Raw genomic sequence first — 59,306 nt, 5'->3', positions numbered from 1 at the left:
GATATGGCCTGCAGACAGGATAGAGTTGACTATGGACGCAATTGGTTTGGCAATGGCTGGGGCACCAAGTCGTAGGAACCTAGATTGTAGTAAGTCGGGTCCACATTGGCTGCTTAGTTTTAGTTTGAGGAGCGCTTGTGTAATCTCCTCTTCAGATACTGGGCTAAATTGAAAATTGTGGGCAGTGTTGGGAGGGGGTGGGACTATAGGGGTACTCCCAGGATGAGATTCAAGTTTGGGGTTTGTGCTGCGTTTCGCTAATAAGTTAGTGGCACACCCCACAAAGTAATCATTGAATGCATTTGCAATGTCAGTGGGGTTTGTCAGAGTAATATCCCCCTTAGTGATATTACTTGGTTGTTGATGGTTAGGAGGCTGGAATATATTGTTGATAACCTTCCAGAAATTAGCTGGGTTTGATGTATTCTGGAGGAGATTGTCAGAGTAATATTGTGCTTTTGCATGCCTTGTTTGCCTTGTGCACATGTTCTGCATGCATCTGTAGTGATTGAGATCCTTGGTAGTGCCAGTTACTTTGTAGCTTTTCCACAAGGCATCCCTGAACTGGTAGAGTGCTATAAGGTCAGGTGTAACCCATGGAAGGTGGGCCCCCCGTACCCTTATTTTGCGTAGTGGAGCATGGGTATCGCAGAGTTTTAAGAACTCGGATTGGAAATAGTCGAGCGCAGAGTCAGGGTCGGGGATTAAATCGATTCTGTGCCATGGGCAGTTGGTAAGGTCATCCAGAAACTGTTGTGGGTTAAAGTTTTTAAATGTTCTAGTGAGGAGAACTTTGGGGCTTGAATGGGGCGGTTTAATTTTCCTTACACAGTACACTATTGCATGGTCACTGAAAATGTCAGGAAGGATGCCAGAGGATTGGATTCTGCTGGGGTTTGAGGAGAGAATCCAGTCTAGCAAGGAATGGTTATGCGACTTCAGGTTTATTCGTGTCGGTTGGGAAATGAGTTGCGATAGGTTAAGTGACTTGAGTTGTATCTGGATTTTGTGGTTTTTAGGGTCAAGCCAATTGAAGTTGAAATCCCCAAGAACTAGCAGCTCACTCTTCTCATTCAGAGAGGAAATGGAGGCAAGAAATTGGGTGATATCAGTCAAGGATTGTAGAGGGGCTTTAGGGGGGCGGTAGATGCCAGCAAGCAAGATGGGCTTAGAAAAGGGGAGGCAGATTTTGCCAACTAGAGTTTCAAAAGAGGGTGGACTTGGTGGGCAATGTAGCAGTGTAAATTGTAAGGTGTCTGCAATATAAAATAACACCCCTCCTCCTCTCTTTGACCTATCTCTCCTAAAAATGGAGTATCCCTGAATGGCGATATTTGCATCAGGGGTTTTAGAGGATAGCCATGTTTCTGTAAGAACGATGGCTTTGTGTTTATGCATAAGGCACCATGCCCTTAGTTCGTCTAGTTTGGGCAGCAGGCTCCGGATGTTTATATGGGCGACAGATAGCCCTTTTTGGAATTTAAAGGTGTAATTCTCAGGGGCATGGGGCAGAGCTGAAATGGGAGGACCTGGGTTAGTTTCAACATCACCTGCTAGAGAGAGTAATAGTATGAGTAGAAATTTGGGTAGTTGTTTACAAGTTGTAAATTTGTGGTGTTTTCCATTAGAGTGAGCAGTGGTTGGTGTGCTGGTTTTTAGAGTTCTCCACCAACATTCCATAGATAATGAAAGGCTTTTGAGTAGTCCAGGGTGTATGGTGATGTTGGGTGCGGGCCAGGATGGAGGAGTTTGTAGTGGATAGAGGGAGTAACATCTCCATGAGGCCAGGAGAAAGAAAAAAGTTAGAAGACATAGCAGGTTCATGATGCCAGAGGTAGGCAGTGTTGCATGGAGCTGTTATGAGCAGAGTGAGTGTGTGCAGACTAAACAGCAGGGGTGAACCTGTACCTTGTCATGTGTTTTGCTGCATTGCAATGCTAGGGTCAAGTCAGGGTTTCAGTGTTTTGTGCAGTCAGTTTTGGGAGAGGCTGCAGTGAAAGAAGTTGTAAAGGGGTGGGGGGTTAAACTATGCAGGCTAACAAGCATGGGATCATAGTGTGATCTGAATAGCTTACCATTTGTTGTCTTGAGTTAAAGAGTTTGCAGAAAAAAGCAGTCCCCAGTCACCTCTAGTCAAACTGTAGTCTAACTGTATCACTTAAAAACCTCACTTTACATGCCTCACTGCCTAATGCAGTTCCTGCCCAATGCAGCTGAGCTGTTAGTATTATACACAAAAAAGGTCACATGACCCTCCCCCTCCCCAATCAGTCACCTTGTTCCATTTGGTCAATTAACAGCACAGAGTTAAGAGGAAAAAAAAAAAAAAATACTTTTTACATTCAAACATACTAACTTATATATCAATTCAACAAGGCCAGATTCAGTCTTATACAGAGAGTTTCAACATCAGGAACATACCTGTGAAGAGAATGCAATTAGATCCATGTCATATCAGCTGAGGTTATTGGTTATTGGTCTTGCATGTTATATTGGTCTTGCAAAGTTAATGTTGACCTTGTTTAGGGTATTGAGTGCCGCTATAAAGGAATTCTTTCTCCCTCAACTTTTGTTTTTTTTGTTCATTCAAATATAGTTCCCTACTGGCACCACCCCATGGCTTCTAAATTGATCACTTAGTCCCATGCCCTTACTGTAGAGCATAATTTTTCAACACTTTGCGGGTTTTTCTTTGTTGATTACTTTTACTTACTAACTATACAGTTGTTGCTGCCATCTTAAATGTCTTGGTCTTGTATCCTGACATGAAATCATCTGGAACATTTCAAATTTAGACCCACGGAAGTTCTGAGCAATACATTCCCCTTTTATTACACAGCAAGGAGACACGGGAGATACTGCGACAGGTGCTGCCAGTTACTTCTTGGTATTTAAATCCCGGTGGCATGTGAGTTCGGAAGCAGCCAAGATGGATGACGTGGCTTCCTGTTGGCTCGCGTAACGTGGAAGATTGTAGACTAATTTGTCTTTCCTTGGATAAGAATATCGGCAGCACCTTCCCCGTTTAGCTATCTCTGGAATCACGTGGTGCCCAGAGCTTTAAATAAACGCAGAGACCCCCTGCTTCCCACACAGATACTTGTAGGGCTTTAAAAAAAAAAAACAAAGTGCCAGCAACTTGGTAGTGTGAAGGCGCTATTGAGGATTTTTGGCCCAAAGCTGACCAAATGGCCACTTGGACAATATGGAATAGATGCCTTTAATTTGTCTGTTGAAGGAAAATGGCCTCCTTTCTCCCTCTGTCAATCTGTTCTCACTTTCCTTTGCCACAATGCCAGTGTCCTCGTCCTTCCTACTGCAATGGTGCAGAGGAGCAGCACGAAGATTGAGTGCAGAAAAAAAATCAGACCTTTCCTACCGTGAGTAAAGGAAGTGCCCACCGCAGCTAGTAATGGGAACTGAGATGGCCCATGGCAAGAGGGAGGAAATCCAAGCTAACCATCCTTGGAGTAGCCCGTCTTAAAAGCAGCTGCTTGTACCTGTATTTTGGCCAAAGATAGTCACTGGTTCCGATAAAGAGATGGTATGATGAATATTTCTGATTTCAAACTCTTAATGATTAATAATTCAGTTTTAAATAAGAAAATTGGTAGAAAAAGCATGTCCCCTATATTTCAGGCAGTAGCCAGACCCCTGCCCTAATTATTTAATTATCGCTATTATGGAGTGTTTTGTTAATCGCCAAGAAAAAAAAACCCATCGTTCCTCCACAAGTCTGTGCACATACGGTGTTCAGAAAAAACAGGATCCCTTTTATTTTTAGTCATTTATTTTTATTTTTTGTAACTTACATTTTTATTTTCAGAAAGCAATGATACAATATGATATCCGTACAATACACAACATTTACCGACAACCATTGCATTGTATCCAAAGCACATTCTGTACAAAACGCTCTACTAATGAGCTAACATAAACCAACTTGAGAGAGTGGGGGAGGGATGGGGGGGTGGGAGAGGAGGGATGGGGGTGGGAGGGGAGGGATGGGGGTGGGGGGAGGGATGGGGGGGGAGGGAATACCAGAACCTCTGCCTCAGGATCACCTCAAAGTTATATTTGAGATGCCTAAACTTAATGGATGCTGCTCTAAGCCTTCCCAGATCTCACCTGTTTCTGACCTGGTATGTGTAGAATGGAGAACCCGAGTAATAGAACTTTTAGTGGCCCTCTGACCGCCTCTCTCCTACCGTCACCAAGTGAGAACGCACCTAAGACTATAATTGCATTATTGTGGCCAAACTCACCCCATGTATGTCTGATAGGGCTAGCCACGGCTGCCACATCTTTTGGAATTTAGTGCCTGTGTCATTTACCAGGTTAGTGGGCATCTCCATCTGACAAAACACATTTTGTTCCTAATTTTTGCAATTACTGGAGAGTCTTTTTGTTTCCACAATGCTGCGATCTCACACTTCCTTGCTGTTGCTATATGCAAAATAAGTTTATTTTCTTCTCTGGATAGCTGCTGTGCTGGCCTATTCAGTAGCAACAGGCATGGATCAAATGGTATCTCGAGGTCTAAAATCCTCTAGCCAAATATGAATTTCCTTCCAGAGGGGCTGAATCCGAGGGCAAGACCACAGCATGTGCAACAAGTCTGCTTGCTATCCGCATTGTTTGGGACAGAATGGGGAGTACCCTTCGAAGAATTTGGATAATTTTAGCGGGGTGAGGTCACACCTCATCATTACTTTATATGCGTTCTCCTTCAGGGACGTGCAGATTGAGCTTTTTGCCGTGGTAAAAAATATCTCCTCCCAGTCTGCTACTTCTAGTGTTTCCCCTAGATCTTCCTCCCGTTGAGCCGTGTAATGAGGAGGCCGAGAGTGCTCTCGTCCAGAACAGACTATCTCTTTATACATTTGAGAAGTAAGTCCCCTGGTGTCTGTTTCCAGTAAACAGAGTTGCTCGAAATGTGTCAGTGGGGAGAATGGTGCTGCTTTTGTATAAAATGCTCTCATTTGGAGGTACCTAAAGAATTCAGATTGGGGCATTTATTTTTCTGCCTTGATTTGATCAAACAATTTAATGTTTTTCCGTGCCTCCAAATCATTAAACCTAACAATTCCTTGATGTTTCCAGATTGCAAAATCTCTATTGTTCAGTCCTGGAGCAAAGTTCACATGATCCAATAATGGGGTCATCAGTGTACTCCTAGCGGTTAGCCCACAACTGAATTTAGTTGCTTCCCACACCTCCAATGAGTTGGACATTGAAGATAGTGGCTCTTTGAAGGATTTAAGTATAGATTTTTGGGTCCAGATTAAATTGTATAATTCGACTGTAAAACACACCTCTCTCTCCAATTCCACCCACCGCTTCCGGCTGGGATCCGTGTGCCACTGAGATAACTGACTTAATTGAGTCGCTTTATAATAGGACAACAAGCAAGGTACCGCTCAGCCCCCTGCCGATGTTGGTCTAATTAATATCTTCCGTTTGACTCTTGACTTTTTGAAATTCCAAATAAATTTGGTGATTAAGGACTGAAGACCGAGAATATCTTTTTGACTAATCGGTATCAGCAGGGTCTGAAACAGCATACGAGGGAGAAGATTAATTCTGATACAATGTATTTTGCCTATCCAGGAGATGTTATATGCGGACCAAGATCTTAAGTCTTCTTTCAGAGTCCTGATTAGTTTGGGGTAATTTGCCTTATACAATGACTTGTTGTCACTGGTGAGATTCACTCCCAAATATTTTATGGAGTGAGGTTGCCACTTGAAATTAAACTGAATGTCTAGTAGCTTCTCCTGTTCCTTTGGGAGACTAATGTTTAGTGCCTCTGATTTATTATTATTTATCTTAAAGCCTGAAATTTTATTAAAGGAACCTAGGAGTTGGGAAAGGAGGTAAGTGGCCTCGACACGGTCAAGAAGATATCATCTGCATAGAGAGCTACTTTTATGAATTTGTGGTTTTGTTTGTAGTCCCATAATGTCTGGGTTTCTACGTATGTGGGTGGCCAGAGGTTCCATACACATGGCAAAAAGCAGTGGAGACAGGGGGCAACCCTTCCTGGTACCACTCCTAATCCTAAATGGATTCGAAGGGAATCCCTGATGTGTTACCCTGGCCACTGGATTGGTGTACAATGTGGTGATGGCATACAAGGCCCTGCCCCTGAACTCAAAAGCGCCCAGAGTGGCATTCAGATATTGCCAATCAATTCTATCAAACACTTTTTCCGCGTCCAGACTCAGGGTCATGATTGGGATCTTTTTCGTATGTGCCAATTCGATCAAATCAACTATACGCCTGGTATCATCTGCCGCCTGTCTTCCTGGGATAAAGCCCACCTGATCCGGATGAACCAACTTGGGCAGTATCCGGCTCACTCTATTAGCCAACATTTTTGAGTAAATCTTGATATCCAAATTTATCAGAGAGATAGACCGTTAGTCGGATCCTTCCCTTGCTTGTGGATCAGGGAAATTGAAGCCTGAAGCATATGTTCAGAGAACGAGGCCCCGTCCAAAATTGCATTGTACATCTTAAGTAAATGGGGGGGCCAGCCTATCTACAATTTTTTTTATAGTAGAGATTTGAGAAGCCATCAGGGGCCTTGAAAGGCTTGAGCTGCTTGATGGCTTGTGTGAGCTCTTCTTTCGTGAAATCTTTGGCCAGTGATTTCTCCTCCCCCGCACCCAACTGTGGCAACCCGGCCTCAGCCAGGAAAACCTCCAGGGCCCTCTCAGTATAAGCATTATGTATCACCTACTCACCATCATAAAGTCCCTCCTAATAGCTTTTAAACTCATCCACTATATTGTTTTCGGATTGGAGGACAGTCCTCACGATTTACGGCTAATAGATTGTATATTAAAGTTTGACTTTCTGTTCCTGAGTTTAGCTGCTAGTAAAGTGTCTGGTTTGTTTGCTTTTTCATCAAATTTCCTCTTTGACCAACTGATTGCATTTTCCGCCTGGGTGGTTAGGAGAAAATTTAACTCAAATTTTTGTATCCTTTAGTTTTTTTTAAGCGTTTCTACTTCATTATGTCTCTTGTGTTCCCCTGACAGAGTTGCTAATTTTGAGTAGTTTTTTGGGTTTCTCCCTGCCGCAATATTAATAAGAGAACCTCTGGGAGTAGCTTTATGTGCTTCCCATAGTGTTATATGGCAGTTCACGCTTCCCACATTTGTTTTGAACAAACCTTTGATCTCCTTGGCTATGCTTTGCAGACCGCAGGTATTTTTAGGAGGCATTCATTCAGCTTTCGATTTGTTCTAGGCCTGTGTAGGCGGAGATCCGCGCACTTCAGCTCAATTTGTGCGTGGTCAGACCATGAAATGTCATGAATCTGGGTCGCAATGACTGATGGGACCATTCTGTTTGATACAAAAAAATTATCTATTCTGCTGTAGTTCGAATGTGGGTTAGAAAAGGTGTACCCCTTTTCTTTTGGATGTAACTCTCTCCAAATGTCTCTTTAAGCCCCTTAATAAGTCCCCTTGTTTCCACTCTCCTCCTATGGGACGAATGAGAGGACCTGTCCATGTCTGGGTCTAGTACCAGATTAAAATCTCCTGCTAGTATGGTATGCCCTTTTCTGACTACTGAGTATGTCAAAGAAAGAAGTGAAAAACAATGGATCAGACTCACAGGGGGCATACACCGTTGTAATTGCAATATGATAGGGGTACCCCGCTGCAGCTTAGTAATAAGTATGAAATGTTAGACTGGGAAAGGTGCTGTGGGTGATTGGAACATATGAATAAAGCAGAGAGCAAGAAACCCAATTATGCACTCAGTTCCCTATTCTGAAAGAAGAAATTAAAAATAAATCTTTAATGATCATCAATATTAAAATAATGGGGTTAACATCACAGACAATGGACACACACATGAATCCTATGTCGAGTGCATAAGCCACTCTGGATTAGAATAAAACGAAACAATTGAGTGGTGTTAGATCAATGTTTCAAAGAGATCTGATATGCAGTTTACCCTTACAAAATGGTGTCTCTCAAACAGTTGGGGTGTGGATAATAGGATGGTGATGCGTAGAGAAGCCTGGTGTGGAGGTAAATTGACCACAGTGACTGTGTCACAAGGGGCTACTGATGTAGAGGTGCCCCCAAACAGTTATAGGAAATTCCCATATATAGGCACCGAGCATTAACAATCCCAAAATGATGCCTATGATTGACACTAGAGGGTGTGAGTGTACAGAGACTCTAAGTCTGTAGTGTAGCTTCTGATATATACCAGGAGTCCCAGAGTACAGATGAAGACTGCACGGCAATAAATCAACTAGTGAAGTGATGACGCACCAGTACCAGAACTGCGGTGTGGCAGATGTGCATACCTCTGCCCATATTCAAAATTGGCTCAACCGCTAGGTACTGTGCAAACACTGTTGATACAGAGAAGAGGTGACCCTGGGAACCCCCCTGTAGATGTTACACACCTCAAAGGTAATTAGGGTACATGCAAAATGCTCCCAACAGCAATGCACCGGGGTGGCAATGTGTATGCCTATGTCCATATTAGTGAATGGACTCAACCGTGCATTGCAGTGGGACAGACTATCGCAATGCAAAACTAAAACTATTCCACAGCTACTGTTGGTAAAGAGAGTACACACCATAAATCCTGCTCAGATAAATCTTAGACAGACCATGTGACTGCGTAATGCTAAAGACCCCAACAGTAGGATAAATGAATAACCAGATACTTGTAGGGGGGACCCCTAAACATAAACATGATAGAAGACAGGTACTGGGTTGCAGTCCCAGATGGTAAACTCACTAATAAGTGACGCTGTTGTTAACAATAACACCAGAAGATTGAGCATAATAACACCCTATAAACGTACCAATTGTCTAAATAAAGTCCTGAACAGGAAAACATGTAGCAAGCGATTGACTCACTCCGAGTGCTGCACAGTCCATGCGATCCAAAGGTGAGGGGTCCCCAGGTGTGCTTCCGTCCAAGGGGTAGGCTAGTAGAGGAGAAAAACTGGAAGAGCACTACTGTAGGTATCAAAAAAGTAGAAAGGAGGGTGCGTATCCCATAAAAGGATTATTTATTGGTCATGGAAAAACAGGGCAATGGAGAGCCCTACCAACGTTTCACGCTTCACAGAGCGCTTTCTCAAGGTATTGCACCCTCCTTTCTACTTTTTTGATACTGGTGAAGTTACCAGCATCCCAGGACCTCATGTTTCCTGAGATACTGGTGAAGTTACCAGCATTACTAGTTTTTAAAGGGGATTTAACTGACTGTTCCAATAGGAAGCTGCACCCGAGGTTGCGGCTTCCTATTAGCCAGAGATTTGGCAGCCATTTTGTTTGCCTGGAGGGAGATTTAGACGTTGGTAGGGCTCTCCATTGCCCTGTTTTTCCATGACCAATAATCTTTTTATGGGATACGCACCCTCCTTTCTACTTTTTTGATACCTACAGTAGTGCTCTTCCAGTTTTTCTCCTTCTCTATCAGATAAATATTATGCAGCGGCGAGGATTTAAATTGAGACCGTTTGGTGTCAAGATTTTTAACTTATAAATCCAAAAGGTCTCCCTTTTACTCAATTCTCTGCCTCCTGCCCTCCAATGCTGCATAACCTGCTCTATTGCTGTTATTTTTAGTCCTTTCTGATCTCCCTGATGAACAGTTGAAAAGTGGTTAGACACGCTGCGAGTCGCGATTTTTCTTTTGATGTTACTCAAATGTTCTATAATCCTTGTTCAAAAAGGCCTTATTGTCTTTCCCACATATTGTTTGCCGCAGGGGCATTCAAGTAAATACAGCACCTGATCTGACCTGCAGGTGATATGGCTATCTATGGTGTATAGGTCTCCCGTCACGTTTGATTTAAATGTAAATTTGGTCTTCTGACCTAAATTGACAGGCTCTGCAGGTAATGCATCCACAGAAACCTTTATTCTGTGACAGCCACCCTGTATTGGCTTTTTTTGTCCTCAACGCACTTGGGGCCAATTTATCCTTTAAGTTCCTGGCCTTTTTAAAGATAATATTTGGCCTGTCTGGGAGGCTGGCTCTTAGAATGGGATCATTTTTCAGGATATCCCAGTGCCTGTTAATGATGTTTCTTATCTTTGGTGCTTCTTATATTTTTATAAATGTTAAATTCTTACTAATTTGATCTGTGCAATGGTTCCTCTCTTTCTTCTGTATTGAGATACCAACAACTCGACCCCCATACTTGAGAACAGATTGTCTAAGCTTTGGTTATGCTCATATAACCTGTCACACTGTGAGTAGGCAACACATAGGAGCCAAGATATTCCTATAAAACTCACAAACTTGATTACATCTACACTGTATTTCTGGTTCTATTTTTGGTTGAATCTCTCCTACGCCCCCCCTGGATTTGGAAGAATACTTGCATCACTTTGGGACCATCGAAGACAGTCCCTAGCAGAGGGTTAGGGCAGAGGGTTAGGGCAGGGAGTTACAACCTCACATTTTATTTTTATCACAGTTCATGCTCACTTATAGCACTTTGTATTTTGTCACTTGAATCACTACACCTATCACATTGATTGTATGATGGAGCGCCTAAATTCTTTTCACCTTATTGTTTGCATTAAAATAAAATAGAAAAAAGGATAAAAGGATATGTGAAAAACCAAGCCTGTTGGATGATCAGGAACTGGCATCAATGGATGATGATGTGCTTAAAAAAAGAAAGGCACAAAACATAGCATAATACTGTATGGTGAGGACTAACAACATATAACGAACTACATATAATTGACAATCAGCTGAGAGATAAATAAAATAGCTTCATTATCTTAGTGGCAAGCCGCTAAGGCAATGAAGACGCTAAACCGGAGTACCTGGTTTATTGGGGGTAGAGGGGGGTGGGTCAAGGGGTCGTTGCTCCAGGGTGGGTGGTTGTTCAACTGTACAACCCCCCCCCCTGCACAAATCTCACACACACCCTCTTCCAGCACGGACGTTAACATCCCAGCACCCCTCTCCACTTCCACATGAAGCCGGTGTGATTACAGTGCATCTCTCCCTCACCCCAGTGCTGTTACCTGCCATGAATCCCGCCTCCTCCAGAGGGCTTCCTCCGTCCGCCTCGCACATGGTGCACACTGAGGCTGAGGGGGGAGCAGCAGGGCCAGGCACACACCCGGACAAGTGCAGCACTTCCTCCAGCCACAGCACAGGGACCACACAGCTCTGCTGCTGCTTCTTCCCAGCACCCCAGACTCATGGCTGGCCCTTTTCCTGTTACTCGGGTCATCACATCCCAGGTGGCGGTGGCGCTTGGGTCCAAGGAGGAGACGACAAGCAGCACGTGCCATTCAGAAGGACTAACTGTCTGGCAGCCCAAACATGACCGGCACAGTCACTCACAGACACACATCCACGAGCTCCAGGGGTTGCCCTGGGGGGTTGGTTAGGCCTCTCGGTGCGTAATGGGAAGGGTTAAATCCTTCATTATCATAGCGGTTACTACCGCTAAGGTGATGAAGGTGTTAACCCCTCCCGCAACCTTCCCGGTAGGCCTAACCACCCACGAGCAACTACCCCCTACTCCCACGCCCTCTACCCCCATAAACCAGGTACTTGAGTTCAACCCCGTCATTGCCTTAGCGGCTAGCCGCTAAGATAATGAACCTGCTTTTATTTTAATAACACAGTATTGAAGCAGGGGGTCTCCGGAGCTGAATGGCATTAATTTCCCTCTGCTTCATGAGTTACAGGCCCTGGTATGGGGTGCCGGTTTCTCCCTGCATTGTTTAAATCTCCCGCGTCACGTGACCGGGACATTTAAACTTTGCGGAGAAGTCCGCCACTTCGTCTCCATTTTACCATTCTCGCAACTTTATACTCAAAATAAGTGAACTTTCAATTCCACTCTGCGCCTTATTTAGGATCATAGACATATTGATGAATCACTACAGTACTTATTATTTCGCTATTAATGCACCCTACATTTTTTTTCGCCAATATCTCCACTTTATGGAAATGTGATGAATCCGGACCATTTTGTCTGAAAGATCTGTGAATATGTAAATATAAATTGTATAAAAGCCGATTACAATCAATGTATGGCATAACAGTGACACAGATAGTAAATGTAAGATATATGTTTGCAGAATGGATGCACATTGTAATACAGCAGAACAATACAACAAGTAAGGTAAAATAGATATAAACCCAAAAATGTGAACTGGTGGTGACACGTATTTAAAGATTGAAACTACAAGAATATCAAGCAAGAAACAGAATACGGTGGATATAGCCGTTAACCATATCTACAGTATAGAGCATCAGGAGGAAGACATATTTCTGTCTCCCCAAAAAATAGATGTAGAGCCAGTTTCATTTAAACAATAGTACTATTGCCTAAATGTACATTTAGCCCATGGAGTATTAGAGAATGATATATATACAAATTCCTTGGTCACACCATGTTGGTGCTCCCTCTTCCCCTCCATGTTGGTGCTCCCATTCCCTGGATCGTTCTCTTTGACACGCCGCCTCAAAGGCCCGCGGCAGTGCAGTAGTTACAGGGCCGGGACGTCACACGGGACAGTTGTTGCCGGGGCAACCGGCCTCGGGGCATCACTTCCGCTTCCCAGCCGTCACGTGAGCGCGAGCTGTCAGTTTCCTGGGTACGGCGAGCGCACGGGGTCAGAAAGACGGACCGAGAAGAGGACAGGTGGTGAGTGTGAGAGGTCTGAGGGGTATAAATACCTACTAACTATATACATCCCCCCGCATTATTACGTGTTTATATACCACACGTACTGTGTATACATGCACCTACTAACTATAAATATATACATTCATATATACTCACCCCTACTGTGTGTGTGTATATATATATAGATATAGATATATATATATATATACATACATACACACACACATACATATATACATAGCAATATACCACCAGGATTGTGTACATACACACCTCCTACTAAATATATATATATATATACACACACAACACACGACTCCTAGCAACTATAATTTTACACCCACCCCTAGTGTAAACACACACACACACACACACTATGAGTGTGTGTAAAATTATAGCTGCTAGGAGGCGTGTGTGTATATATATATATATATATATATATATATATATATATATATATATATATATATATAATCTCTCTGTTCTACATTCTTCCTTTTTTTTCTTTCCAATCCCTGTCTAAGTCATAGAAACCTTTGTATACCAGTATTGCTGACCTGAGGAAGAGAGGAAAACTCTCTAAAGCTTCTCCTATGACATAAATTGTTTGACCAAATAAAAAAGGTATCACCTAATACTGAAGAATATATATATATATATATATATATATATATATATATATATATATATATATATATATATATCGCTTGTGAGCACATTCACATGTCTTAGACAGGTCTGCACCACTGCCTTTCAACCATGATTACCTAGCATACAGTACTCCCACTGCAGCAAGGGATTCTGGGAAATTACATGCAAATGAGCACACAATGTGTCACCTTTTGCCTGGAATATCCATACACATGGAGCCCATTTAAGCAGATGCATCACTGTTCACCCAGCTTTTAAGCACAGCATGGGACTAGCAAAGCAAGTCAGACCACTCACATACATGTTTCAACCTTGATGGGTATCATCAGTGTGAGGCTGGTTGTACTGGCTTTGCAATATTTCTAGGCTGGGTAGGTTTACGATTACATTTTAAGTTGTGGTGGGTGAAAAAGGCAACAAAAAACCTCCACCGTTGGCATATAGACAATAAAGAATATCACTTGTGAGCTCATTCACATGTCTTAGACTGGTCTGCACCCCTGCCTTTCAACCATTATCACCCAGCATACAGTGCTCCCACTGCTGCAAGGGATTCGTGGAAATGACAGACCTGTCTAAGACCTATGTATATCGTGTTAGCCGAGCTTAATCGAATAGACGATACCGTTCTTCGGCTAACGAAATCTTTTATTTGTCCAAGTTTTTGAGATACACTGATCTCTTCTTCTGGCGGTGTTACAATGAATAAAGCACAAAAGGGGTTTTTACTTTAAAACACTGCATCCTGGAATGTGATCTATGATTGAAGCCTATCCCTTCCCCCTGTGCAGTATGCGATTTTATGACTTGAGGTGTTAAACTGTGTGTGTGTGTAAATATAAATTTATACAGCGCTTTACACAAGGTGTGTGTGAGGAGTGGGAGTGTATACCACTGGTAGGTCTAGTTATGTAAGAGGGTGTTGCATTGCTATTCGTGTGTGTAGATACTATGTATCCCTATTGTTATATAGGGATAGAATTACACAGTGTATTAGTAAGAGACAGCTGTGTGTGCATTCATATAGCGCAGTATGTAGACACATGGCCTTTAGCACTCATAGGAAGAGAGTTCTCTTGTGTCAGTGGTTACTCATGAAACCACGGTCTCGGTTTAGGCCATCGCTAAGTGCCCCGAACAGTTGCATACATTTGTATTCATTCAACCGTCTCTCTTTCTAAGAACATAGTCTTAATATAGATCCTCAGATAAAAGGGTAAGAGATGCACTTACAACAGGTAGGTTGATTCAAGCGTTTCTCCACACTGTGGAATTGGATCTCCAAAGGGATCTGGAATCTCCTATAGCCCTGATTGCATAATGCCACAGGATCAGCAGGATAAGAACTTCTAAATAAATCCCAATAACATTAGAACTGGATCCAAAGAATATTTATTAGATTATCAAATATTTATTTAATGTGATCTACTTTGACAAACCTATAATTGCTCAAATTTTCATGAAAATATATTGATTTTTCTGCATGATATGACAAAATTAAAGGGGTTCTGTTTTTTCTGAACACTGCAGAGGAGCGGCACTCATGTGAATTCTTTATCTGGTCTGGTTGTACTGGTGTGTGTGTGTGTGTGTGTGTGTGTGTGTGTGTGTGTGTGTGTGTGTATATATATATCTCACACGTATTACAGTATATGGTGTATGTATGTATATATATATATATATATATATATATATATATATATATATACACACACACACCATATACTGTAATACGTGTGAGATAGATATAGATATATATATACACACACACATATATATATATATATATATATATATATATATATATATATATATATATATATATATATATATATATATATATATATATATATATATATATATATATATATATATATATATATATATATATACAGTGTTCGACAAACCTATACATTTGCTCGCCCCGGGCGAGTGGATTTAACCCCCGGGCGAGTAAATATTGGCCCAAGCAGCACACGTTTGGTACTAGGTGGCGAGTAGATTTTTTTGTGTGGCGAGTAGATTTTTTGGTGATTTGTCAACCACTGTGTATATATATATATATATATGCAAATATAACTGTATGCTCATCTGCATGTCTTAGACAGGTCTGCAACCCCGCCTTTCCCCATTATCACCCAGCATACAGCACTTCCACTGCAGCAAGGGATTCTGGGAAATGACATGCAAATGAGCACACAGTGTCACTTTTTGCCTCAATAACCATTTTTAACATGGTTCGCTATAGGCTTAAGCTTGCTGCATGGTCACAGCTTTGAGCACAGCCAGGGTTAAGGTGCATACCCAGAAAACCACCCACAGACAGCTGTTTCGACCTTGATGGGTCTCATCAGTGTGGGGTTGATTTTACTGGGAATGCAAGAGAGGCTATGGGATAGGCTAAACCATAATACTGAGTTAAGTTATATATATATATATATATATACACTGTAAATATTACTGTATGTTCATTTGCATAACCTTAATAAGTGTGATATATATATCACACAGAAGCAAGCCTGCAACAGACTAAATATAAAGAAACCAAAATCAGTAGAATCGCCTATAAAGAAATAATAACAATAGGATACTGACGGTGTTGGGGAGAAAGCATATATGAGAACAAAAATAGAAACAAAGTATCTCACGTAAAGCACTCTGGTGTAAACAAGTTGTTTACACCAGAGTGCTTTACGTAGGTCTTTCTCTCTCTTTCTCTCTCGCTCTCTCTCGCTCTCTCTCGCTCTCTCGCGCTCTCTCGCGCTCTCTCGCGCTCTCTCTCGCTCTCTCTCGCGCTCTCTCTTTCGATTAAAATGGCAAGAAGATTTGTTTTATTCTCTTATAACATAGTTGGACAAGGATATAGTCTGTAGGGATATCTAGAGATCCAATATACCGGCAGAGCACGAGATAATCACATAGGTGGTTTATTGGGTCCAAATGCACACATTTGGGCACGTGTGCATTTTTGACCCAATAAACCACTTTTATGTGATTATCTCTTGTGCTTTACTGGTATATTGGATCTCTAGGGATCCTTACATACTTTTAACTAGTTACCATTTACCGTGCACCACACCTGTCTGCTGAGGCTTTTTTTTCAGTGTGTGCTGCATTCTCTCATTATCGACATGGGGATATTATATCTATCTATATCTATCTCACCCCTAGTGTGTCCCTCAAAGCAAAGCAAGGAAGCACACCTTCCCAAAAAATAATAAAGCACTCGTCATATAGAACAAATACACCATCAAAATCCAATTGTTTCAAATGAAATAACACACTTCATGTATAGGACAAATATCTAAAGAGTGATAAATATTATTATCACAATACTTTACATCCTATCATAGTGGGAAATGTTTTGTTGTTGCCACGAAGATCTGTTCTAGTACCTTGCTCATAGTGCAGTCCTTTCCATCAGCATTATGATTGATTTTTTTTGTGTGTTCGCTGGTATTCTCTCCCCCCCCACCCCCTGCTCTGAGATGCCAGGATTTTTCCCTGCAGACATATGAACTGTTTTATCCTCTTTCAGCCTAACAAGCAATAGTAATCGGGTAAATTAGGGCTGTAAGGGGCTGTTGTGCACGTCGTCCTTGTGTACGAGGCGTCTCTGATTAGCAGTACTGAGCTGACCTATGATTTCGCGTCATTGCTGGGAAAGAGGAAGCCTTGCGTTTTAAAACTTTCCCATCACCGATACCCAACACAGTTGACCTGTTTCTTCTGTCGCTTTGTGGGGTTACAGCTCCATTTATTTACAAACCAGGGGTGCCACTGCGTTTTAAAATTTAACTTGCAGTTTCAATTTTGATTTCAAATAATAATAAAAAAAATTATGCAGGAAGCCTCTCCATGTGTTTTTACATCAATAATATCGTAGAAAGATTTCTAAAATCAACACAAAATAGTGATACCGTTCCCTATTTCTATATATCTTAAAGTAGTAGTTCCACGTACCTTATTTTTTTTATGACCCCTGCAAGGTGCAGAGCTGGGCCATGTTAATTTACGCTCTGAGCACCCCGTGCTTCCCAAAATACTTACTGAGGAGATGCCGCTAGTACTGTCCCCTCCAGGGGAAACAAAATGGATGTTTAAATCTCCCGCGTCACGCAGGCTAATATTGGCCCACGTGATGCAGGGGATTTAAACCTCTATGAAAAACTGACTGCTTCCTCCTCCCTGTAAGTATCTATCTAGGAAAGCAGGAGATCCCCGGAGCTGAAATTAACACGGCTCCTCTCCGGAGACCCCATGCTACTCAAACATGTAAAACAAAAAGAGGGGGGGTTACGCGCGGGCGAGCTGCTCCTTTAAAGAGATTAAACATCGGGGTCATATAAATGTTGTTTTGATATACAGTTTCCATCTTCCACAGAGCAGTAGCCAAACTGTTACTAGTTCTGTACGTAACCTGTGTCTTCCTCTCCAGGATGAACGGTTCCCTTAGCCCACTTCAGAAATGTCCCAGATGAACCGCATGCAGTATGAGATCGACTACACAGAGGGGATCAGCCAGAGAATGAGGGTCCCGGAGAAGCTCCAAATGACTTCCAATAATGGAGAACCCAACCTCAATACCCATCCGGACATCCCCAACCACGGGGCCTCCATGCAAGTCCCTGAGAGGATTGTGGTGGCTGGTGAGGATCAGATTATGTTCTGTATACCCCAGTAATAACCGCCTTCTATTCCCAATCCTCTGGTTTGAGGGAAACCTAGTATTCAGTCTGTGTGTGTCTGTGTGTGTATAGCGCCCACAATATAGTCGGCGCTTTACAAAAGCAACAATATAGTACAGGAAATTCTAATACAGTGAGTTCAAACAAAATCAGACCATAGGAAAGGAAAGCCCTGCCCCGTAAAGCTTACAATCTCAGCCCACGACCCCGCTTGTTAATGCAGCGCCCGCAATGGGGCTGGGCACGCTGCGAGGGGGGGCGCCGCGCTGCGCCGACAGAAACTCCTGCTCTCAAGAAAATTGAGATCAGGACCTGCGACGGAGCGCTAGGCCACGCCCCCGGCGGTTCAGCCAATGAGGGCGAACCTGCCTGGTGATGTCACGGCCACACCCCCTCCCTCCCCCTCCCCCCCTGTCTTTCCCCCTGCAGCTCACTGCAGACCGGGGGACTCTGCTGCATGCGCCGCCAGCCTCGCAGGCAGCGCAGGCACTGGGGCCGTTGCCTAAGTGGTGTGTTTGGAGACTTACACAGCAGGTGAGAGAATGAGTGCAGTAGATGGCGGTGCTTGGCGACAACTGTTGGTGGGAAGGGACTGTGGGTAGAAGGTGAAATCCTGTGTAGTCGGCCAAAAAAGAAAAACAACCGTTTGTAAATGGTTTAACAATCTTAAACTAATCGAACCGCAAAATGTTTGGCTTCTTTTGTCTCTGCTGTGCTGTGGTATTACACTAGGAAGCGCCGGGCAGTCTATTTCTGTTTTTATTCTTTTGTCTCTGGAAATTATAAAGGACAAAGAAAAGAAAGAAAGCTCCCTATTTGCCGCACTGGAGAGAACACCTTTGCCTATATTAAAAATGTCTATTTATTGATAAATTGATTAAAATATATTTATTGCAGCAACTATAACGTGAACCAAAATGATTAAAATAAATTTTAAAAGGAGGAGGTGTCTGTGTGCTATAACTCAAAACGACAGTGTAAATTCGGAGTAGCTATTTAATATTTAATTGTCCCGCTGTTATATAATTATACAAACAGTGGTAGCTATTCCAATACAATTATAGGTCGTATGAAGACTACTCCTAAATAGATGAGTGGTAGAGAGTGTTGCTAGCTCTGTGTATGCATAGCCACTAATGGTGGGTGGAGTGTTCAAATGAAACAACTGTATGCAAATACATATACACAGTATTGCCAGACCATCAGGTTCAGAAATAACTGAGCCTGTAGGTCTGTCCTGGTGAACAGCTTAGCAAATAGTAGCCCAATGCTCAAATGGATATACAGCCCTCTCAAGATCACAAGGTATGTGTCTGGCACTCAAAATACATGCTATGAAGGAAGTAGTCAGTGTTGTGCTTCCCATGACGAAGGCTCCGAAACACTCTCTAACTGAAAATAGACACCAGACCTCTCCGACTAGCCAGCGCACCTGGTAGTAGCGCTAAGCCTGGCCAACATATGTTTCACCGTTGTGGCTTCATCGGGGAGATTATTTACAAATTTGAATGGGGGTAATGTTTGTCAGGCAAGCATCTTCTTTAGCCTTAACCCACCCTGTTCCTTTATCAGAGAGTCAAAAAAGAGGAGGGGAAAGGGGATTTTACTTGTACAAGCTTGTGTTGAACACCGTGACAACAGACACAAGGTTGGCTGACGGATGGTTAATCTTATCTGCCCCAAAATGTGTATATTATTAGGTGTGCCCATATCTATCCCGCCCCCCTCCTCACCTACAGGTCACAGCGAGGATGGCCCCTTTTCACGGCCTTCGGATCTCGATCTCATCCAGACCACTCCCTTTGAGCCGCTGGCGCTGAAAACTCCTCCGAGAGTCCTGACCTTAAGCGACAGGCCGCTGGATTTTCTGGACCTGGAAAGATCCACGCCATTCACCCCGCAGTACGACGAGGCGAGTGCGGCCTTTCTTATAGCCCTCCACAGAAAGGAAATAATGGGATAAAATGAGCAATAGCTCTGTCGTACAAAGAGTGCCCCCTCTGGGTGGTGAAGGAGTTAATAACCCGTTCTTCTATTCCGCAGGGTCGCAGTGCTGGGCGCACAAAGAGAGAGCGGTCTGTGAGTGAGAACGCGGCACGGCACAACGGTCAACTGGTCAGACACGACTCCATGTAAGTGCTGCTGTCTCTGACCCTTCTTATTCGGGCCACATCCCATCTGTTTCTCCAAACCTCACAGCGCTGACCCCTGTGCGCACCCTCTGATCCCGTGAATTTATACCAATGCATCTCCCCTCTTTTCTCTCCCACTCGGGATGATTCAAAGAGTCAGTCCCTCCTAGGACCAAAGAGCACTAATGGCAGTGACCTGTTTAAGGGGTCCGTGCCTTCCCAGAAGCAAAGTCCTCTAATGGCAGTGACATGTTTAGTGGGTCACATCTGGGTGATTGATTGAATTTATTTGACCAAAATCGGACAGCTAGAAGTAGTTATAAATATATATTTTTAAGTCCATTTGTAAACACGGTTAGCTGAGACTTGGGAGGGGGCTGATTTCCTCTGGCTCCTCCTTTAGTCTATACCAGTGTTTCCCAACTCCAGTCCTCAGGGAACCCCAGCAGGTCAGGTCTTTCAGGATATCCCTGCTCCAGCACAGGTGGGTCAGTCAACGGCTCAGTCATTTTGATTGACCCACCTGTGCTGGAGCAGGGATATCCTTAAGACCTGACCTGTTGGGGTTCCCTGAGGACTGGAGTTGGGAAACACTGGTATATACATTCAAAATCCTGTGTTTATTTTTTTTCTAAATCAGTTGTGTAGTATTAGATACATTTCTTTCCCGCCCGCACTCTTTTGCCTTCTTTTTATATGTATTAAGCTTCCTTGGGTTGCTTCAGAAACCATTTGCAAAAGCACAGCCCTTTCTCTTTTGAAATGGGCAGCCATATTGTGAACTCTGAACAGCAGGATCTTTATCGATCGACCGGCAACTTAAGTAATTACATTTCCTTAAAGCTAAGCAACTGCTGCATTTATTAAAATAAAACATTTAAAAAAAAAATGCAAACTGTATTGCCACTGGGAGTCAGTCCCTCCCGGGACCAAAGTGAGCTAAGGATCGTGTCATGTTCAATACGTTAAATAGAGGTAATTGATTCTTTAAAAAAAAAAAAGAGAGAATGAAAAAATTCAAGTATTTTTTTTAAATCCTTTTTTAAACTGCTAACTTTTCTACGGTAAACAAACGTTTGGAGGATTTTTATGTCTAATGTCTTTTGAGTGAACAGACTCATTCACAAAATTTTGGATTCGCCATTAGTGAGACAGATAGCCAGAAGGCGCTGATCCGCTGCAATCCTGTGTTCCCAGAGGAAAGGAAAACATACATTTTTTTTTCCCCCCCACACGACACAAATAAAAACCGGGGCTTTTCTGGTAGCGAAGGGGTTAATGCAGTAGGATGTGTGTAAGAAGTCGCATCTTACGGCCACTGGCCCCTTTGACGGTTGTCCTTTTAGCTGCTTCTGCGATGACTGACACATTACCATTTTAATGTGGCAGCCCCCCCCCCCTGGAATCCTATGCTAGTTGAACTTCTATAATGTCAGTATCTTGCCCCCTGAGCAAGTGCTGATCCTTTATCTATTGTTTTAAAAAAGTGGTTTCCTTAATCTCTAGCATCTGAGATTACCTTGGTAACCTTTCGACCGCACTGTGCTCTGTGGAGACCTCCATTTTAAATTTTACGTCTTTGAAACGCTTGCGTCTCCTGACCTGGAGCATCATATTTTAAAAAAATAGCGTTGAAAGGGCAAGAAGAAATATATTAACACAAGTGATTAAATGGCGTTGACACAGACACTCCAGCTGGGGTCTTTCAGATATTTATTTTGCTTTTATTTTGGGCTTTCCCTCTTAATTTTGATTTGGTCATTATTTTTTAAATTAGACGCTTTATCTCCCAAGAAATCTGCGTTTGTCTGCCTGTGGGCAGGCTAAGCATGTGATGGAGCCCGCGTTGCTAGGATAGGTACTGGAGTAATAATAATAATAATAATTCTGTTCCGGGGCAGCGAGTTCAGTAGAACCCCTCTCTGCCTTTACTCCCAGAATGCTTTGTTGGTGGAAGATGGTTGGTGCAGAATTACACATTTTACAAGAATTTAGTCTTGATCTGTAACAACACAAAATAACAAAGGGCAGATTTTAAGCACCACCAGCTCACCAATTGTCCAGAATGTTAGCATCTGCTAAAAATTCTTGTACTTTTCATAAACGCAATAAAGTGTCAGTTTGAGGAATTGCCTGCAATTTGATGTAAAAATATTAGCAAAAATCGACACATATGAGCGATGGCTATTTTTGGAACTGTGTGACTTTGCTCAGTGAACGGGAATAGCTGCACATCGTTACAGGGGAGTGACAATGTGTTGCAGTCCCATCTGGCAGGGAAGGGGTTACTGCACCGAGACCTTTCATGTAAGCCACCAGTCTGTAAACTCATTACTAACCAGGTTTCTTAACACTTTCGCAGCCAAATAGGCCTGCAATGCATGGCTCCTACTTAACTGCTCCCTATAACCCCTCCTGTAACTCCTATTACTTCATATAACCGCTCCCTATACCTCCTATTGTTGCATATAACTCCTCCTATGTCCCCATATGTCTCCTCCCTATACCTCCTATTGCTCCATATAACCCCTCCCTAATTTCTGTTACTCAATATAACCTCTACCTACACCTCCTCCTATTACCCTATATAACCTCTCCCTACACCTCCTCCTATTACCCTATATAAACTCTCCCTACACCTCCTCCTATTACCCTATATAACCTCTCCCTACACCACCTCCTATTACCCTATATAAACTCTCCCTACACCACCTCCTATTACCTTATATAAACTCTCCCTACACCTCCTCCTATAACCCTATATAACCTCTCCCTACACCTCCTCCTTTTACCCTATATAACCTCTCCCTACACCTCCTCCTATTACCCTATATAACCTCTCCCTACACCTCCTCCTATTACCCTATATAACCTCTCCCTACACCTCCTCCTATAACCCTATATAACCTCTCCCTACACCTCCTCCTATAACCCTATATAACCTCTCCCTACACCTCCTCCTATTGACATAAAGGGAACAATTATGAGCAATGAGACTCGGGGTGAACATTTTAATATCCCGTTGAATGCAGATCCTGGGGGCTGCGCTGCCCGCGAGCTTCTCTTTGCTTTTCTTTTCACTGTTTTTCTCTGTCTTTATATCTTTGCTTTTGTCACCTTCTATTTTCTCCATTGTTTTTTTTCTCCTGCCCATTTCCCTGCTTCCTTCCCTCCCACTCCTCGCTTTCCTTCCCCCCCCCACTACTCGCTTTCCTTCCCCCCCCCCCACTCCTCGCTTTCCTTCCCCCCCCCCCACTCCTCGCTTTCCTTCCCCCCCCGACTCCTCGCTTTCCTTCTCCCCCCCCCCACTCCTCGCTTTCCTTCCCCTCCCCACTCCTCGCTTTCCTTTCCCCCCCTCTCCTCGCTTTCCTTTCCCCCCCCCACTCCTCGCTTTCCTTCCCCCCCCCACTCCTCGCTTTCCTTCCCCCCCCCACTCCTCGCTTTCCTTCCCCCCCCACTCCTCGCTTTCCTCCCCCCCCACTCCTCGCTTTCCTCCCCCCCCACTCCTCGCTTTCCTTCCCCCCCACTCCTCGCTTTCCTTCCCCCCCACTCCTCGCTTTCCTTCCCCCCCACTCCTCACTTTCCTTCCCCCCCCAACTCCTCGCTTTCCTTCCCCCCCCAATCCTCGCTTTCCTTCCCCCCCATTCCTCGCTTTCCTTCCCCCCCATTCCTCGCTTTCCTTCCCCCCCACTCCTCGCTCTCCATCCCCCCCCACTCCTCGCTTTCCTTCCCCCCCTACTCCTCGCTTTCCTTCCCCTCCACTCCTCGCTTTCCTTCCCCCCCCCCACTCCTCGCTTTCCTTCCCCCCCACTCCTCGCTTTCCTTCCCCCCCACTCCTCGCTTTCCTTCCCCCCCACTCCTCGCTTTCCTTCCCCCCCCACTCCTCGCTTTCCTTCCCCCCCCACTCCTCGCTTTCCTTCCCCCCCACTCCTCGCTTTCCTTCCCCCCCACTCCTCGCTTTCCTTCCCCCCCCACTCCTCGCTTTCCTTCCCCCCCCACTCCTCGCTTTCCTTCCCCCCCCACTCCTCGCTTTCCTTCCCCCCCCACTCCTCGCTTTCCTTCCCCCCCCCCACTCCTCGCTTTCCTTCCCCTCCCCCACTCCTCGCTTTCCTTCCCCTCCACTCCTCGCTTTCCTTCCCCCCCCACTCCTCGCTTTCCTTCCCCCCCCACTCCTCGCTTTCCTTCCCCCCCCACTCCTCGCTTTACTTCCCCCCCCACTCCTCGCTTTCCTTCCCCCCCACTCCTCGCTTTCCTTCCCCCCCCCACTCCTCGCTTTCCTTCCCCCCCCACTCCTCGCTTTCCTTCCCCTCCACTCCTTGCTTTCCTTCCCCTCCACTCCTCGCTTTCCTTCCCCTCCACTCCTCGCTTTCCTTCCCCCCCACTCCTCGCTTTCCTTCTCCCCCACACCTCGCTTTCCTTCCCCCCCACTCCTCGCTTTCCTTCCCCCCCCACTCCTCGCTTTCCTTCCCCCCCCCACTCCTCGCTTTCCTTCCCCCCCCACTCCTTGCTTTCCTTCCCCCCCACTCCTCGCTTTCCTTCCCCCCCACTCCTCGCTTTCCTTCCCCCCCCACTCCTCGCTTTCCTTCCCCCCCCACTCCTTGCTTTCCTTCCCCCCCCACTCCTCGCTTTCCTTCCCCTCCACTCCTCGCTTTCCTTCCCCTCCACTCCTCGCTTTCCTTCCCCTCCACTCCTCGCTTTCCTTCCCCTCCACTCCTCGCTTTCCTTCCCCCCCACTCCTCGCTTTCCTTCCCCCCCACTCCTCGCTTTCCTTCCCCCCCACTCCTCGCTTTCCTTCCCCCCCCACTCCTCGCTTTCCTTCCCCCCCCACTCCTCGCTTTCCTTCCCCCCCACTCCTCGCTTTCCTTCCCCCCCCCCACTCCTCGCTTTCCTTCCCCCCCCCCCACTCCTCGCTTTCCTTCCCCCCCCCCACTCCTCGCTTTCCTTCCCCTCCACTTCTCGCTTTCCTTCCCCCCCACTCCTCGCTTTCCTTCCCCCCCCCCCCACTCCTCGCTTTCCTTCCCCTCCACTCCTCGCTTTCCTTCCCCCCCACTCCTTGCTTTCCTTCCCCCCCACTCCTCGCTTTCCTTCCCCCCCACTCCTCGCTTTCCTTCCCCCCCACTCCTCGCTTTCCTTCCCCCCCCACTCCTTGCTTTCCTTCCCCCCCACTCCTCGCTTTCCTTCCCCCCACTCCTCGCTTTCCTTCCCCCTACTCCTCGCTTTCCTTCCCCCCCCCCACTCCTCGCTTTCCTTCCCGCCCCCCACTCCTTGCTTTCCTTCCACCCCCCCCACTCCTCGCTTTCCTTCCCACCCCCCCACTCCTCGCTTTCCTTCCCACCCCCCCACTCCTCGCTTTCCTTCCCACCCCCCCCACTCCTCGCTTTCCTTCCCACTCCCCCACTCCTCGCTTTCCTTACCCCCCCCCACTCCTCGCTTTCCTTACCCCCCCCCACTCCTCGCTTTCCTTACCCCCCCCCACTCCTCGCTTTCCTTACCCCCCCCACTCCTCGCTTTCCTTCCCCCCCCCACTCCTCGCTTTCCTCCCCCCCCACTCCTCGCTTTCCTTCCCCCTCCCCCACCCCTCGCTTTCCTTCCCCCCCCCACTCTTCGCTTTCCTTCCCCCCCCCACTCCTCGCTTTCCTTTCCCCCCCCCCACCCCTCGCTTTCCTTCCCCCCCACTCCTCTTTCTTTGCTTCCCCCCCACTCCTCTTTCTTTGCTCCCCCCCACTCCTCTGTTTCTTTCATTCCCCCCCCCCCACTCCTCTGTTTCCTTCCCCCCCCACTCCTATGTTTCTTTCCCTCTCTTTCGTTTTTTTTCCTTTCTCATTCTTTTCCTCCCCCCTACCCCTCTCTTTCCTTCCCCCCCTCTCTTTCCTTCTCCCCTCCCCCCACCCCTCTATTTCCTTCCCCCCCACCCTCTCTTTCCTTCCCTCTCTTTTTCTTTATTTTTCTTTCTCTTCTTTCTTTCTCTTTCCTTTTCTCTTTTTTTTCCTCTCTTTTTTTCCATCTTTCTCTCTTTCTTTTTTTTCTCTGTTTCTTTCTCTCTCTTTCTTTGTCTCTCTCTTTCCTTTTCTCTCTCTCCTTTTCTCTTTCTCTTTCCTTTTCTCTCTCTGACTTCTGTTTCTCTCTTTCCTTTTCTCTCTCTGACTTCTGTTTCTCTCTTTCCTTTTCTCCCTCTGACTTCTGTTTCTCTCTTTTTCTCTCTCTGACTTCTGTTTCTCTCTCATCTGCTGCTCTCCTCCCGTCAGCCCGACTCCGCCTGCTCCCGCGGGCCGCCCGTTCCCTGCTCCCATGCTCCCCGCGGATGGAGCAGACCTTTACTCTGCCCGTGGCATTCTGTCGCTCATCCAGACTTCCACCCGCAGGGCTTATCAGCAGGTGCTGGACGTGCTGGATGAAAACCGCAGGTGAATGCCTTTGCCAATTCCTACCATCGCTCCCGCAACCCCGGATGTGTTCCTTCCCCTGTACCACTTAACCCCGTGCTGCACTGCATTACTATACAATGTGGCATGTTTAAAAACCCCAAATGACAGTAGTATGTTGCTTTTATCATATACCAGTAACATTTGCGCTGTGCAGTAACACCCCATGTGCGTGATCCCAAGTAACTTGCACATATATTCTATGGTGACGGCGCGCATTCAGCCGTTCTGTATCCTTTCTCTCCGTCTTCACTCCTCCCCCTTTTTTCTGTCCCTATCTCTCCCTCCTGCACATGCCTGCCGCAGGCCGGTCTTGCGTGGAGGGTCGGCCGCATCGATGTCTCTCGTTCATCACGATAACGCCAGGTAATCCGACTCATTCTGTCTCCAATCTCCTGCCCTGCTTGGCTGCCTGTAACCTTGACATTTCTTCTGGCTGCCAAGTAAGGCCTGACGCTCACCGGAAACAGCCATTTAAAAGCAACGGTGCTGTGGTTGAAAGTAGGAGAGCACCATTCTTTCCAACAAGTTGTTTTCAAAGGGTTTGTGGCATATTCATTGCTGATCCCTGTGGGTTCTGCTTTTCCGGCAACAGCACAGACGTAAGAAGTGAGGAACATGGAAATTGAGAGGTTTGCGCAGTTAAAGGAGAAGCTGAAGCCAGAAAGGTTACGTAAATCTCAGTGGCATAATGTGACACCAGGAATCGCTGAATTTATGATTTTTATTTTATTTATTCATATGTCTGTAATGTGCCAGTACATTTTACGTCCCACGATACCGGGGAAGGTGCCGCTGGTTGCACCCCCTATAGGGGAACATAGTGGATGTTTAAATCTGCCGTGTCACGTGGGACAATAGGAAGCCATGGCATCATCCGCTGGGGCTTCCTGCTTGATGTAGAACAAAAGGGGGGACTGTTTGTCTTGTACTAGTTTTGCAATGCACGGAAATGTATTTCCCAGTAACCAGTTTCAGACTTGCACTTCTGCAAAGATTTACGAATGATGAGCAGTTACATTGGGATTATTTTTTAATGATAGAATCCTATTTTTGTCTTTTATTTTTTTCTGATGGTGCTTCTGTATGTTTGAGTGCTGCTGATCTACGTGCGTGAATATACTGGGATCAGTTAGGAGGGAGAGGACTCTGGGCTGTGTATGTAGCCCAAGGGACCTCTCAAGTTCAGAATGGTGGGTTACACTTAGGTCATGGAGCACAGGCAGATATATATTTATATTATACTCTCACTCACTCAATGTCGGCTTCTGATACGTTTAACCCCCGAGCTTTGTTGTGTGTTGCAGCGAGAGGGTTAATGGTTTGCGCTCATTTGTGCGTGCAGGTATATGTCGGATAACCGTATCTGTCATTTATATCCAATACACAAATCTGCAGTGTATTATTTCTCACATTGCCTGTGATGTGTGTCTCTGTGTCCTGTGTCCTGTGTATTCTGTGCTACAAGTGTACATTTGGTCTCCCGTAGGCACGTATTATCAACGTTGGATTCTACGTTGGAAGGCACTATGGATGACATGAACCTTGTGGATGCTGCTTCGTTGAGGCGACAGGTACAATCAATATAAATCCTCAGTGGCAAACAAGACCTTACATTAGAGACCACCCCCCCCCCCACCCCAAGTACTAAATAGTTTTGTATGTACAGCTATACATTTTTTTTTCTCTATCTATACATAGTTAATGGAATAATGTGTGTGTGTGTGTGTGTGTGTGTGTGTGTGTGTCCGTTATTTATTTTTCTTGGATTCATTCCATAACCGTGCACACAATGGGGGTTTATGCCCCTCCTGCGTTGTAGGACCACCTTTGCCAAAGCGGATAAAAAGTCTTCCCACCTCAGATCCCCAGTCATACATTTAGCAATTACCTCGTTCGGCATAAATAATATTTATAAAGAACGGTTTGGGATGGGAAGTCTGTGTACTGTCGTGGAGGGTCACAGAGAAAGATAATTGTAAACCTTTCTCTATTGTCCCCATGATAGTACACACGATGGTGATGTACCAAAGCAATCTCAATTACGGGCAGGAAGAGCCTGGAATTATGGCTTGTAAAACCCTTATTCCAAATGCTGCCTCCTCTGAGGCTGATGCATCTAATTTATACTGCCTAATGAACGTATTCTGCCAAGACCATGTAGCAGCTTTGCATGCGTCATCTGCTGAGACGAGGGCCCTGTAGTAGAATGAGCCTTCATTATTAATGGATGTCCTAGCTTATAAGACTCCTGGATGCATCGTCTGATCCATTTAGCGATGGAAGATATAGAGCAGGCCTGCACAACTCCAGTCCTCGAGGGCCGCAAACAGGCCAGGTTTTCAGGATATCCCTACTTCAGCACAGCTGGCTCAATTAGTGGCTCAGTATGACTGAGCTACTAATTGAGCCAGCTGTGCTGAAGTAGAGATATCCTGAAAACCTGGCCTGTTTGCGGCCCTCGAGGACTGGAGTTGTGCAGGCCTGATATAGAGGCAGAAGAGTCTCTTCTGTTTCCTCAAAACAAAACTAATCGATCTGATTTTCTATAATCTTGTGATTTAACCACATAATGAGATAAGACTCCTTTACATCTAAGCAATGCAAATGCTCCTCTTTAATACCCTTAGGATTAAGACAAAGGAACAATTGTGTCCTAATTCATATGAAAGGCAGAGACTACTTGAGGAAGGAACTGAGGTACAGGCCGTCGCATAACAATCCTATCCTGATGGAGTCTAAAATATGGTGCTTTAAAAGATAAAGCCTGTATGTAATTCCCCAATTCTTCTGACCAAAGTAATAGCTGTAAGCAATACTGCTTTAAGAGTAAGCCATTTATCTGAAGGTTGGAGCAATTGTTCAAAGGGAGCAAAAAATAAATGTTTGTAAAACAAAATTTAAATCCCAAGCTGGAACTAGTGGACAAATTTGTGGCCTAAGCTTCTCCACTGCCTTAAGAAAACAGGATACATCCCTTTTGTTGGCTTAGAGGTACCAAACAACACTTCTAAGGCTTTAACTTGGACGAAGAGAATTAAGGCTAAGGACTTTATCATATCCACGCTGCATAAATTCCAGTATATGAGGAGATATGGCTTTTGCCAGATCTAAGCCTCGTGAAATACACCACTTGGAAAAGACATTCCATACCCTAGGGTATATTTTGGACGTGGATTTATTTCTGGTGCAGATCGTCGACTGGACTACTTGGTCAGACAAACCCCTGCTCTTAAATACTGCCTCTCAATCTCCATGCCGTCAAGGGGAGGAATGTGCGATTTGGATGCCTTATTGGCCCAGTGTGAGGAGATCCGGTAACTTCCAGGGAGCTTCTATGGACATACTGTAGAAGGTTGAAAACCATGGACTTTTTGGCCAGAATGGGGCTATATTGATAGCCTCTACCCTCTCTCCCGATTTTTGTCAGATCTCTCTGAATTATAGGCAGAGGAGGAAAAATGTATACTAGTTGAAAGTTCCATTGTATCCACATTGCGTCCGTAAAGGTCGCTTTTTGTTCGTGATTTCGATAACGAAAGACCTGCAGTTTTGCATTTTCTCCTGATGCCATAAGGTCTATTGCTGGGATCCCCTGACTGGAGGTCACTTGTATGAACATGCCTGAATTCAGAGACCACTCTCCTGAGTGGATCCTGTGATGACTTAAGAAGTCAGCGCAGATAGTGTATTTGAGTTCCCTGTTACATGTAGTAGTGCACTTATGTGCGGGACTAAATTTTCTGCCCAAGACAGAATCTTTGAAACTTCTTTTAATGCTTGCTCAGTTTTTGTGCCTCCCTGTTTGTTTAGGTAGGCCACTGCAGTGGTGTTGTCGGAGAGCCGTTCCTTGGAGCAGAGGAGAGAAGTGAATTATAGAAGTGAAGATTGCTCTGATCTCCAGAACATTTATTGGTAGAGAGGTTTCTACGACAGACCATTTCCCTTGAGAGGATTTCTCTAGGAAGGCACTCCAACCTGTTAGGCTGCCATCGGTTCAGAGGGTGGGCCAAGCCTCAATCTCTAGGTCTCTGCCTTTCATGAGATTCGCAAGGGTCTCCCACCATCTTAAACTCTCTTGAGTGCAGTAAGACAAGTTGATTTTCTGCGAATGACTCTGTGGATCTTTTTCCCAATCCTGCAGAAAACTGGTCTGAAGTGGCCTGATCTGAAATTAAGCACATGACGCTGCCTCTATGGTTGAGATAAAGAGGCCCAGTACACTTGTATACTGCCGGTTGATGCAGGATAATTTTGACGCAGCTCTCTTGCTGTCTTGGAAATCTTGAGGGCTTTCTCGGGAGGCAAAACTACTTTGCCTCTTTGGGTATTCAACTACATTCACAGGAACCTCAGATTCATTGATGGGAACAGTGCTCTTCCATGTTTAAGAGCCACCTGACTCCTTGAAGGTCTTGCAGAACTATCTTGCCATGAGATCTCGCCTCTGGAAAGGAATTGTGCTCTGATTAGGATGTCATCTAGATCAGGAAATATTAAGATGCCCATCTGCCCGAGATGAGCGATAACGACGCTAGAACCTTGGTGAATGTTCTTGGGGCCATGACTAGGCAGAACGGAAGTGCAACAAATTGATCATTTGTTTCCATCGCACAAAATCTCATCTCTTTATTAGGATATCTTTATAGAGATATGTAGATATGCGTCCTTTAGATCTAGAAGGACATCCCCAGGTTGAAGTGTTGAGAATGGACTTTAGGGATTCCACCTTGAAGGGACTGACCCTTAAAAACTGGTTGGCAAACTTTAGGTCTAGAACGGGACGGAATTCCCAAGGCTTTGGAGTCCATAAATAGATTTGAATAAATTCCCTTCCCTTCTTGGTCTCGGGACCTTGTGGATAGTGTTTTGTTGACGCATCTTGTGAATAGCTTCTAGTAAGGCTAGTCTCTTGCCCCGCTGTTTACGGAGCGTTAAGACTAAAAAGCGGTTTCTGCAAGGAACCTTGTTGAATTCCAACACACAGCAGCCATCTTTAATCTGTAACACCAATGTATCTGTTGTGATGTAGTCCCACTGATCCATGAAAAATATTATTCCCCCTGCTGGAGAAGATTCCAGGGACAAGACCTGCTGGCCTTCAGAAAGTGGGATCTTTAAGGAAGGGTCGGACAGTGGTTGGCTTGTTTCTTCCCCGCAGCGCGGGAAAACTGAAAGGGTTGAAAATTATGCTTGGGATATGATTTTCCAGCCCTCTGAGCCCCGGAGTCTTGAAAGGAACCCTTTTATTGTGCTATATATTTCATGAATTGTAAGTGTTGATATTTATTTTTATATAAGTAAAATGATATATTTTTATAACTCTACTGCGGCCCTTTTTCTTGCTGGGTTTTTTTCTTTGGAGGTTCCAGCCCTGGAGATTGCTGGGTTAATGAGGAGGCAGCGTTGAATTGGATTTCCCATATCATATACCTCCAATGTGTCCGAGGATTTCTACTCGTCTGGAAAGCAGCGTCTATCTGAATAAGAATGCCTGCTCCTTGATCTCCTCCTATGTTGAGGAAGAAAACCTCCTCTTCCATCTAAGGCCTTAGCTATAATATCTAGTGCCTCACCGAACAATGTGTCGCTTATGAAGGGAATGGAAAGTCTTTTTTTAGAAAAAGTATCAGCAGACCAAGATCGTAACCATAGAGATCTTCTAGCCAATACTGCTAGAGCTGAGGACCTGGCTGTAGCCTGATGGTGTCAAATGACGCATCGTACATGAAAGCGACCGCTTCCTTGATAGGAGCATAAGGCTGCGGATATAGTAGTCACTTGCGATGGGGCGATCCGTGGCCTTTGGAATGGGGAGGGGTGGCGGGGCTGTGACATCTCAAGGCTGGTTTGCCCTCCTTGTCTCCACCCCCCCCCCCCCCCCCACGTGACCCGGTCGTTGCACGGCAAACACACAATTGTTTGCTAGAAAATCGGTTGCGCACTCTATGGCCTGCCACATAGAGGTACGGCCTTTAGTTTGTGCCGCACTCGCACGGAGTATGGACAGGCCCTAATCCCTTAAGGATTCTGTCTGTTCACAGCTGACTCAACTTGCTACTCTATCTGGGCCATCCATCATTTTGTGGTACGGGCCATGGATATCACAGACTTAAGTTGTTCCAATATTGGAATACTATCTTGGGTGCTGACTCTGCCTTCTTATCCATGGGATTCTGGAAGGAACCATACTCCAGAGGATTCGTTGTCTGACGTGCAATTCTGCCAACAGCTGGATTCAAGGGGAAGTTCCCACTGGTTGGTATCTTGATCAGAGAAGGGATACATTATGTCAAAGTCCATTGCGATTGAAATCCTCTTGTCTGGATATAGTCTCACTATTAATTATATTGTTGACTTCTTGGTGAACAGGAACAACTCTTGCTGCCTTTTGAGACAAGAAAATACTCTAGCCACAATGTTGAGATCCTCTCTGACATCCTCAATAGCTTGTCTCCCCTTAATGAGCTTATTTACAATTTCCACATTGACATTTTCTGGGATTTCAGCGGCCTGTGTATTGTTGCCGGTCAGAGTATTGGTACCTTGCATATCAGAGTCTGCAGAAGGGGATCTTGATCTCTTATGAGCTTCCATTCTGATAGCCTCACAGGTCTCCAAGACTGAAATTTTTATCCATGAGAAAAACTTGTTCATCTGAGCTGGGGATTTTTTAATCTAAGAGATTAACTTTTAGTATCATTATTGGGCAATTTGGCTTCTCATAAGGCACATCAGTGCTTAGATTTGGCTGTAACCTTCTTGGATCTTCCAGTAGTCACCTGTATAGGCGTTCATTGTAAGATCAGGAGAAGCATTTGGAGTGGACATAATGGAGCTCAAGAAGCAGCAGCAATAAGGAATAAACTGATGAATAAAAGGCACTGAAAAGAAAGACCAGCTCCCAACCCCCCTTGTACCTTTTTTATATGCTCCTCCCTGGAGTGAGGCTGCAAGATATTACGTCTTGGAAACGTTTTGTCGCCAAAATGAAGAGTCGGAGCTTACCTCAGGTTTATGGCCCCACCGGAAACTGCCATCAGAGGCATACCAGGTCTCTTTCCCATATTCAGGGATCCAGGCGGTACATCAGAGCAGGCAGGGGCTGCATTGGAGGGTCTAACCTGCCTAGCTGCTCCAGCCGGTTTGCGCGACGTCAGAGCCAAACGGGCCCTGACTTCAGAGGCAGCGCAGACCTCGATTGGTGGATCCAGACTGTTTGCACGCCCACGACTGGTAAGGACCTGGCTCTAGTAGGATACATCAGAGGATTTGTATATGGGTGGGACCAGCACGCTGGGAGCCCCCCTTGTAACTCCAATCTTTCTGAGAGAATGTCTGCACTCAGGTAGGAAAAACATGACTGGAGATCTGAGGTGTGAGCAGCCTTTTTATCTGCTTTTGCAGAGGCGGTCCTACCACGCAGGAGGGAGGGGCGTAAACCCCCATTGTGTGTACTGTCATGAGGGACGATAGAGAAATATATATAATCTTCAGGCTTTGTCGATCCAGTGCTGGATGAAGGCCTCCCCAATGAACTTCCAAATACTCGCCTCCTTAAATGAAGTATTTTAATAGCCTAGACTCATGGCTACAGTCCACACCCACAGTCGCTTCTACCAACCATTGTGGCCAAGCACTGCCATCTACTGCTCTTTCCTCATCTGCTGTCTCCAAGTCTGCCAACATACCACTTGGATTGTGAGATCTCCGGGGCAGGTATTTCCTTTCCTATTGTCCGTTTTTTGTTTTGTTTATCTTATTGTATTTCCTGTACTGTATTCTCTTTTGTAAAGCGCGAAGTATACTGTGGGCGTCATATAAATACATATAGAGAGATCAAGAAGATCATTGGGGAAGCCTTCATCCAGTAGTGGGTGGACAAGATAAAATATATGCCGTCGGACGCATTCCAGCACTGGCAGCTCACTGACTTGAATGAACTGTGAAATGTCTTTCCGGGCTGAAAGGTGACTTATGGCAGCTTAGTAAACATGTCCCACAGTCCTCAGCCATACATTGAGCAATTAATTTCTCTTTCAGATAATCAAACTGAACAGGCGTCTGCTGCTTCTGGAAGAGGAGAACAAGGAGCGGGTGAAGCGAGAAATGGTCATGTACTCAATCACCGTGGCCTTCTGGTTACTCAACAGCTGGTTCTGGTTCCGACGTTAAGTGCTCCAGAGTTTCTCCATGCGGGAATGTACAGTGAGACACGTACAAAGCCAGTCCATAGAAACACCTTCTTGCATTCCCAGGCATGGAAAAGGGGGGCCTTCATCAGAAAAACCGCTACTGCAAAATAAGGACAAGAAGCAGCTGATTCCATCGATGGGGTTAGAGGAAGCGTCCTGTGTGCTCTGAATTATTATTTTCATGTGCCTGGAGAAAGGGATCTAGTCTTTATCAGAAACAAGGAGTAGTTTTTTTTATGTACAGGATCTGAGTGTCATTCCTCATTTCACATTTATTGACTCTAAGATGCGATTTGAACACATACGTTTTGGATCAGGATCTCTCGTACCTGTTTATTTCTTCTGTTCTAGGGAACAACTGGAAGAGTGATAAGGGGACCAGTTATAGGGAGCCAAATGAGGAATTATAGGGCGAATAGGTGGAATTATAGGGTGAGCAGTTACAGTATGTGGAGCAATATGGGGAGTTCTGTATGTGGAGCAATAGGATATGCGGGTGTAAATATATTGGGCTATACACTGGTGTAAACCACTCTAGATAATGACCTGCATCATATACAAAGAACTTGATTAACGAACTTCATACATGTAATGCAAGTCACACTGTAAAAAGAATAATTAAGGTTGATAGACATTAACTTAAAGTATGAGTAGCGCTCCTTTCTCAGCTTCCTAAAATAATGTAGATTTCCCTGCTGTAATTGGGTTGAATCTCAGTCTTATTAAAAGTAAAACACTCAGGCCATGATTCACTAATGGGTGTTAAGCGTTGGCACCACATGGCTTCCATTAATTTAAATAGGAGTTAGTCCGTGCTAAATCATAGCACCCTTTAGTGGCCTAAACCTTGTTTTGGTAAAGCCATGAATTGAAAATCCCGAGTATTTAGCGCTTTTAAAGTAAGCCGCGCTAGACTCTAAAATGAATGACACGGTCCTGCTGCGCCCTTTAGCTACCATTCGCAGTAACATCTACCACCCCTCTCCCATTATATCGTTAACCGTGCATGTGCTGGAATGTAAATAAGATGTATTCTGTTAAATCGTATCTGTCTAATGTAAGCGGCAGTAACTTGCATACCAACTCGGCCGTAGTAATCATTGTGAAGCGCGTAGGTATGCAAATAAACTGATTATTAAAACGGTGTGTTTAAAAAAAAAAAAATATTTAAAATATTTCTTCTTGTGCTTTATTCACTGAAATTAGAGTTTAAAGATGAACAAACAGCTGTCGCTGTATATGAGAAAATTGGGATTTTGTGGGTTATCCTACACTGTGTGACATATTTATTACATTTCAAAGCTGTGCGTTGCTGGCATCAAAAGGGTTAATTTTATCCTAATCTGCATTCTTTCTTTTTCTTAAGGGTGTATTTTGTGTTTTTTTCCAAACAGTATTTTCCAATATAAATTGAGAACACTGAGATACTAGTTTTGGTATAGAGAATAGTTAAATTCCTGAAGGTTGTGTGTGGAATTCACTTTTATATCTTATTTAACTGTTCACTTTTTTCTTCTTCTCTCTATGAAATGTACCGAAGAAAAAAATTAACTTGTGCAGAGAAAAATAAAGATACAAACAATAAACGGATTTATTTTTATTTTTTAAGGAGAATTTTGATATTTGATTGTAGACTTCTCTATACGGGGTTGCTTTGTAGGAATGATGAATCCTTTTTAGAGCCAATTAAATTGACAACGTTAAGATAAGTAATGAAAGCATGAAAGTTGAACAAACTGGAGTTTAATTTATAATCCTAAATGTTACCACATTAGATCTGCAATAAATTGAGTCCTGTCTTTAATAATCAGAATATTTTTTTCCTTTGTGTGCACAGTACTGTACCTGGAATAAAAAAATAAAAAAACCAGCCCCTCACTCGCAGAGCTTGCACTGTAACTTGAGTACTGGGAGATGGTGACCTTCCCAAGGTCACAAAGAGTTCCCCCCGGCTTACCATAATTGTGTGTGCGCGTGTAGCCCAGCGCTTTACAGCAGTAACGTGACATAATAGGAACGAGCCTTTTATATGTAGCCACGTCTCCATGGACTATCATTCCCTGACCCTGGTTCCCCTGTAGGTCCCCATAAGTTGTGGGCAGTGTGGGCCTGATTCCTAAGGGAGATTTGTAAAATGTTATGTTGTTCAGCATGGTGTGAGCAATAAAGTTATAGTAGCCTCTCACTGAAGTAAGGGGGGGGCCTATGACAAGAATATGCTGGCTTACTAGCCACTGCCCAGTGAAGGAGGGGTGCTCTTCTATATAGTATAGAGCAGGGAGTGTGAGTGAGTTCTGTCTGGGATAGTGACCAGAGAAGGATGTTCTTCTGGAAGAGATGCCAGAGTATACAGATAATGCAGAGAGGTCTTCTGCTAGAGAAGTGACTGAGGCCTAGCCCAAGAAGGGACAGGTTACAGTGATAATGATCCATTGAATGTACTACAAATACTATTGCCAATAAACTTCAGTCAAAGCACCAACTGGTGTAGTCTTTGAAGCATGGTAATGACTAAAGGAAAGAAGTGTCCATGAGGTGCATCCTGAAATCTCAGGATCCTCTTGGACTGGAGGCGCTGACCACTGAGGAAACCACCGCAAACCTGTCCTGATACTCCCCACACCACCGCGGAGATCTCCGGCCTTCTGTTTGCCTCACAGGTATGACCACAGCAGCCACAGAATACACCGGTTACCGGTAGCAAGAACATTTCCCAGAGGGTAGGGGAAAGGGCTACATATACATAAAAGTAGACATTGGGGAAAGGAGAGTCCCTGTCCCGCGCCATCCTTGTATCAACTGATCGGAGATTGGGAGAACGTATAAGAAATCGAAAACTGGCCTTTCAGAAAAACATAACGGAGCGCAAATATCTTCAGGTATATATGTGAAAAAAGAACAATGGAGATGTATTGCAACATTAGGCTGCGTCCATAGGACTGCAGCCGTGCCGAGGCGCGCGGAGGCTGAGGGAAAGCGGGTGCTTTCCCTGGTCCGCGCGCCGTCTGGGGGCGTGTTGGGGGGGGGGCTGTGACGTCACGAAGCTGGTTCGCCCTCAATGGGCGAACCGCTCACTTGACCGGCCCTGCGCTCCCTTGAGCGCTTGAAACTAAAATTTGTATAAGACCTACGCTTCCGCATGCTTGCGGAAGCGTGCGCGAGCCCCTGCTAAAGCCGCTCTCATTGCGGCTGCAGGGGCTCACAGGTAAGTGAGAGCGCGCCTCAGCACGGGCGCTGACCATGCCCGAGGCCTTATGAAAATGGGTTTAGGATAATGCCACTCACGTGGTATAATGTGTTATATTTATAGGTTAGGAGTAGTATACATTTAGAAAAACATCACCAATCAGGACATAAATAAAGCTAACTGGAGGGTATAACAAAAAAAATAATATCAACATTGAAATATTAAATAAGGAAAGCCTTTATATTGAAAAGTATTTTCAAAGCTGGAGGATGGATATGACGCGCGATGTGGCATAAACCCCTCCGGAACTGAAAGTGTTGAGGTACCAGCCTGTTACACAGTATTAGTTTGTGATGTGTGTGAGGTCTCTGATTGTATGTTGCCTGACCTCTGCACACAGCTCGTTTCTATTAGCTATGCTGTAATAAAAACAATCAAGCTGGGAGGGATTGTGACATGTAGGCTATAACAATGATGTGGGGAACGCAATATATATATATTTAACATCAACACTGCTGAGGAAGGTTTTGTCCCGAAAAGCTTACAATCTAATACTGACTGTACTGATATATACACATTTATATGCATGGCTCATAACATGTGACGTTTCACTATGGGCGGATGTAGCTCTTGTACGGCTACCGTCCGGGCGGAAGTGGTCTCCCGACGGAACTCGCTCCGTGTTGCCGGGGGGGTAGGAGTACTTGGTGCACCGCTCTAACCCGCCATGGCCTCCGCGATGTTAGCTGTCCGCTCTCTGGCCGTGTCCGGGCTGAGCTGTCTCGGGGGTCCCCGCTGGGCACAGATCCGCGGGTACAAGCGCTGGCTGCGCCCGTATCTGAGAGCCCTGCAGAAGCAACGGGAGCTGGATGGGGATCCGGAGCCTGAGCCCAGGTAATTGCTCGATACAGTGCTCCCTCCGCCCGGTACTGTAACCCCTGACGATTGCCTTCACTCCCCCCAATGTCACCCACATCTTATGTCACCCCTTTGCATGAAGTTCACTGAAGTATTGGGGAGGTCACTGTCCCCCCCCCCCCCCTCCACACCAACCCCCCCCCACCACCACCACCATCACCCCCCCCCAACATCACCACCCCTCCCCCCCCCCTAACATCACCACCCCTTCCCTCCCTTCCTCCCCACCCTGGGTTGGCATCACAATTTATCTTCAGTTCTTCCCCAAGGTCACAGAGTACACCAGCTGAGGCTCAGAAGCCTAGCACAAAAGCTGCATGTTTAGGTAACTCCTTCACTGCCAGAGGGGCGGCAACGCATTGCAGAGCGGTGTAATAACACGCACTGAGCGGTGCAAGAGTGACAGTACCACATGTTGAGCAGATATACCACTCGCGGAAGCGGATATAGTGATACTATCGGTGCAATGTGCTGCAGGCCTCTCTGACAGTGATGGGGTTAAAGTGTTGATGTAGACAGAGATGTCGCATTAAAAAATAATCAGTAAGAATTGGGGGTTCTGTACTAAAATATGGCATCTAAAGGAACCCCACACCCTGACAGCATATTCTCCCTGATTCCTAAGCCCTCGGTTTCTGGCAGTGCATCTCCCAGAATATGTTTAGAATGTGGCAATGCGTTGTAGACAATGGGCAGCGAGGGCTTTCTGATCTTTGAAGTGGAACAGCGCGTATTCCTGGTGAATCCTGAGCCCTGTCTCTTCTTAGATCAAAGCAGCCGAATTTTGACTACCACGCAGAGGTCGTGGCTTTCGCTCAGCGCCTCAGTGAGAACTTCTCAGTGGAGCTCCTGAAGACTGCATTTGTGAATGGCTCGTACGTGACGCAGGAGGAGAGCAGGCGTCGAAACCTGGGGCTGGATAAGGAGGCAGCCGCTCTGAGTCTGGCGGATAATAAGGGGCTGTCCGATCAGGGCTCTGACTTCACCGCCTCTTGCCTCCAGGAGATCCTTGAAGATGCCTTTCAGAAACTTCCCATGACTGGTATCACTGCTCTGGTTGACTACCTGACCAGTGAGGAAGTTCTGTGCCACGTGGCCCAAAATCTGGCAGTCGAGGATCTGACGCTGAGCTCGGAGTGTCCGCTGTCACCTGTCACCCTGCAGAGAACTTTCTACGCTGTAATCGGTGCTCTCCTGCAGAGCAGCGGCCCTCAGAGAGCAGGGTTATTTATCAGGGTATGTTCCACACCGGCCACATCATTAGGGCAACTACATGAAGTAAAACTGAAATAAAGCGCATTATTCTGCAAAAGTGAAATAAAAAAAACATTTTCTGTCACAGGTAACTGGTTAAAAAAATAATTGTCAACAAGTTATCAGTGTAATTGTCCCCTTAGAAATATTTAATTCCCCTTTAAAGTAACTGTTTTTAAGTCATTTAAGAAAAAAATAGTTTTGCATTTTTCTGGGAACACTGAATTCCAGTGTATTAGCTATTTCTGTTTATCTAATGACAACTTCATAATTACCGGTACTATACAAAAAATTAATCTAGAACAGACTAACAGTCCAATTGCTAATACACCTAACATACAGATTTTAAAGACCCTCATAACTTTTGTTCACTGTGGAATAATAAAAAGTTTAAATGATTTAAAAAAAAAAACATGTAATACTTGCTCGGCTCCGTTTAACTTATTAAACATGTCACTGTCCTTGGTTCCATTTCATCCTCATAGGAACTGACCCTTTAACATGTTAAATGCCTTAAGATGTGTTTCGTACAGTAAGTTCTCAAATGAAGACAAGAAAGAACGAGAAATATCATACAATACACACTGCTGCGTCCGGGTTTTTGTAATGTAGCCTTAGAAGTTGATAGTGCAGTGTTCTCAGGGGTCCAGCTGAGACTTTCTTTGTCTAATACCAGTCCCTCTTCTCCCTCTCTCTAGGATTTCCTGATCCCGCAGCTAGTCGGAAAGGACCTGTTCGATGTCTGGTCTGTGGCAGACCCCATGTCTATGCTGGTAGAGGAGTTGTCTAAGAGAAATGTTGCTCTCCCTGAACCCAGACTCACCAGGCACTCTGGAGCCAGCACCGTACTACCTGTATACTTTGTGGGTCTGTACTGGTCAGTAAAGCTTCTGAATTATTTACTTCTGGGGTTTTGGTAACACAATATAAACTGGCATCAGAATGACTTGGTCATGGCGACAGAGACATTGTTAGCGTATGTATCTGTTTTTCTGTATGTAAAATAGAGATTGGAGTATAGGGCTCATAAAATAAGTGCATCAATCCTACAGGCACATAATAGGAACGGGAAGCACGGCTCCATCGAGCTTGCACTCTAAGTAGTACATTGGGAGACTGACACAGCTGATGTAGGAGCAAGTGCATGGCAGTGCCTGGCCTTGATGGGTGAAATAACTGGATACAAAATACTGGATAAGATTTATTCAACTAATAAGGCCCCACAGAATATATGCTGCTGTGCGTGCGCACACACCAGCCATCTTGCATGCATGTACCTACATAACAGACTGAAAGCTGTGGTCATTGTCCTTTCCGTGACACCACAACCACACCCCAAGAACAGTCCCAGTCAATCAGGTCGATGTTTGTTATGCGTTGTCGGCAATATTTCTTGCAGTATCAGCAGACCAACAAACCCCTGTAGATGTTACTGTTGACCATGAAATATATTCCTCCATTATTCATCTGTTCCATTAACAGATCAATTCAGATCAGTAGGGGTTACTCTTGCATAGTCACTGGACCATGAACGTATCTACTTGTGTAGATTATGTGTGTGTGTGTGTGTGTGTATGTAAATATAAATTTGTAAAGAGGCAACAGTGTATACAGCGCTTTACAAAAGGTGTGGGTGTGTGTGGAGTGGGAGTGTATATCAATGGTGTGGGTAGGTGTGGAATTGTAAGAGGCTGTAGCATTACTAAAAGTGTGTAGAGACTATGTGGTCCCTATTGGTATATAGGGATGGAATTAGATAAAGTATGTGTATGTGACAGATTACATGCACTGTTTTTTTTTGTTTCAAATTTTTTTATTGGTTTTCATAAGGGAATGAGTACAAAACAGTGCATTTTCATATCATATCGACCCCCCCAACCGGCATTGTAGTTAGGATCCTGGGTACGCAGGTGGCTCCGCACGGGCCCCGCCCAACCCGGATAGGCGCCTGCATTTTCGACCCTCTCACTCCCCCAGCCGGGAGAGCGAGCGCCTTCATTAAAATATATTTCGTTGCCCCTTTGCTTTAGGAGAAAGAGGGTGTTTGTCTCATTGTTCTTTACTGAAAACGTAGTGGAGCATTCACCTTTCCCCTGAACCCCTCACCCTCCAGCTTCAGCGACTGACCACTTCTCCTAGAATCCCTCCTCTATACACGGGAAATTCTTTCTGAACCTTGTTGATCCCATTGATTTATTTGAACACTTGATTCCATCCCCTGTCTCCAATCTTTTTGTATTCTCCCAGTTCCTTGTACCATTCTGTTTGCACTTCTTGGCGACGTTTTAGCAAACCTTATATTTCTAAATCTCGCACAAAATGCCAAATGCGTTTCAGCCAAATACATATTCTGATTACAGGAAAAAGTTAATGCCACTTTTTCACGAACATAAGTAAAATAAATTAAAATATGCCAATAAATGTCATGTTGCTTCCCTCCCTCTGGCCCTGATGGGATTTCCCACAATCACGCGCATTATCATTATAAGGCTAGCCTTGTAGCTTGCTGGGGCTAATGCAGAGTTTTTGTGTCCCACTCGGTATCATTAGACTCCGGGTCGGCGTTGATGGTGAACGGGCAACATTTAACGGCTGACTGCTCTGTGTCTTTGTCTCTGCAGCGATAAGAATCTAATCGCGGAAGGACCCGGGCAATCGGTCGATGCCGCTGAAGAGGAGGCTGCCCGCGTGGCACTGAGGAGGATGTTTGGGTTCACAGAAAACAGGCGGCCCTGGGAGTACTCCACCCATGGGCATGAAACACGAGAGAAGAAGGCCCTGAGCAGCAGCTAAGCTGCAGACCTTATCCCCTCACTTCCAGAGGGATGGTGAAGCAGATCATGCTTCTAAACAGACTTGGGTTGGTGCATTTGAACACCCAGCCGTTTAAAAGCCAGAATCGGAACTGTGCAGAACACGCCTATTATTATCTGGCAAGAATTCCGATTTGTCACTCGCTTGCTATTCTGTACCACATTTTTACAGGCTGATGGTTTTGTCCCTGTGCGGTTTTTAAGGACCAGAGCTGGGATGGTAAGAAGGCTTTGATGTCTTGTCCAAATTAGCCAGGTTTGGATGGAATTTATTTGATGAATGGTATCTTGTGAAACGAATGAGTGCATTGTGTAAATGAGATGAGAGATTAGTTGTGTTCCTAAATGCCCCTTCACTGTTAGATGTAATGCATTCCCACCTAGCAAGGGAAGGGCGTTCAAGATCAGCAAGCCAATAAAGGGATCTTTTTTCTCTGTTTGTTTAGACAGTAACCGCCTGGTTGTTGTTTAATTTTGCAGCCGATATCAAGAAATAAACGACGTTAAAATGAATTCAAATACATTTTTGCTCAGTGATGTTTGTAACGCGGAGTTCGTGTATGAGAAACAGATCAGAGAACAAAAACACACCCACACATTTCATTTTCAGCATCAAAAACACTACAAAGACCATTATTGTCCCTTCAAACTAGCAAACCATGGCTTCATTTAATGAAGTAAATCAATTTTATTCACTTGCTTGAGATAGAATAGAAGACATATCGTGCAACAGAAATTATCTGTGAATAATTACCTTAAAAGAATTGTCCATAAAACGGCTATTTTCCCCCCATCCGGGTTAGTGTGTGTAGAAGAGTGATATGTAACGCCCTCTTTCTATTTATACATCTAGGATACAGCAAGCCTGGAACCAACACCGATTGGGAAACAATAATATTTCTACTAACTCTTTAATTTTGAAAAAATTAGCCTAATTGCGTTGAACCTGGTGACACTTAATCCGCTTCAGTACTGTAGGTCCCATAAGCTCATGGAAACATATCCACTAACGTTCAAGACTAAACGAGAGTAATGTGTGAGGTCTGGAAAGCTGTTTTCTAACACAGCCCCCAATCCAGTGCAAAGAAAAGAATCATTTTTCAGGGTTAACGTTGTCAAATAAAAAATTACCATAGATCCATATTGAACATATTTATCATTGTGATATTAATATCCGTCCGCTTTAGATGTCGGTGACATTTTAGGGACACCTTCAAAGAAGGTAGAGCTGCCAATGTAAACTAGATGCCACACCCCTCTACCCCAAAGAGAGCACTTTACCTTGTGTATTCCCCCTTCTGCTTATCCCATCCTTTCTGTAAAGGTGTTTTGTATGTGTGTGTGATAGATTATCTATCTCTATATCTATCTCTCTATCATACACATACAGTTATGGTGGGTGAAAAAGGCAACAAAAAACCTCCACTGTTGGCATATAGCCAATAACGGTGGAGGTTTTTTTGTTGCCTTTTTCACCCACCATAACGTAATGTTTATGGCAAACCTACCCAGCCTTGAAAATTGCAAAGCCAGTATAAACCAACGTTACACTTATGAGACCCATTTTGGTTGAAACATGTCTGTGAGTGGTTTGACTGGCTTTGCATCTAATCCCACGCTGTGCTTAAAAGCTGTGTGAACAGCATTGCATCTACTTATTTGGGCTCCATGTGAATGGATATTCCAGGCAAAAGGTGACACGTGTGCTCATTTGCATGTCATTTCCCAGAATCCCTTGCTGCAGTGGAAGCACTGTATGCTAGGTGATGATAATGGTTGAAAGGCAGGGTTGCAGACCTGTCTAAGACATGTGAATGTGCTCACAAGTGATATTCTTTATTGGAGATTATAGATATATAGATAGCACTTTACAGCAGTAATACACATAACAACATAATGGGATCAAGCGTTAGACATAAAAGTTAAATAGAAAGAGGAGTCCCTGCCCCAAAGAGCTTACAGTCTCTATGTGGTAAGGAGGGAGAACTTATAGAGACAGTAGGATGGTGTTTTATTTATTTTACAATATAATTAATTTAAAACATTTATTTTGAAAAAATATATTTTAAAATGAAGGCAGTTAATGTATATTTTCCTATTGATAAATATTGAATCAATAATTTTTTTAAACGCGGGAATGTGTATTATTGCCCAACCCTAGGGAGAAGCATTAACCCCTTTGCCACCACAGGGGCCTGCAATGCATTAAGAAGTGGTTAGACGTACAAAATTAGGGCCTAGGAATCGGGTGTCCTCTCTTAGTTTTAATAGTCTTCCTTCCTTTTCTTGGAAGTACCACAAATGAACCCAAATAATCCGGCCCCTGTCTGACTGACACTGACCAGCATCTCCAGCAGACCGATGATGGCCAGGGCCACGAACACAGTCAAGTGAACTATCTTCTGCATGTCCTCGTTCAGGTCCATGGACTGGAACCTCTCCTGCATGAAGACGTGGCTGGTGGCATTGCCGGAGTCCGGCTCTAAGAGGCATGTAGCGTTTAGGAACCAGGCCAGATCGAAGTTGAGGTCTTGGAAGGAGCTGGCGGGAAGAAGCTGGGTGTTAGGGTGAGGTGAGAATGTTATAAACGGCTGGATTATGTGTGCTCAACTGTGAAGATCGTGTTCTGCACGATCGTGTGGCCTGAGCTGTAGGGCAGGAACAGAGCGGTCCTGAATTTCACATGTCCTCTCTATGCTGCTCCCATCTCCGCTTCCTTTGCCCCTGTCTCTGCTTTACACTTGCCCTCAGTTCTCCTCCCTCTGTCTGTTGCCTGCTGTAATATTTAGATCTCCCCTACTGATTCCCTCTCTGCTTGCTGAGACTCGTTACCAACGTCAGCTCAGTGACCTGCAGGTTTTCCGGCAAAGAAAGAATTCATACACTGACTTCACAAATAAACGGGCTGCAAGGTGGCCTAGGCAGGGGTCAAAGTATGATATAAATAAGGGGGTAACTAAAACTATTATATTTCGCACGCATTGCTGCTACATTTTTAGCAAACTTATAAAGGCCCTCGATCTAAGGGCTTAGAAACGCTTGGTGAATAAGGCTCTACACGTAACGTGAAATCGCAGCTCAGGACAATCCTGCTGAATCGCTGACCGGTGGGGTCTCTTGAGTGTGGACTGTACCTCAGGTTGGTCAGTGTGTAATCACAGTTGTTCAGGTCATTACTTCCTGTGTCACATATTAATGGACCCCGGGCAATGGCAAAGATGGAAACCACGCTGCAGTAGGCCGCACCGATAATACTGACCAGGCTGAGCAGGGAGGAGGTGAGCATCTGAAACAGAGACCGTACAGGAGCAGTGAGAAGTGAGCGCTATACACATTATTTACATCTATACATGCCATATACATATACACCTCATATACCACCTACAGGAATACCAGTAGCAGTTTAACCCTCTCAGGGTCAGGCGCCTGCAACACAGAGCCTGACATAGGCGCTATGTGTTTGAGCGCGAATGCATAGGAATATTTTTAATTAAAAAAAAATATATAATATATGTTTATTACAATATATTGTAATATAATATCCCATCTGTGTGCACACATCTATATCTGTGTGTGTGTATAAAGTGTATGTGTCTACATAGTTGCAATTGCATACTGCAGTGTGTGTGTGTGTGTGTGTGTGTAGAGATATATATATATATATATATATATATATATCTCTACACACACACACACTGCAGTATACAACTGTACAACTATATATACACACAACTGTACGCACAAATATACAACTATTTATACACCTCCACATTCAACTGTACATACACAGCTATTTATACACCTACACCTATGCACACACATCTATAACTTTGCAGGCGGTTATCAGGTTATCCGAACGAATCCGTTCCTCAAACTCCAGGCAGATAGTGAAAGCGAATCCTATGAAAATGAGTGGCGGATAATCCATTCCACTGGGGCACCAAGTCTTAGGAACTTAGATTGCAGTAAGTCAGGTCCACATTGGCTGCTTAGTTTTAATTTGAGGAGCGCTTGTGTCATCTCCTCTTCGGATACTGGGACAAATTGAAAATTGTGAGCAGTGAGGTTCATGTTTGTGGTTTGGGTTGCGTTTCGCTAATAAGTTAGTGGCACACCCCACAAAGTAATCATTGAATGCATTTGCAATGTCAGTAGGGTTTGTCAGAGTAATATCCCCCTTAGTGATATTACTTGGATGTTGATGGTTAGAAGGCTGGAATATATTATTGATAACCTTCCAGAAGTTAGCTGGGTTTGATGTATTCTGGTGAAGATGTCCGAGTAATATAGTGCTTTTGCGTGTCTTCTTTGCCTTGTGCACATGTACGCAGGCATCTGTAGTGATTCAGATCCTTGGTAGTGCCAGTTACTTTGTAAATTTTCCACAAGGCATCCCTGAAATAGTCGAGTGCTATATGGTCAGTTGTAACCCACGGAAGGTGTTGTATTTAATGAGGAGTATGCGGCAGGACATATGGCGGATAGTGACCAGATTTAGCCAGGTGATGATTGTCTGGTCAGAAGTATCTCCTAGGTTGCGCTGGCGTGTGGAGAGAAACGTCACAGCTGTAGAAAGATCCAGGAGGCAGATAAATAAGACTAGAGTCAGATTTACCATCAGGCCCGATAGGCCCGGGCCTAAGGCGGAAGAATTTGTGGGGCGGCAGAATTTGGAGGCGGCATGCCGGCTTGCCGCCCCGGGCATGCGCGACCGGCGATTTCTGCTTGTGCGCATGCACAAGCCGCTCCAGCTGCTTCTTCACATGCACGAGTGCCACCGGCCGTTTCCGCTCATGCGAGAGTGGTGCCGGCCCCAATTTTACAACCACACACGCTGTATATCTATGTTTTTTGCCTTTGTGTTTGAATCGCTGGGGAGGGGGGTTGGTGGGGGGGAGTGGAGAAGCTGCTGCTTGAGGCTCTACTTGCTGCCGGCCTGCAGCCCGGTTGAAGAAGTTGCTCGCACTACCCCCGCACAGTGTTAGCCAGCGAGTGGCATGGTGGTTACGAACCAACACTGCAGGGGGGCCTGGGGCATGTGCCCCCTGTGCCCCAACTTTAATCCCCCCCTGCTGCCATTAGCACACTGTGTTTTATTTTGTGCACCACAAAAGGATACTGCAGATTGTTCTGATTACATTGAAGTTGGATGTGATTGGTACGTACCCCTCCTCTTGAGTTACAGCTTCCTTTCTTCCGCGCAGCCAGCGTCATCGACACAGCGGGCAGAACCTGCGGGTCACATCAGGAAAATATGTCAAAAACCCAAACAGAAGTCATAACATAACCTAATTCACGTGCTTCTGATTCATTTTTCAAATTTTTTATTTTTTTCGGAGTTTTCACTTGATTTTAATTTCACCAACATCAGCTGCTACAGCAGCAGCTGCCTTCGTTCTATTAATGAATATGAATAGCAGCAGACATTTTAACCTCCCAGGGAGGCAAATTTTTCAGCAACTGATACCTTCAGAATTCAACAACTAACTTTAAATAGGGCAGGGCAGTTCAAGCTGTTTTAAAAAAAAAAAAAATATATATATATATATATATTCCCTTTCAATATGTGCATCAATACAATCTGCACACTGATAAGTGATTAGCTAAGCTGCAGATCGATCCGTTCTCCTGTAATCAATCGCTTGCTCGGGGTTATTTAATTCAGTACTTGCACGGCATTTTGGGCAATGTAGTTCCTGGAATATGATTCACTGGGCAGTTACTAGATACAATTGGTGCACTGCTAGAGAGAGGGCGGGGCTCAAGAGCCAGAGCCTATCAGAAGGGGAAGGGAGCTGTCACTTTTTGGAAATGCTTCCTACATTAGAAACATTAAAAATGTCTTTAAAACATTTAAAAAAAAAAAATTTAAATGCTACAAGTATTTTCTCATAGTGCAGAACTGATTTATTTAACAAAACAAAAAAAACACACGTACGATGTTGCTTGAACAGCTGATTTAACCCCTGTCTAAAAGGGCTTCAATAGAAAGACTGTATTGGTCTGAGGAATCAAGCAGGGAGCTGGTTAATTGCAGCTAGAGACAATTAACTAGTCTCCACCTGGCTCATCAGACAGATAGAAAAGTCTCCTGCTTGAACTACAGGGGATCTCTTGAGCACAGAGGAACTGTTGCCAGCAAGAGACTCACAGATACATTGTTTTGAGCACAGAAGGACTGTGCTGCCCGCAAGTCACCAGGAACCAGGCCTCTATTGTAGGGCACAGCGGACCATGGAAAACCTGCCAGAGGGTGGCCCAACAACGAACACCAACCCAGTGACTGACATAAAGGGCCCCCTGCTTACAGGTACCTCTTTGGACTTTGGGGTCATAAGTTGGAAAGAGGCCTATCCTCCCAGCCCTGTGGACTGGGAAAGTGAGTTAGCCCTTACAAAGGGATAGGCTGTTTATTTATTTCTGTGCTTCCTTAAACTGTATGGCTTAAAGCTACGGGCTGAATAAAAGCTATGGTTTATTTTTCCCAAATATGTCTCCTTGGTCTTACCGCTGCACATGTCTCTTACAGCCAGGATTGGGAAAAACGACAGCAAAAAGGAGTTTTGACTGATTGCCGTCTCATCAGACTATTGGTAACAAAACTGTGTGACCGATCCCAGGCTGTATAGTGTTATGAGCTCGTGGGGGAAACAAACGCTTATTAAGGCCTCAAACTGTACCTCTGTGTGCAGACAGCATGGAGGGGGTGGGGGGTAGGTATAGCTATCAATCACTGAGGGAGCTAAGGTGCAGTTTGGGGCCTTACTAAGTGCGTAGTCCCCACACTGGCTCTAGAACCCACTACACTGCCTGGGATCCGGCAGTGCAGATTTTGGGGGGCAAAACCCTTTGGAGGCACCTCGTGAACCCCCTGCTGGAAATCACTGCTCTACAAGCTGCTTTTACTGCTGTGACATAATCCTCTCGGGATTCTGACATCACTTTCCATGAAGCAATAAATATAAGTTCCTCATCAGGCCACAGTCGAGAAAATGATTTTATATTAGTCACTGGTGGATGTGTTTTTTGACACCACGGTCACTTTATGTCTCCTGTAACACAGAGAATATACCAGGTTAGGGGGAGCTGGAATATAATAATGCCTTGTTTTGGGTATCAATACAGATCTATAGGTCAGTGTCACATGTAAGATACGATGGACACCTGATGGCAGAATAGCTTATTACTATGGTGACCAGATGTCCCAGTTTAGCCGTGACAGTCCCGTTTTTTAGGGCTCTGTACAGACTTTTTGGGGTGCTGTCCCGTTTTTTGAATCCCATTGGCCGTGCATGCACGATGGGCACTTGCCGACTGCACTTCCAGGCTGCTCGTGCGCAAGCGTGATCTGCACTTGCCGGCTGCTCATGCGCATGCATGATCGGTACTTGCCGGCTGATCGTGTGCGACCGGCAAGCGCATAAATCACCGGCAAACGCTCTTTGCGCATGCCGACTGTGCATGCGTGACATTTGTCCCGGTTTTTGCCAGGACAAATATGATCACCCTACTTATTACTGACCCTGTTCAGCGTTACTATAACCTATTCAATCTTCTGTCCCAAGAATGGGGTAAAGTTTTTTCGATAGATAGCTTATCAGTGCAAGTGGCTTTTTAGAAAGTTTCAAATCACTGTTTTGCATCCTGTTAAAAATGAGCATGTTTTTGTTTATCTGTTTGACTAATAACAGCTTCAGAATTACTTTAACGATAATAACTTTTATTTCATATAGTGCTTCACATAAGAAATTTTGCAGACACCGTCCCTGCATTGAGGAACAGGGAGACTTACCCAAGGTCACAAGAGCTGACAGTAGGAATCGAACCAGGTTCCCCTGATTCAAACTCAGTGTCTTTGTTATCAGTCTGTGAGTCTTTACTCAATGAGCTGCTCCTTTCCCTCTACCACAATGTACATGGGGCTTTAAGGCCTGCAAACATTTTGATTGCCAAAAGATTCTACATAAAGAATGTAATGCCTTATTTAGAAATACTTCTCAGACTTTTATTTTGTCAGAAACGTCAGCTGCATGTAACCTTGTAAACACGTCAGTGTCATTAGTTCACTAAAGTCCTAGGGTTTATTTAAAGCACTGTTAGTTTTTGTAATATGTGGGTAACATGAGGTCTCTGGAAGCTGAACCCCATTCATTTCAGCTCCGGGGACACCCTGCTTCCTGAGATACTTATCTCTGTGGGTGATGCTCGTAGCAGCTCCGCAGGATTAAAGCTCCCCGTCACGCCGGCCAATAGGAAGCGCAAGGAATGATGTCACGGCTTCTTATTGGTCCGTGTGATGCAGGAACTTTAAATTCGCCATTTCGATAGCCCCAAAAAGCCCAGCCAGAGCTACTACTGACGCCCCCTTACGGAGGTTAGTGTCTCGGGAAACAGGGGGATCCCTGGAGCTGAAATTAACATGGTTCAGCTTCAGAGACACTCTGCTTCAAACCTATAACCATAAAAAAAAGGAACGCAGAATTGCTTCTTTAAAGCTAATAATTATATATAACATTTGCGTTTCCTCTTTATTCTGAGATTTCTCATTCTTTTTTTGTTTTAACCCTTTTGCTGCTAGAGGGGCCAACGACACATCGCTTCTACTGGAGGAATATTATATATTGCAGTCTACGTGATAGTGTGTAATACTGGGAGTTATTGTATGTGTACAGTATGTGCAGACAAGATACATAATAAGCTTTAACTTGCATGCTGCAAATGTATTATAATCAAATCCCGCATCTCACACTCCATTCTTCTCCTCACTTTTAAAGCTTTACACTCTTCTGCCCCTCCTTACATCTCAGCCCTAATTTCTCGTTATGCACCATCCAGACTCTTGCGTTCTTCTCAAGGATGTCTTCTTTCTACCCCCTTTGTATCTAAAGCCCTCTCCCGCCTTAAACCTTTTTCACTGACTGCCCCACACCGCTGGAATGCCCTTCCCCTCAATACCTGACTAGCACCCTCTCTATCCACCTTTAAGACCCAACTTAAGACACACTTGCTTAAACAAGCATATGAATAGCACTGTGGATATTCTGAACACATGATACATAAAGCCTGGACCCCTGCAGATGCACTTACCAGAACTCCCTCCTACTGTCTCTGTACGTTCTCCCTACCAACCAATTAGACTGTAAGCTCCTCGGGGCAGGGACTCCTCTTCCTTAATGTTACTTTTATGTCTAAAGCACTTATTCCCATGATCTGTTATTTATATTATCTGTTATTTATTTGATTACCACGTGTATTACTGCTGTGAAGCGCTATGTACATTAATGGCGCTATATAAATAAAGACATACAATACAATACAATCAACCCGGAGTGGGAAGCTCATGGGGAAACATCAGGAAGTCCTTCACTGAAAGGGTAGTGGATGGATGGAATAGCCTCTCAACAGAGGTAGTAGAGGTTAAAGCAGCAATCTGAACTGGTTGATTTTTTTTTCTTCTTTTTTTTTCTATTGGAACAAAGTGTTCCTCCACCCACCAATTAGCTGTTGGCTGACCAGGTAAGGTAAAACAAAAAAAATCCCAGAAAGGATTGCTGCTTTAATGTAATAAAAGATTTACAAAATTAATGGGATAGATGGGAATCCTAAATAGGTGTGTAGCCATGTGTAAAATTGGTGTACATATCTCTTTCTCATGCTGGCAGTAAACCTGGTAAGTATGCAGGGTTGCCAGTAATGATCATGGAGGTTTGCCCTCAAACCCTGGTGAGGTGTCATATGTCCCAAAGGAAGTGACAACATGCTTGGTGTCCACCCTTAGTGACATCAGAGATGTGCCTGTTCCTGAGGTGATATAAGACACAGCACTGCCTAAAGTTAGTTCAGTTTTCCTGTTGTTGTGCTGCCTCTGTTCAGTGAGAGGCACGTGAAGGTCTGCAACAGTGTTGCAGTAGCCTCATGCTAGCTGTGAGGCTGTGCAGCTCTGAGCAGAGAGACATAGAAGCTGTTGAATCTCCCTAAGGGGAGAGGTGGAAAGCAACTCCATTAGGAGAAGGAGGAACTTTCCAGATGGAGTGTAGCAAAGGAATGAGCGGCTAAGCTGATAGCTGTGAGGGGCAGCTGGCCCATACCACCATGCCAATAAAGATGACCTTGAATAAAGACACTTAACTGTGTGAGTCTGGAATTACTCAGCAGGGGAAGGCATCACCAAGAAGGAGTTCCTCATCAGAACCATCCCCTTGCGGACGCAGGGATCCTGATGAGGTGGAGGCGCTGCATTGGATATAGGTAGGACTCATGCACACTACCTCAGCTGCCTGTCTGGGTTGGCAATCCCCACACAACATCATGCGGGAGACTCAGGAGTCATGTTGCCAACAGGTGCACCACCAGACACTACACTGTAATGGGGACTGGTTAGACCACAGGGACCAATGTGAGATTGGGTGGGTCAGGCTAGGCCAAAAAATCCGTTACAGGTGTAAAACTAAACAGGTAGGAAAAAGGGCAGAGAAAAGTGTATGTGTGTTCCATGTATACAGCACTTTACAGAACAAGGAATCACTATGCAATAAGTGCCTCTGAAATTGTATTGTATTGTATGTCTTTATTTATATAGCGCCATTAATGTACATAGCGCTTCACAGTAGTAAATAAAACTATGTACAGGCATACCCCGCATTAACGTACGCAATGGGACCGGAGCATGTATGTAAAGCGAAAATGTACTTAAAGTGAAGCACTACCTTTTCCCCACTTATCGATGCATGTACTGTACTGCAATCGTCATATACGTGCAGAACAGATGTAAATAACGCATGTGTAACAGGCTCTATAGTCTCCCCGCTTGCGCACAGCTTCTGTACAGGTAGGGAGCTGGTATTGCTGTTCAGGACGTGCTGACTGGCGCATGTGTGAGCTGCCGTTTGCCTATTGAGCGAGATGTACTTACTCGCGAGTGTACTTAAAGTGAGTGTACTTAAACCGGGGTATGCCTGTATCTGGTATAGGGATTCCTTCCCCAAATATTGTATCATCAGCATCAGAGGTACGCAATACTCATTTACTTTATTCACAAGCCTAGAGTACAACTGCTTTCTTTTTAAATAAAGATTATTTGCCTCTCTCATCCCAAGAGAATTGTTTTGGTGCAGGAATCAGAAACTGTCTTTGAAGTAGATATCTGCACCTGGAACACATTACATTGAAGTGAGGGGAAATTGACAAACAAAAGGTTTGTTTACTCCACACCCTGGTAATAAACATTATTTTGTTTATTCGCAAGATCTTCAAACACCACTTGTGTTCCTGAAATAACATTTAGACCCCAGGGGAAACAGATACACATTCCAAGCAGAGATCAAACTTTGAGAACCTGTTGACCTGTCCACCATTATATAATGGATCAGGTATTACTAGGAATTCCCATGAACTTCACAGAAACACACACACAATTTAGTTTGAGCATATTTCCTCAACCAATCAGAATTGGCCTACATGTTGATCAATGGGTTTCGACACACAAAAAACAGAGACAGGGTATCAGTTAGTTAGAAGAGTCAGGAGGGAAAGGAGCGCCGAAAGACTTGTTGGAATTCCAACAGACATCATTTCAGGTAATTATGATCACAATTCTTTGCACTAGTAAATCTGTATATATCTTTGTTTTATATCAGGGGTGCGTGATCTTCTGGGAGGGGCATGGCAGTTATAGAGGTCCCGCGGTCTCCCCATAGGCATTTAAATTAAATGCTGGGGGACCGCGCGAGGCCTCTATAACACACCTTCCCTTCCAGCGACACATCTTCATGGTAAACCGCCGTCATTTCGGGCCATGTTACGGCACGTTATCATGGCAACGTGACATCACATGACTCCATCACATTTGACACCGGGGCCGAGCAGGGGGGGTGGGGGTCGAGGAGAGCAGGCAGGGGTGCGCATGGGGAAAAGTTTGCGCACCCCTGTTTTATATAAATGTATTGTTAGATAGGATGAACAATTGCATTGTTTTGTTAGGCCTGTAATAAGTACAAACCTTATAAGGAAGTGTAAGTAGTACAACCCTATAATTGTTATATTTTGTTTCTGTTCTAATACATTTCTGTTTATTTGATTGAAGCCATCGCTATTGTGTCAATAACTCTCAAACCATTTACATGTGTAAATGTGTATCCTATTGGAATACATATCTACACATCTATTTCCTTGAGTAATAGTTTTGCCAGTATTATTTTATTAACTCTTATAAGCCAGAGATACTTCTATAGATGGATAACTTATAAATGCATCTATATTCTTATATCTGGATAAGATTAAAAACATAGTTAATTCTTATAAGCCAGCAATACTTTTATAGATGGATAACTAATACATGCATCTGTATTTCTATTTCTGGATAAAGCAAGACATATAGTTTTGCTAGTTAATTCTTATAAGCCAGAGATACTCATATAGATGGATACGTTATAAATAGATCTATATTTCTATTTCTGGATAAGGCTAAACATTATCGGTAACAACATCGATGTCATATAAATCCATCTAAAATGTGGTCCAAAGATTATCTACACAATACTACTTACTAACAAGCCCCCTCCAACAAGGCCGGGCAACCACCACTCATAGCACGATATGGGGCTGTGGAGAAGTCTCCCGTCTTCCACGTAGTCTGCAATCAGTGGGGTCAGGTTGAAGGCGATCGACAGCAGCGCTAGAACCAGGAGGAAGAATCCGTTGCAAGACGTCCACTTTTCTGTGCACGTCATCTTGGGAGCGTCTGGAAAAGCTGGTGTCTGCCAATGTTTAGGATGACTGACCGCAGCCTCTGCCGGTGGTGCTTATCAAGGCGCGTAGTTAACATTTAGCAGAGGGGCGTGAAGAGATCCCTAATGTTCTGTACTTAGGGATATGTGGGGTCAGAGTCTGCACACTGGGAGAAACAAACTCAGTCTGGTGACTGTAATTTATCATAAATCATTCTTCATATGCTCCATTAAGCAATAAATTCCTGAAATAGGAACACTGTTGTGCAAAGGTGTGAGCAATTTGTTGTATACACAGCGATCATCATTGTAAGATTAAGCATGCAGTCAGGAAGCAAAAACAGCTCATCACACGTCCACCTTCGAGGACCAAAAACTTGGAGATTTTGGGGGATCTGGGCCAAAAGGGCATTTTTTTAAATCAGTGAGATGCCATTAAAGTCTATAAAAAAACCCACTAATGCCAAAAATCAGTGAGACTGACTCCAAATGTATGTGTATTGTATGCATCGCTTAACAACGTTTACAAACATTACAATACAATTCCAATAATACAGCTAATATAATAATACAGCTAATATAATAATACAGGTGGGATAAGTGCATCAAGACTGAAAAAAGACAGTGTCTGTCAGTAAAAAGATTGTTATCACGTGTTACCTCAATTGCTTGTTAAAATGATAAACCTTTGCTACATAAATTGATGCAATGTGAACAATGCAAAATGTGCCTTTTTTGCATTGTGCTAGTTCTTGATAAATCCTTCCTTTGGTTCCAATGAATAGATCTATGATTTTTAGATTTCTAAAGTGATATCAGTCTTTATTATCTAATGCAGTGATTTTGCCAAAGCTATTCATTAAACAAGTCGGTAGCAGTTTATAGCTGCAGAGCGGGTAATTTCTCAGTCTCCTGACTACAAACCTGGGAACTGATTTAGGCTGCGCTTATAGTTCCGGCTACAGCGACGCGCTGTCGCGTCAAAACAAATGCATTGCCGCCGTCGCATGCGCTTATAGTAAGTGCGACGCGATGGCGCAACGGAGCGACGACTTGGTCGCGATCGCTGGAAGTCATCTCAATTTGATTTTTCCAGCGATCGTAGCCTGATGTCGCTGTCGTCGGCACTATAAGCGCAGCCTTAGAGTTGGCTAATAACAGTAGAGTCATATCGCTAACTTATTGCGGGGGCGCAAATGGGAAGTTTGACTCATAAAAATAAGAACTCAATTTTAAATTGACATTTGCAGTCAATTTAGAGTCATTTCAACGATTGTTCTCAACTCAAGAAGGCATCTTAATTTTGTCCCGTTATGGACCACATACAAATCTGACTATACTATAAGAACACATACATTTCACCATGGATTTACATGTACCACGGCTGCTTCTGCTGCTCTTTAATGCACACATGCTACCTGGCACAGGTTTACAGGACAATAAACCAAGAGGCAGAAGATGGTAAAGAATTTCTAAGTCTATTATAGTTGCAAACAAAGGTCACACCTATAAGAGTTTTATTTTAAATGGCGTCTGATAATGTAAATATGTGTAAATGCAGGGGAGTAACTTGGTGTTTTTTCACCCGGGGCAAGTTTCGCCAACTGCGCCCCCCTCCCAGCACACTGACAGACACTGAAGCACACACAGCACACTGACAGACACTGAAGCACACTGACAGACACTAAGGCACACACAGCACACTGACAGAAACTGAGGCACACACAGCACACTGACAGACACTGAGGCACACACAGCACACTGACAGACACTGAGGCACACACACCACACTGACAGACACTGGGACCTATTCACTAAACATCGATAAAATCAGTGCATTGCCCATCAACTTTGCATTGTTTTATCGTGCTCTAAAACGTGTCAGAACTTTATTGACAAAGAAAAAACAGCATTTTTTTAAAGTTCGGTAAAAAAAATGCAGCATCGAACTACTTGTTTTCCTTTTCTAAGTATTATCGCGCTATAAGTGTTTGTTTAAACGTCTGTCTGGAAGAGCTGCATGGAGACGCGGTGTCTCCATGCACGGCTCTTACAGGCGATCGTGCAGTTTAAATATTCATTTTAATACTAGTGTGTGTGAGCAGAGGGTCTCCTGAGTGGGACTGCATTGATTTCAGCCTCGGGACCCCCTACTTCTCGAAATACAGGCCCCGGTATGGGGTAATTTGCATGACCATATAACAAGTCTCTGGAACTACCTGATTCAATTATCTTCTACTGCAGTAATACCTGCATGGGTTACATACACATTATAACTGTGGACCCACAGTTGTTGCTGTTTTTTCTGAGCCCTGACTCTGGACTTCTGCTCTGTGATTCTTCCTGTATTATTATATTGTAGATTTTCCTGCACCGGGCAAAAATTATGGAGATATACTCCTACATTTCCCAGGCAATGGTTAGATCTTAATAATAATAAATAGAAGAAAAAAAATACCATGGCATAATAACATTTTTATTAAAACAGACTGGCATTAAAAAATAGTTGCACTCACAAACGCCTCTTTCCAATGCGCATTTCACATACACAGTTCGGTCCGGAAATAATTGGACCCTGATACAAGTTTTGTTATTTCGGCTGTGTACCAAAATAAATTCAAGTTACAGTTAAATAATGAATATGGGCTTAAAGTGCAGTCTATCAGCTTTAATTTGAGGGTATTCACATCCAAATTGAAGGGAGGGTTTAGGAATTACATCTCTTTAATATGTAGCCTCCTCTTTTTCAAGGGACCAAAAGTAATTGGACAATTGAATCAAAAGCTGTTTCATGGACAGGTGTGGGCTATTCCTTCATTATTTCATTATCATTTAAGTAGGTAAAAGGTCTGGAGTTGATTCCAGGTGTGGCATTCGCATTTGGAAGTTGTTGCTATGAACCCACAACATGCGGTCAACGGAGCTCTCAATGCAAGTAAAACAAGGCATCCTTAGGCTGCAAAAAAAAAGAAAATCCATCACAGAGATAGCAGGAACATTAGGAGTGGCCCAATCAACAGTTTGGTACATTCTGAGAAAAAAAGAATGCACTGGTGAGCTCTGCAACACAAAAAGGCCTGGACATCCACGGAAGACAACAGTGGTGGATGATCGTAGGATCCTTTCCATGGTAAAGAAAAACCCCTTCACAACATCCAGCCAAGTGAAGAACACTCTCCAGGAGGTAGGCATATCATTATCCAAGTCTACCATAAAGAGAAGACTTCACGAGAGCAAATACAGAGGATTCACCACAAGGTGCAAACCATTCATAAGCATCAAGAATAGAAAGGCCAGATTAGACTTTGCCAAACAATATCTAAAAAAGCCAGCCCAGTTCTGGAACAGCATTCTTTTGACAGATGAAACTGAGATCAACCAGTACCAGAATTATGGGAAGAAAAAAGTATGGAGATGGCTTGGAACGGCTCATGATCCAAAGCATACCACATCATCTGTAAAACACGGTGGAGGCAGTGTGATGACATGGGCATGCGTGGCTTACAATGGCACTGGAACACTAGTGTTTATTAATGATGTGACAGAAGCAGCCGGAGGAATTCTGAATTGTATAGGGATATATTGTCTGCTCAGTTTCAGCCAAATTCAGCAAAGTTGATTGGACGGCACTTCACTTTACAGATGGACAATGACCCAAAACAT

At 44.4% G+C, this 59,306-nt stretch overlaps 3 protein-coding genes across 9 annotated transcripts; 2 read left to right on the top strand and 1 right to left on the bottom strand.

Annotated features, from left to right (window-relative positions):
* The first annotated feature begins 12,575 nt into the window (after positions 1–12,575).
* MFF (mitochondrial fission factor) lies at positions 12,576–36,559 on the top strand. 7 transcript variants are annotated; one of them, XM_075570189.1, is made up of 8 exons: positions 12,576–12,676; positions 17,776–17,958; positions 19,737–19,909; positions 20,041–20,129; positions 26,375–26,533; positions 26,858–26,917; positions 28,041–28,125; positions 34,595–36,559. In XM_075570189.1, the coding sequence occupies exons 2-8, from the start codon at positions 17,778–17,780 to the stop codon at positions 34,724–34,726; spliced, it is 879 nt and encodes a 292-aa protein (XP_075426304.1). In that variant the 5' UTR covers positions 12,576–12,676; positions 17,776–17,777; the 3' UTR covers positions 34,727–36,559. The 7 variants fall into 7 exon arrangements, with proteins under 7 accessions (XP_075426304.1, XP_075426301.1, XP_075426298.1 ...); XM_075570186.1 differs by having other exon boundaries at positions 12,590–12,676; positions 17,748–17,958; positions 26,492–26,533; XM_075570183.1 differs by having other exon boundaries at positions 12,590–12,676; positions 17,748–17,958.
* Positions 36,560–38,589: 2,030 nt separating this feature from the next.
* MRPL44 (mitochondrial ribosomal protein L44) lies at positions 38,590–43,439 on the top strand. The gene is made up of 4 exons (XM_075570180.1): positions 38,590–38,827; positions 39,619–40,087; positions 40,804–40,982; positions 42,727–43,439. Exons 1-4 carry the CDS (start codon positions 38,661–38,663, stop codon positions 42,896–42,898), a joined length of 987 nt encoding a protein of 328 aa, XP_075426295.1. The 5' UTR covers positions 38,590–38,660; the 3' UTR covers positions 42,899–43,439.
* A 1,281-nt stretch (positions 43,440–44,720) lies between these two features.
* Positions 44,721–55,778, bottom strand: TM4SF20 (transmembrane 4 L six family member 20). The gene is made up of 4 exons (XM_075570182.1): positions 55,464–55,778; positions 48,085–48,150; positions 46,053–46,204; positions 44,721–45,459 (listed from the first exon to the last, which is right to left on the bottom strand). The coding sequence occupies exons 1-4, from the start codon at positions 55,644–55,646 to the stop codon at positions 45,183–45,185; spliced, it is 678 nt and encodes a 225-aa protein (XP_075426297.1). The 5' UTR covers positions 55,647–55,778; the 3' UTR covers positions 44,721–45,182.
* Positions 55,779–59,306: the final 3,528 nt, after the last annotated feature.

The sequence above is a fragment of the Ascaphus truei genome, chromosome 14 (assembly GCF_040206685.1).
Source record: "Ascaphus truei isolate aAscTru1 chromosome 14, aAscTru1.hap1, whole genome shotgun sequence".
In the NCBI taxonomy this organism is placed as follows: domain Eukaryota; kingdom Metazoa; phylum Chordata; class Amphibia; order Anura; family Ascaphidae; genus Ascaphus; species Ascaphus truei.
Note: the sequence above shows the minus strand (reverse complement) of the source record. Positions and strands in the feature narration are given on the sequence as shown.

Coding starts and splice junctions, on each gene's coding strand:
- TM4SF20 (XM_075570182.1), bottom strand. CDS start 55,646: ATGACGTGCACAGAAAAGTGGACGTCTTGCAACGGATTCTTCCTCCTG. Junction 48,151..55,463: donor TTGTTGGAGGGGGCTTGTTA/GTAAGTAGTATT, acceptor TGTGACCCGCAG/GTTCTGCCCGCTGTGTCGAT. Junction 46,205..48,084: donor GCTGTAACTCAAGAGGAGGG/GTACGTACCAAT, acceptor TCTCTGTTTCAG/ATGCTCACCTCCTCCCTGCT.
- MFF (XM_075570189.1), top strand. CDS start 17,778: ATGTCCCAGATGAACCGCATGCAGTATGAGATCGACTACACAGAGGGG. Junction 19,910..20,040: donor TCACCCCGCAGTACGACGAG/GCGAGTGCGGCC, acceptor TCTATTCCGCAG/GGTCGCAGTGCTGGGCGCAC. Junction 26,918..28,040: donor GTTCATCACGATAACGCCAG/GTAATCCGACTC, acceptor GGTCTCCCGTAG/GCACGTATTATCAACGTTGG.
- MRPL44 (XM_075570180.1), top strand. CDS start 38,661: ATGGCCTCCGCGATGTTAGCTGTCCGCTCTCTGGCCGTGTCCGGGCTG. Junction 38,828..39,618: donor GATCCGGAGCCTGAGCCCAG/GTAATTGCTCGA, acceptor GTCTCTTCTTAG/ATCAAAGCAGCCGAATTTTG. Junction 40,983..42,726: donor TACTTTGTGGGTCTGTACTG/GTCAGTAAAGCT, acceptor TTGTCTCTGCAG/CGATAAGAATCTAATCGCGG.